The sequence below is a fragment of the Corvus cornix genome, chromosome 9, assembly GCF_000738735.6.
Source record: "Corvus cornix cornix isolate S_Up_H32 chromosome 9, ASM73873v5, whole genome shotgun sequence".
Classification (NCBI taxonomy): Eukaryota; Metazoa; Chordata; class Aves; order Passeriformes; family Corvidae; genus Corvus; species Corvus cornix.
In genome coordinates this window covers 9,135,618-9,190,003 of record NC_046339.1, presented here as the reverse complement: position 1 = coordinate 9,190,003, position 54,386 = coordinate 9,135,618, and the positions used below count along the sequence as shown (strand labels likewise).

The 54,386-nt window shown below is 56.0% G+C and overlaps 5 protein-coding genes across 8 annotated transcripts; 3 read left to right on the top strand and 2 right to left on the bottom strand.

Moving 5' to 3' along the window:
• Positions 1-1,379: 1,379 nt before the first annotated feature.
• Positions 1,380-11,649, bottom strand: SLC12A9 (solute carrier family 12 member 9). The gene is given in 15 exon segments (XM_039557125.1): positions 1,380-3,230; positions 3,232-3,413; positions 3,416-3,550; positions 3,985-4,131; positions 4,889-5,063; positions 5,228-5,420; positions 6,766-6,890; positions 7,224-7,306; positions 7,565-7,722; positions 7,801-7,912; positions 8,025-8,132; positions 8,350-8,649; positions 8,877-9,014; positions 9,187-9,321; positions 11,413-11,649. Coding segments are annotated over 15 exon segments (2,688 nt in total). The 5' UTR covers positions 11,594-11,649; the 3' UTR covers positions 1,380-2,714.
• A 2,302-nt stretch (positions 11,650-13,951) lies between these two features.
• On the top strand, positions 13,952-20,825 carry PRSS56 (serine protease 56). Of its 2 annotated transcripts, XM_039557250.1 has the most exons (17): positions 13,952-14,155; positions 14,932-15,093; positions 15,659-15,856; positions 16,368-16,421; positions 16,736-16,925; positions 17,024-17,132; positions 17,213-17,372; positions 17,512-17,654; positions 17,791-17,950; positions 18,035-18,223; positions 18,316-18,477; positions 18,626-18,689; positions 18,899-19,067; positions 19,477-19,630; positions 19,739-19,828; positions 20,082-20,188; positions 20,317-20,825. In XM_039557250.1, exons 1-17 carry the CDS (start codon positions 14,011-14,013, stop codon positions 20,488-20,490), a joined length of 2,430 nt encoding a protein of 809 aa, XP_039413184.1. In that variant the 5' UTR covers positions 13,952-14,010; the 3' UTR covers positions 20,491-20,825. The 2 variants fall into 2 exon arrangements, with proteins under 2 accessions (XP_039413184.1, XP_039413185.1); XM_039557251.1 differs by lacking the exon at positions 15,659-15,856.
• A 100-nt stretch (positions 20,826-20,925) lies between these two features.
• CHRND (cholinergic receptor nicotinic delta subunit) lies at positions 20,926-26,592 on the top strand. 2 transcript variants are annotated; one of them, XM_019284593.2, is made up of 13 exons: positions 20,926-21,598; positions 22,300-22,445; positions 22,621-22,665; positions 22,756-22,865; positions 22,981-23,136; positions 23,343-23,458; positions 23,705-23,905; positions 24,256-24,367; positions 24,490-24,604; positions 24,790-24,991; positions 25,131-25,249; positions 25,334-25,518; positions 26,514-26,592. In XM_019284593.2, the coding sequence occupies exons 1-12, from the start codon at positions 21,547-21,549 to the stop codon at positions 25,514-25,516; spliced, it is 1,557 nt and encodes a 518-aa protein (XP_019140138.2). In that variant the 5' UTR covers positions 20,926-21,546; the 3' UTR covers positions 25,517-25,518; positions 26,514-26,592. The 2 variants fall into 2 exon arrangements, with proteins under 2 accessions (XP_019140138.2, XP_010395547.2); XM_010397245.3 differs by lacking the exon at positions 26,514-26,592 and having other exon boundaries at positions 25,334-25,607.
• CHRNG (cholinergic receptor nicotinic gamma subunit) lies at positions 25,708-31,018 on the top strand. The gene is given in 14 exon segments (XM_010397246.4): positions 25,708-26,478; positions 26,480-26,611; positions 26,613-26,664; positions 27,060-27,199; positions 27,303-27,347; positions 27,559-27,668; positions 27,764-27,919; positions 28,165-28,262; positions 29,021-29,224; positions 29,514-29,628; positions 29,890-30,004; positions 30,235-30,439; positions 30,542-30,675; positions 30,753-31,018. Coding segments are annotated over 14 exon segments (1,737 nt in total). The 5' UTR covers positions 25,708-26,415; the 3' UTR covers positions 30,921-31,018.
• Positions 31,019-35,101: 4,083 nt separating this feature from the next.
• On the bottom strand, positions 35,102-53,573 carry EIF4E2 (eukaryotic translation initiation factor 4E family member 2). Of its 2 annotated transcripts, XM_010397248.3 has the most exons (8): positions 53,469-53,573; positions 52,615-52,729; positions 51,363-51,497; positions 48,840-48,944; positions 45,821-45,973; positions 45,592-45,728; positions 38,091-38,169; positions 35,102-35,577 (listed from the first exon to the last, which is right to left on the bottom strand). In XM_010397248.3, the coding sequence occupies exons 1-7, from the start codon at positions 53,486-53,488 to the stop codon at positions 38,124-38,126; spliced, it is 711 nt and encodes a 236-aa protein (XP_010395550.1). In that variant the 5' UTR covers positions 53,489-53,573; the 3' UTR covers positions 35,102-35,577; positions 38,091-38,123. The 2 variants fall into 2 exon arrangements, with proteins under 2 accessions (XP_010395550.1, XP_010395551.1); XM_010397249.3 differs by lacking the exon at positions 38,091-38,169.
• Positions 53,574-54,386: the final 813 nt, after the last annotated feature.

Here is a 54,386-nt window from a genome sequence, read left to right as displayed (position 1 = left end):
TGGAGAGGGAGAATTATGTAAAGTGTGGTTATTCTGGAGCGGCGGGGGAAGCGCGGCTGATGGCAAAGTGCCTTTTTGTGTGTTTAATATGCATTTTTTTCCAGCGGTGCATTTTCAGGCGGGTAATTTGCTGTCTTTTCAGACCCCGATCAGTATCATTTCTCTGGCAATGACAGCTTTTATTTGCACTGAAATGAATGCTGCAAAATTTCCAAGAAATAGCCAAGGCCCTGTTGGCTGCCCACGCCCGCAGGGCCAGGGCATGGGCACCCACCCCCGCAGCCCCCTGCCCACGGCCCCGCTTGGCAGCGGTGCTCTGGGGTTCTGGGCAGATGCGTGTGCCAGTTTGCACACTCCGAGTTCATAAGGCTGTGTGGTCCCCTGGCTCCCCCTTCCTGGAGCCCCATGTGCACATCAGCGTGTCACATCTGGGGTGGGTGTGTACACCCACACCAACGTGTGTGCATGTACAGGCACCCCTTGTGAACGTGCACAGCCCCCAGCACAGCACCCCCTCCCATGTGCACATGCACTCTCTCCTAGTTTATGCATATCCCTGCCTGTACACACACACACGTCCCTCCCTTCTTGTGTGCTGGGGCGGGAGGGGGAGGGGGCCAGCTCGTATCCCCCTGAGACCTTGGCATAGCACTGCTGACCCAGAGCACTCAGCCAGCAGGAGGGTTTGGGGGTCCCCCATTCACCCTGCTCTACCCCAGCACAGCCCAGCCCTTGGGGAAGCCAAGGCACAGAGGGGTCAGGCACAGATGTGTGCTCTCTGCACAGCCCATCCCCTCTGGGCACCGACAGCAATGGGTGGGAGGCTGGAAGAGACGCAGGGGCGTGAGTATGTCTGTTTGTCTGTACCTCTGGATGTTGGGAAAGAGGAAAAATGCTGTTTGTGTAGGTGTGCGCTGCGTGGGCGTTGCGTGCCAGAGCTGGTTTGCCGGAGCCACGGTGCCGGCATGCGGTGCTGCCTTTGCAGCGGCCGTGATGCTGCAGGTACACCGTTGGCTGTGCATGTGCGTGCCCGGGTCAGCCCCCTGCCCGTGCCCCTCAGTGTGTGTGACGGTGTGACTGCAGTGGTGCCATGGGCACACGTGTCCGTGTCTGTGTGTGGCCATCTCTGACTGGGACAGCAACCCTGGATGTGCCCAGGCACATGTGGCCCAGGTGTGACAGGAATGGTGTCACAGGGTGCCCATGCATGTGCAATGCTGCACCCCCCTACAATGCTGTGGAGGGCTGCATGGTCCCAAGCCTGGTGTCCCATACACCCCCAGCCCCAGGTCTCCAGCTGCAGAGGTGCTGGTGCCTGGCAAGGCCAAGGTTAACTCTGCTGGAGCCCATGGGCACAGTGAGGGGAAGCTTTAATTTAATGAAGTGTGAGGCTTTTTATGGGCTTTTAATTACGTGGTGATAATTAACATTATAGGCCTCCGGGTCCCGCTGGTGCCCGGCTGCCCTGTGCCAGCTTCCGACTGTTTGTAAATAAATCCTGTGGGATGCATGCTGCCCACCCCAGGGCACCCAGCTCCTGCAGCAGGGAGCAAGGCCAGCCCCAGCTCCCTCCTCCCCCCCAAGGGCACAATCCACTGCAAAATGTGGATCTCCACCCTTTCTTCCCTCCAGCTGCACCCAACCACTTGGGTTTTTCCAGCCCTCTGCCTGAACAGAGCTGGCAGCCAGCAGTGCCAGGCTTGGTGAGAGCAGGCACAGACAGCAGTGCCACACTTGTCACTCCTGTTGGAGCCCAGCCTGGTCAGGAGCAGCCCCCCGTGCCAGGGCTAATAGGAAGCAATCCATCAGGCAGTGCTGGGCACACTGCCCACCCACCAGGATTTATCGTCCAGCACCCATGCAATTTCCTGCCCTCCTCTAATCAATAAGGGAGGGCAGGGGGCAAGGCCAGCTGCCCCCTGCAGGTTATGATGGGTGTGGGGAAATAACAATGCCCCAAGAAACAGGTCAGGAGAAGCAGGTGTGTGGGTAAGGACCCCACCGTAAATCATTTCCCCATTTCCTGCCAGGACCAGGGGATCAGCACCCATGGGGGTGGAGGAACTACAGATTAAAGTATCCCCCCCCCATCCAACAGCACTGGGGGTGCTAAGCAAGATTCAGGGTGCCATACCCTGCAGCCAGTAGGGCTGACACCCGGCTGCTTCCCCCACCCACGCTCACACACAGGGAGCCCAGGCCTCCAGGCTCCCCTCCCCCACCCCTTCCCATTTAATTTTTCCTAATGAAAGGCAGGAGGATGGCGGGGAGCCGGGGCACCAAGGTCGAGGCTGCCTTTAATCAATCCCCGCTGCTGGCTGGGTGCCCGGAGGAGCTGGTGGAGGAGAGGATGGGGGCTGCGGCAGGGGAGGAAATACAGAGGGGTGCAACTAAGGGGCTCCCAGCAGACAACTGGGGCACCCAGTGCTTGGCCCCCACCACGACCCTGCTATGCCCCTCCCCAAAGAAAAGGCACTGTGAATGCACTGTGCTGCCCCTCTGGCACCAGAGCTGTGCCCAGATCCTGCCAGGGCAGCTTTAATCCTCCGCAGGAGCCAACCCCAAAAATCAAACCCCCTCCCTGCAGGCACCTCCCACTGTGGGGTATCCTCTTTGTCCACCAGGGTGGGGATACTGGAGCCATCCTCAGGCTCAGGCTGCTAAAGGCACTGGGCAAAGGCATGTGCAGGGACCCAGGGGGAGCCAGGGGTGACCTAGAGCTGGGTGCTGGTGACGGCACTCACCCCGTGCACCAGCACGGTGGGGCCCAGCCCACGGGTGAGCAGCTCCAGCTGGTGCAGGTAGAGCGGGTAGAGGCTGGTGTCGGCCGGCGGCCGTGGCAGGTACAGGAAGCGCACAGCTGGCGCGGGGCTCTGCTCCAGGACCAGTTTGTTGGCGGCACACACGTACTCATCTGACACTTGGGTAGTGTTGGTCGGGAAGTTCACAACCCCTTCCTCCTCTTCCTCCTCCTCAGCTGGCCCTCCTGGGGGTCCCCGGCAGGTTTGCCAGTGCAGGCGGGTTATAGAATCCCAGGGCACCAGCTGGATCTGGGCCTGGATGCGCAGGTCCTTGAGGAGCTGGCGGAGCTTCTCCTCCTGGGCATGGGGCATGGTGCCCGCCTCCACACAGAGGAAGAGGCGCAGGCGGGCCCGGCGCCAGGCCCGCGCCATGTTGAGGACACAGGCCATCTGCAGCAGGAACAGGCTGCAGGTGTCAGCGTAGCGGGCCGCTGTCAGGCCGCAGCAGGTTGACGGGCCAGACGTGGATGGTGGGCGGGGGGCTGGCAGCCCGCCGCAGCTCCCAGGCCTTGTCCAGGCTCTCCAGCTGCCGGGCCAGCAGGACATTGCGGAGCATCTTCAGGGCATCAGCCACGATGCCCACATACTCCCGCGCTGACAGCAGCTTGGGGTGGTGGGCGTCCGCAGCGGGGGGAAGCCCAGGGGGACCTCTTCGCGGGCGCTGGTGAAGGCAGGGTGCTGGGCTAGACCATCCTGCGGTGCCTCATCATCGTAGAAGCCCAGCACCAGGGTGTTGGGACGCATCCCGCCTGCCAGAGAGACCATGCCAGCCCAGCTGAGCAGAGGCAGAGGGCTCCACCAGCCCTCCTGACACTGCAGGTGCCAACAAGCCACAGCTTGACTTCGGGAGCCTTCAGGATCACAATCCGATATATCCAAGACCTGACCCAATTTTGGCACTGCCCACACAATACCTCTCCAGCTTGGCTTTGGGACTGCCCACACCAGGTGCTTCCAAACCCCTTGGCATCTCTCATCCAGGTGTCTTCAAGCCCCTCAACACTGCCAAAAGAGATGCTTCCAAACCCCAGCTTGCCTACCGCACCGCTCACCCCAGATGTCTCCAAGAGCAAACCTGGCTCTGGCATCGTCCATCCAAATGCCTCCAAACCCCTTGGCACTTCTCAGCCCACAGGGACAGCAGGATGGACCCTCACCCATGTCCAGACCAGGCACCACTTACCAAGGCCAGAGGTGAAGAGGAGCTGCCGGACACCGTGCCGCACTGAGGGCGCAAGGGTGAGGCTGACAAAGGCCTTGACATTCAGTTTGTCCACCAAGCTCAGCCACGAGTCCTGCTGGGGCTGAAGCGGGTCTGAGGGCAGCATGTCTGGGTGGGGAGCAACACCAGCATCAGCTGGACAGATATCCCATACTGGGGCTAACCCTGATGTCCACCCCTGCTGCAAAACCAGTGCCAACCCCTGTGCCCACCCCAGCACCCATGAGACAGAGAGGGGGATGCAGGTGCTTACAGAGAGAGATATAAAATTATACATAAATGTAGAAAAAGCCCCCAGGCAACCCCATCCCCACTCCCCAATTTCAGGCCATTAGTCACCACAGCAACGGCAGGGAAGTGGGGAACAGAGCCTGTGCATCAGCCATGACGTGTGCCAGGAAGAGCCCCCGTGTGCAAACCAACACACACCAGGGTGGAAACATGCCCGAGGCACCTGGCCACACAGCAGCAGGCAAGAGGTAAGGATGGACACGGGCACACACGTGTGCAAGGCTGTGCTGAGTGTGTGCCCACGTGTGTGCTGGGTGTGCACAGGCGCTAACCTGGGTGGCACATGCCACGTGTACATGCTGACACCGACACGTGCAGGAGCCCCGTGGGCACTTGTAGGGGTGGACACTTGTGCACACACATGCACAAGTGTGTGCACAGGAGGCATGGGACAGACACAACTCACTGATGTCCCTCATACCAGCCAAGCCCAATGTGCCACACATGTGCCCAAAATGCTGACATTCCCCAGCCATCAGCTGGGCAGCAGCGTCAACCCAAGAACTCCGGGAGCTCCCAGGCACCACAGCAAAGTGCAGAGGCCATTAGCACAGGAGACAGTGCAGATCCTCACCCAAGTCCTGCAGCTCCACGTGGCCCAGGACGTAGAGGCCGCTCTTCTTGAGGTCGTTGACAAAGTCGATGAGGCGGGCGCTGCCTCGCGGGTTCTGCACCATCAGCAGCATCTGCGGGCGCCAGAACTTGACATGGTCCTTCCGCACATCCAGCATCAGCAGGTACTTCCGCACCTGGAGGACGGAGGGAGGGAAACAGGTGAGGAATCCTTTTTGTTTCACCAAACCACCCCCTGGGGATGCCAGTCCTGAGGACATGCTGCCCAGGACAGAGCTCAGCTGCCATGGGGACACCAGCTTTCCACCCCATAAGGGGACAACAGGAGGACAGGGCTCACCTGATGAAAGATGAGGGCCTGGCTGATGTAGCCCCAGGTGCTACTGGGTGAGAGGTAGTGAAGGGCAAGGAGGAGGAGGAGCAGGAAGCCCAGGCTCGCCGAGGCTGACACGGGGCTGATGAGGAACATCATGACGCAGCAGCCTGCGATGCCCAGCAGGCAGGTGTGCCAAGTGAAGTACCGGAAAGTGGGCCTGGAGCAGGGAGGAGGGGACACCTGCTATCATGTGGTGCCCATGCTGACTGTAGGGAGGGCACAGCAAGGGGAGCTGTGCCAAAGGGCCACACCAGCCACCCCCAATGATTCTGCTGTACCAGCCCAGGGCATGTCGGGCACCCCATGCACCTGGAGAAGTTATGGAGGGGAGATGGCATCTCCCAGGGCACTGGGCAGCCTGTTTCTGCCAGCCCTGGGCAAACAGGGCAGTGATGGCCATGGGGCTGGAGTGTTGTCCTGGCACACCCAGGTAGTATTGGGCAGCGCCGGCAGCCATAGTGCCCGCTCATTCTGGTGCGGGGAGGCGGAGGCAGGGAGGCGAGAAGCTGTTATTTTCTCTAATTGCTGTTTTTCCTGAAAGGTAATTAAAATTCTTTTCCGCTGTGCTTGATGGAGACCTCAGTGATGGGAGGGGGGGAGGCACCCAGATGTGGGGTGGGCGAGGGGCCTGTTGCTACCCGCCCCAGCAGGCTCCCCCCTCAGGCACTGATCCTGCCCTATCTGTGCCCAGCCAAGGGAGCGGTTGGGCAGGGCGGATGGGGGCCAAGCCCCAGCCTGGCACAGGCATCAGCTCTCCCTTGGGAATGGGGCCTTTGGGGGACTCCCAGTCAGTGCCACCCAGCCCTAGCTGGGCAATCCCTCTGCCCACCTGGGGGACTCTCCCTGCTGTGGAGCCACAGCATCCTGCACTGAGGGCAGTGGGCATCACCCAGGAGGGAGATCAGGCTCCCCCTGGCCATTCCGCCGTGGCCCCTGCACCCCAGATTTGGGCAGCCCTACCAGCCCAGCCTCACACCAGAGTACCCTACACCCTGAGCCCCAGGCTGGGGCTGCCTGCCACACATACTCCCTCTTCCTGGAAGATTTTTTCTCCTCCTCCCAACCCAGAATCCCCCTTCCTCCCTCCCCCCCTTCTCTGTTAGTTTAATTAGTGCTAATGGAAAGTGGGCTCCATCACTGCTTGGCAAACTGCCCGGGGGATGCCGGCCGGGCACAGGCTATAAATTACCTCTGGAAAGCCTAAGGGGAGGGGGCGGGTGGTACCCAGTGGTGCTGGATTTATCTGTACCCACTCAGCAAAGCTGTGCCAGCACACGAGAACCGTGCCAAGCCAGTGCCATTCCAGGACCTGTTCCCTTCCCAGGGATGGGGGTGTCTCTGTCCCCCTAATGCCCAGGAGAGGCGTGTCCAGCATCTCTGCCCACCATCCCATCATAAATTTCAGGCACAGGGATGGCAGGGGAATCACAGATAGAAGAAGGGAGGGGTGGGTGCCTGCCAAGCATCTCAGCACAGCCTCTGTCCCCTGTGCCAGTGGGTACCTGAAATTGGGGGCCGAGGCCCATTCCAGTGCCAGGCAGGCCAGATTGACAGTGGCATAAACCAGGAGGAAGAAGGTGGTCACGACACTTGCAATGGTGTTGAGCTTCCCAGAAAAGAGCACAACCTGCAGAGAGCACAGAGTGAATGCATACCCTGGGATGGCACCTCAGGCATGTGCCCAAGTCATCCCTGTCCACTTGGGGTGTATCCCAGGGGTATGATGGGTAAGAGCACAGACAGGAATCCCTGCCCTTTTTTGTCATTTATCCTTAATTTATGGGATACCTCCCACCTCAGGAAGGGAAGGGCATAACTGCAGCAGGACACCCAGGGCAGGGCTCCTGGGGGAGGAATCCCCAGGGGCAGGGGGACATGCCAGGCTCCACAACACCCAGCCCAGGTGACAACCCACCTTCACCCAGCGAGGCCAGGAAAGGAGCATCGCTGACAAACTCACCTGCACCACCAGCCAGGAGATGATCACTGCCATCACTGGGTTCCCACTGGCAGATGTCTTCTTGGCCAGTGCCAGTGCCCGGCCTGCAAGGTAGAGCAGGGAGGTTGAGCTGGGACACCCCAGCAGGCACCCACAGGTTCAGCCACCAGCCAGGAGTCCCATCCCCACCCTGGGTGCTGGGGCGGTGGCAAATTCCAGGGCATGCAGGTGACTCAAATGGGCACACGCCAAACCATCACCCGTACACCAAGAAGGGAGTTCCCTGGTGTCAGGGCTGGTCCCCAGCAGGGACAACCTGCTGAGTGGGCTCCAACAAGTGCCACTGCACTCTGGGCACTCACCAAAGAGATCATCCCGGGCCAGAGCATACAGGATGCGGGATGCCCCAATGAGGTTGCTCATGGCTGCAGAGAGGGTGGCAGCGTAGATACCCACGGTTACCAGCGGTGGGAAGATACTGATATCACGCAAGAAACCATAGTCCTTCTGCAGGAGGATCCTGGAGGGGGACATAGACACACTGGCATCCATCTCAGCCCAGGAGAGCATGCCCTGGCATGGGAACAGGTGGCTGTACCTGTTGCAGGTGGCACACATGAGGAAAGCCAGCAGGTTGTAGACGAGGTAGGTGAAGAGCACAGCAGAGATGGTGCCCCGTGGGATGGAGTAGCTCGGGCGCTTCAGGTCCCCTGTGGGCAGGAGCAGGCAGCATTAGTGCCCACAGGCACAGCACACCCCTGATCTCGCCCAGCCTCAGCTCCCGTTCCCAGTGCCACCCTGCCAGGCACCTCCTGTCCATACCTGACATGTTGGAGCCTGCCATGATGCCAGTGCAGCCATTGAACATCACTGCGAAGACGGAGCTGAAGCTCATCATCTGCCCGGTGGTGTAGTCCACCCCATACCCACCTGCAGGACACATGGGCAGGGGCTGTGACAGGCTGCCCAGGGTGGCACAGCCCCACCACAAGCCCTCTCCTTGATGTCCCCACACACAAACTACAGGAGAAACCACCCCACAGCACCTGCTTTGGGCCCACCAGCTGCCCCCACCCTCCAGCAAGCCCCATGTGATGTGGCAGTTCCAGTGGGCACAGCAGGCAGGGTGGGGGAAGACTCTCCTCACCACCCAAGTTGTCTCGCAGGGTGTCAAGGGAGAAGCCGGTGAAGAAGCCGTTATCGGTCTCAGTGCCGTTGAAGTGGGGCAAGTGGATGGGCACTTTCAGGGGCCGTGTGGCGAAGAAGCTGACAAGGATGGTGCCCAGGACAGCTGCGACGATGAGGAAGATGAGGAAGGTGGCCTTGGCATAGATGGAGGCGCCCACGAGGCACACGAGGAGGCAGAGCGCTAGCAGCACGGTGCCGTAGAGCAGCTCGTACCAGTAGCTCTGGGGCAGGACGTGGACGCCTGTGCCTGCTTCTTGCCCTGGACAGAGACAAGTCAGGATCAGCAAGGCTCAGAGGGGGCATCACTGGGAGCTGAGAGCTACCAGTGTTGTGTCAGGCATGATGGGCACCAACTCCCTGGCCAGAGAGCTGAGTGAGCCATGCTGGCTACGCTGGGCATGGTGCTTGGCATGTCTGGTACAGCACTAGGGCTGCTCGGGTAAGGGACACCTGCTGTTCCCTGCCACCACGCAGTGCGGTACTCACCAGGTGGGATTCCAAAGCTGTCCACCACTGCCTCCACCAGCCCCAGCACGTAAAGGGCACTGCCACACACATTGGCCAGAAAAAACATGATCCCGATGCTGCCCCCAAACTCTGGGCCCAAGGCACGGCTTATCATATCTTGCTCGAGTCAAGGGAAGATGTCAACAGCACAAACCACCATCAGATGCTCCCATCCCTCTCTCCCAGGCCAAGGGGGTCCCAGCCTCAGCATGGCACCCCAAGACCACTGGGTAGTCACCCAGCTTTGTCCCATATGCCCTGTCCCAGCAGCACCCACAGCAAAGGATACAGTAAGCTCCTCCGGCATCCAGTGCCCCGTTGGTGGCAATGGCACACACGGACAGCACCGTCATGCCAATGATGAAATATGCCACTGCGAACATAGCCAGGGCCTGGTACAACCCAGCATGACCCACCACGAACCCTGCCAAGGAAGGGGGAGGCCAGTATGCCCATGAGCTGAGTATGGACAACCTGCAGGACAGAGTCCCTGGGTACTGCAACCACACAGACTTCACCCCACTGAGGCACGCAGCCACTCCCATCCCTGTGCCCACAGCTTCCCCCAGGACCTGCCAGCCCCTTCCCTTCCAGGATGAGGATGCTCTCACCTCCCACCCACAGCAGCACCCACCAGTGTCCCCCACACTCAGGGTATCTCCATCTTCCACCCGTGTCTGGCCCAAGCATACCCAAAAACCAAACAGGCAAGGGGTTCTGCTGCTGGGACCCCTGTGCCCCTCTGTCACCGTTGTTCCCCAGTGTGGGGAGTCAGGAGCTGCCCACAGGGATCCCGCAGCTGCCCTGCTTGCCTACAACACAGCAAGAAGTAGAAGCAGTCCGGGTGTCCCTGCCAGCCACGGCACTGCTCCCCGGGGGGTGGGTGGGTGTTCCTGAGGACAGGGGGTTCAGAGGCCCCCCGGCCCTGCCCGGGGTGACGGGAGCAATCCCGGCTGGCGACATTGCGGGCAGGAAGGGGACGCCCGCGGCTGTCTGTGGGCGATGCCCTATCTCAGCCACAAGCCAGGCCGCGGATGTGCCCGCGGGAGAGGCAAGGGGGGGGTGACCGGGGCACCGGCACCGCAAGGAGCCCTTGGGGCGACAGGCTGAGTTTGAGGGCACCCGCTGTGGTCCCGAGAGAGCCGGAGGGTACCCGAGTGCCAAATGCAAGGGTGGGCGGGGATGTTGGTGGAAATAAAGGGGTGCCCCAAAAGCACTGTGGGCATAAGTACGAGGGGCTGCTCACCCTGGAGATCTGGGGAGTACGTGTGAGGTGTGGGGGAAGCGGGGAGCTTGATGGGGAGAGCCTTGGCCCCTCACAGTGGGAAAGTTCCTCTTCCTGGCAGCTTTCCTTCCCCTCCACCTCACACTTCCCCTACAGCCCCACGGTCCCCGGGGTAACACAGCCCCGGGCTGGGGAGGGCCAGGTCAGGCAGGGAGATCCCGGTGCCCGCTGCGGGGTTGGGGGGGAGTCAGAGCCTGTATGAGGACCCCGAGCAGGGGAGTGGGAAGGGGGTGAGTGATGACAGGGGAAGGCCGTGCCCCAGCTTGGGGGGGTCTCCCAGGCAGGGGAAGGGTCTCAAGGCCCCCCGCCCATGGCCCAGCGGGGCTCCCCGGGCACGCAGCCAACTCCCGCCCTAGGCTTTCCGTGGGCGGAAAGTGAAAGAGGAAAAGCTTTTCCCGTTCCCGGACCAGAGCAAACATCGCCCGCCCCTGCCTGCCCCGGCCCATGCTAGGGCACCTACCCCCTTCAGCCCCAAAAGGCTGCCAGCTGCCCCAGTCCATGCCCATCCTGCCCCCTACTTCTCCCAGGGGTCACAGTAACAGACTCATAACCCAAACTGGGGGCAGACTGGGAAACAATGTGTGCCCTTTGCACACACACAGAGGGACAGCTGAGTGTCTGCTGGGGGACACCAGGGTTCTGCCCCTGGGACACTGGGTGGGATGCGGGAGAGAACTGGGGTGCTGGAGCCTGTCACTGGAGGATGCCTGGGAAACAGCGGTGTCCCAGCACTGGGAGGGGGGGGGACAGGTGGACATGAGGGCACAGAAATCCCGTTTAGAGAAGGCACTGGAAGACACAGGAGTCCTAATCCAGGGACACCAGGGTTTTGAACTAGGGTCCCTTACAGGGGTCCCTAAGGTCCTAATTGGGATCCTGTCCTGCAGGTTCCTGTCCCTGGGTCCCGAGGCCCGAGCCCCCATCCTAGTGGAGTCAGGTGGGGACACACAGCACTGGGACCCCAGGCCGGGGGCCTGAGCAGGGAAGGGCACGTGAACCCCAGACTGTGGGCACTGGGGTAAGCACTGGAGGGGAGCACTGGGACTGCAGCAGAGACGGAAGCTCAGGAGAGGGCACTGGCGACCCAGACTGGGCGGTTCGGGGCTCCAGAGGCGGGGGCCTCGGGATTAGACGGGGGCCGGGCTGGGGGTACCAGGCAGGGCTGGTGACTCTCGGGGGCCCCGGGCCGCGGCCGGGAGAGGGGGGCACCCCGGGGGCGGCGGCACTCACCGAGGCGCAGGAAGAGGACGACGCTAAACATGGAGAGCAGCGTGGGCACCACAACGCCCAGGAATGTGGGCAGCTTGCGGGGGGCGGCGGCGGCCCGGCCGCGCTCCCGGCCCCGCTCCTCCTCGGCCGAGCCGCCGCACAGGCGGTACGTGAGCAGCGCGCTCCGCTCCGAGCTCGCCATGGCCCGGCCCGGCTCGGGCCCCGCCACCCCGAAAAGCGCCCGGTCCTGGCCCCGAAAAGCGCCCGGCCCCGCCCGCCGACCCGGTCCCGACCCGCCGGGCCCCGCCCCGCCCATGGCCTCGCCCCCCACACGGCCCCGCCCACGACCCTCCGCCCAGGCCCCGCCCCCGGCCTCGCCCCTCTGATAAGCCCCGCCCCAGTGATAGACCCCGCCCCGTGGGCCCCGACCACCGAGGCCCCGCCCCTTTACCGGCCCCGCCCACAGCTCCCCGCCCTTGTTACGGACCCTGTCCCAAAATGCTCTCCCGTAGTGATCCGCTCCGCCGCCCCCCCAAACCCCACCCAACACCCCCACAGTGACTCCCCCCGCAGCCCGAGTCACTCCACACCCCCAACCCTCGCCCCTTCCGGGGTCTCCGCGCTCGGGTACCCGGCACTGTCCCCCCTCTCGCGTCCTCCGAACTCGCCCCACACCTCCCCGCACCCCAAAACCCGCCCCTGCATCCCCACGCGTCCCCTGTCCCCGACCCTCCAGCGGCCAACACCCTGATACCGACCCAGGCAGCCCCGCGGCCCGGGCATCCCCGGGAACTCCGGTACAGCCCCCGCCAATGCCCGCTCCCCCCGCCCCGCGGCACTGCCGGCCGGGGTCGGCTGCCCGCGCCAATTACCGGACAATCGGGGCCCCGGGGGCACCGTGCCCCCCTGCCCGCCGCCGGGGCTGGGATCTGCCCGGGCCCCGGGGTCCCACTGCCGCCGCCGCCCGGGGCGGCCGAGCGCCTCGCCAATTAGGTTAATGGGGTTGGCACCGGCACCGGGGCCGGGAGCGGGGGGCACGGTGCGGCCGGGGGCGAACACCACTCCGGCCTCAAGCACCCGCGTGGGTGCCGGTTGCGGTCAGCAGAGCGGTTGGACCCCCACGCGTCACGGGTGGGGGGATCCGTGCGGGGACACCGGGGCTGGGCGCGAGGCCGCTCCCCCGTGTGCCGTGGTGCTGTGCCACCCCACTCGTCCCCGCCGTCTCCCGTGGGGCGGAGGCACAGCGTGCCCCCTCGGCCGAGGTGGGAGCCCGCGGGGCCGGGGCTTTCATCTGCGGCAGGCCTGTCGCCGTGCCAGCCGCGGGCAGCCCGCGCCTTTGATGTGCCACTGAAGCGGCATTGTCCGCGCCCCGCTGGCACCATCGCGGCCGGGAGGACCGCGGGGAGCGCGGGCACGGAGCCGCTCCTGCCCCTAATGGGGACGAGCACACCCCGGACTCGAAATGGGGATGGGGACACGGGCACCTCCTGCACTTAATGGGGACAGAGAGCGGGGCGTGGGTGCCCCCCACGGAGTACAGAGATTTGAGCATGGGCACCCCGTGTTCCCCAGTGGACATGAGGACACAGGCACTCCCTGCCCCTAGCAAGGACAGAGGTCTGGACCGGGGCCCTAACAAAGATGGGCACCCCACAAATGGACATGGGACCCAAAAAACCCAGTCCCTTTTACAGGGACAGAGGTGGGAGCACGGGCGTCTGCTGCACCCCGAAGGGGTGATGGAGAGGCAGCTGCACTCTTTCACCAAAAGAGCTGAGGCTCGGCCAGTGGGCAAAGGAGGGTGGCAATGGGGGCAGGACGGTGGCATCCTAAAATGTGGTGCCAATGACCACCCGAGCGGCAGGCACGGAGCAGACTGTCCAGCTGGGCTAGTGAGAGTAGCCCACCCCCATCCCTGGGGCCAAAGCTTCCCCCAACCTGGGCCCGGGGCTGAGGAAGACAACAAGCAAGAAGGACACGGTCCCACGTGTCCTCCCCGGGTCACGTCCTCCTTCCCGCACCCCAGGCAGGACAGGGGATACTAGAGGTACGGAGGGGGATCCCCGGGGGCAGCCGGTGCTCATCAGTGCGGGGCGACCCGTTCAGCCAGGGTTGGGCTGGCACAGAGAGCGGGGACCCCCCGCCCCGGACACCCCCCGCCTCCCCTTCCCCCGCCTTGTCCGCCCGGCCGCTCCCGGCCCGCTGCCCGCCTTTGAAACCGCCGGCGGGGCTCCCACGCCCAGCCCGGGCCCCCCGCGCCCGCAGCCGCCGGTGCGTTCCCACCCGCCCGGGGCCCGCAGGAGGGAGGGTGGCGCGGCCGGGGCTTGGCGTGAAAATGATCAAGGGCCGCGGGCAGCGCCGGAGCGCAGCGCCCGTCTGATGCTGCCCGCCCGGAGGCCCCGTCGAACAAAGGCGGCATTGAGGCCCCGGCTGCGCCCCCCCCGCGCCCCCCGCCCCGAGCTGGCATCTTGGCGCGACATTAATGAACTCGCCTGTTTGTGCTCCCCCGGCCCCTCTCTCCTCCCACCGCCCGGGGGGCACCGTATATATCCATCCCTCCTCGCCTGCCTCGGGCATTTCGGGGGCTCCCCCCGCCTGCCCCCCTTTGCCCGCCCGGGGATGGAGCGAGGAGGGAAGAGGACACGGGGCGCTCTTCTCGGGATCCGCCTGGTCCCACCCGTGCTTTTGCTGCCGCTGCTGCAGCTGGTGGGGGGAGCTCCCCTGGGCCAGGGGCTGTACCCCATGCCGGCCAGCATCCTGCAAGGTCAGTGGGGCACAGGGGCGGGGGCGTCTTTGCGGGAGAGTTTGGCTGCAGATGGGGTGGCTGCAGGAGACAGGACCCTTGGGTTCACTCTCAGGTAGGGAGGCAGCACAAGCAGGATGGCCAGGTCCCTGTCAAAGCCCCCCAGAACCCGGGGCATGCCTGCGCTGCCTGGACTGGGTGTCAAGTGCTGCAAGTGGCACTGGGGGACACGGGGGATACAGGGAGTGCTGTGGTTCATGCCCTGCGGCCCACCAGCACTCCCTCTTGCCCTACTACCTGTGCCAGTCTCAGGGGACACTCTGCCAGGGCATCGCCAGCAGGAAGGTGGCTCTGCATGGGTACAGGTGGTCACAGGTAGGGGCACACGGGGGGATGAACACATAGGGCAGGCACAGGACTGCACACACATGGGCACACGCAGGGACATGAAGATGTGGGCACATGGACCCTGGTACACACAAGTGTGCACTCACAGGTGTGCACAAGGGTACACATGTGGACACACCTGCCTGGGCTCACACCCTGTCTCCATGTACAATGGGTACACACAGACCTGGGCAAACATCCAGATGTCCATGTGCCAGCTCCAGAAGGGAGGTGCCACTGGTGGCTGTCACTCTAGGCAATGTCAGTGGGTGACAGGCCATGCCCAGCCTGACACCCACCGTGGAGATATCAGGGCACAGGTACCAGGCAGGCTGGGGGCACCCCATGGTTGTGGTGGGGGGCAGTGGTGGGAGCTCTGGGGGTCTGAGAACCCTGTGTGTATCCATCAGCACTGTCAAGCCGGGGGACGCTGGTGCTGGAGGCAGCACTGAGGAGCGCATTGCTGGCACTGGAGCGGGCACTGTCTGAGCAGCAGCGGCAGCGGGGCGCCTGCGGGCTCTGTGCCCCCTGCCTCTTCCCACCCTGCGCCAACATCACCAGCCACTGCCCACGTGAGTCACAACCCCATTACCTCCACTCCCCCCAGGAGAGCCTACCCAAACAGACCCCAGGATCCCCAGCCAAACACAGCCCAGGGGTCCTATCCAAACACCATCCCACGCCCAGCAGACCCTAGCAAAACCTGCACCCATGCCTGAAAACTACCCAAACACTTATTTGGATTCCTACAGAAGCACCACCTCATCCCCCATAAATCCTATCAAAATGACAGCCCAAGCTCCTACCCAAACCGTACTCATACACACAAGCTTAACCTACAGACTTTTACCAAAATAGTGCCCAGACTCCTGAAATATATCCCTAACTGCTAGAGACCCTGCTCAAGCAGTTCCCACCTTATCTAGATCTTACCCAATCACCTGGAGCCCTATCCAAAATGTCACCTGATCCCTTGTGAGCTTTTCAGATATTCACCCCAGAAGACCCTATCAAAACATGCTGACTCCACAGCCTATCATGCCCCCTTCCCACCTACCCCAAAGCACAGTCTGGGGTGGCCGGGCAGAGGAGCACAGGGAGGACACAGTGATGCCCACAGCCCTGCTGTCTTTGCAGCACCAGCCATGCCCCCCACCGTGCCCCCCAGCTGCCAGGCCCTGCTGGATGCCCAGGCACTGCCTGAGCTGCCCCAGCGCAACTGGGCACTGAGCCAGGCCTGTGCCCCCTACCAGCGCCTGTGCCCACCTGAGGGGGCCCTGCACACCTGCACCCCGCTCAGCGCCCAGCTCTGCCGCCACCGCCTCCAGGAGTGCCGTGAGTGGGCACCCGCACCCCCCAGCTCCTCCCAGAGATGGGAGACCCTACAATAACTAATGGGGTATCCCCAGGGGACGCTTGGAAGGGATATGGGATGTTGGGGTGACAGAGGGTGCTGAGATGGAGTGGGGAGATGGTGGAGGTGGGGGTATGATAGAGTGATGAAGGATCTCTGGTGGGATGGAAGGTTGGGAGAGACGGAGGGATCTGGGAAGAGAATTGGAGATTTGGGGGATGGAGGCATTTGGAGCGATGAGCAGATTGGGCTGGGCTGGGACACTGAGGGGTGATGGACAACCCTGAGGTGGGAGAAGTGGGCAAGGGGAGATTGGGGACACTGAGTCACTGGGGGTGACGAGCACTCCCTGAGGTGGTACAGGGGTGTTTGTTCGGGATGATGGGGGTCCGGAGGCACCGAATGGAACTGGGGCGATTTGAGGACAATAGGGCTGTGGTGGTGACATCGGGAGGGAGTGTCCCCACATACCATGACAGCCTGTCCCTGCAGAGATGGTGGCTGCAGCCCCGGGTCCTGACGCAGCAACGGAGGCGGCAACGCCAGGTGAGCCGGGGCGACCCCACCGTGCCCACGCCACCCCCCACCACGCCGGCGGGCGCCCCTGGCCCCCGGCTGCCTGCTGGGCCGCGGGGCAGAGGTTAGCGTCGGCAGCTGCCGGGCTGCGGGGTGCCCCCGGCCCTCCGCCCGCTCGCCTCCGTGAGCACGATGAGGCTTGACAGCGCGCCCGACGCGCCTCGTCTCCCGCCACCCCCTCCACCTGCCACGGCCATCCCCGGCCACCCGTGCCCACCTGGGAGACGGGTTGTCCCAGCAGCCGGCCTGCAGGACGTCCCCCTCACCCCGACTTTGTCCCCCAGGGAGCTGTGGGCGCCGCGGGGGCCCACAAGTCAACGCCACGGCCCCTCGAGGACGCATCATGGGCGGCAGCGTGGCCCCGCGGGGCGCCTGGCCCTGGCTGGTGTCGGTGCGGCTGCACGGGGAGTTGATGTGCGGAGGGGTGCTGGTGGGGCGCTCCTGGGTCCTCACGGCGGCACACTGCTTTGGCGGGTACGGTGGGGGCACGGCAGTGCGGGGATGATGTCCTTGCAGAGGGGGGCACGGGGTGGTACCGTCACCCGTGTAACTGGCTGCGCCCACCCCTCCAGGAACCGGAACGAGCTGGCGTGGACAGTGGTGGTGGGCGACCACGAGCTGGGCAAGCCGGGAGCGGGCAAGCGGGCAGTGCCTGTCCGGCGCATCGTGCCTCACCCTAAGGTCGGTGGACGTGGGCACCACCCTCGCCTCCCTGCACATGCCCCAGGGACCCCCACTGACGCCCCCACATGTCCTTCCAGTTTAACCCCAAGACGTTTCACGGGGACCTGGCACTGCTGGAGCTGGCAGTGCCGCTGACCCCGTCACCCACCGTCAGCCCCGTGTGCCTTCCGAGCGGCTCCGCGGAGCCCAGCCCCGGCACCCCCTGCTACATCGCAGGCTGGGGCTCCCTCTACGAAGGTAAGAGACACCGTGGGGTGTTCCCCTCTTTGCCCTCTCTGGTGCCCTGCCCCAGCGCAACGAGGCAAGGCAGAGGGGTGCGAAAGAGAGGGAGATGTCCCGGCACAGGGGACCCGGTAACGGGTGCCTTGCTTGGCAGAGGGACCAGCAGCTGATGTGGTGATGGAGGCGCAGGTGCCCCTGCTCAGCCAGGAGACGTGCCGGGGTGCCCTGGGCAAGGACCTGCTCACCAGTGCCATGTTCTGTGCTGGGTATTTGTCTGGAGGCATTGACTCCTGCCAGGTAACACCATGACTTTGGGACTGTCAGCGCCCCACTTCAAAAATCCCTCATGGCACACAGTGCCGGGCACGTACCACAGCCCGTCAGCATGGCTGGGGTCCCAGCCTAGCCCAATGCACAGGCATTTCCCCTGCAGGGTGACTCAGGGGGCCCGCTGGCGTGCCAGGACCCCACTTCGCACCACTTTGTCCTCTACGGTATCACCTCGTGGGGTGATGGCTGCGGTGAGCGGGGCAAGCCAGGAGTCTACACCCGCGTCACTGCCTTCACGGACTGGCTGAGTCTCCAGATGGACCGTGAGTGTCACTGGCTGCACCACAGGGGGGACAGAGATGCCCAGGGGGTTTTCAGCACTCATGGCAGCACTGGTTCCCTCACAGCTGCCCCTGGCAGCCGAGAACCGAGCTGCTTCGACCTGCTGGCTTTGGCACAGCTGCCCCCTGAGCAGCAGTCCCCTGAGCGTGCCCGTCTCTGTGCCTTCTACGCCGGGTCCTGCCGGGCATCTCAGGGCCGGGCCACCTGTGCCCGCCTGGCTGAGGAGACCTGCCATGCCAGGACGAGACGATGTGGTGAGCTGGGGGTCATGCCAGGGCTAGGGTGTGGGGAGGGACCCCATTTCTGGCGTGGGGCCAGGGCCATGTCTCTCCCTGTGTGCCCACAGAGCTGCACTCCTACGCCCAGACCTTGGTGGATCTCCTGCGCCGGGCTGGGGACTTCATCCGAAACCAGTTTGATTTTTCCTTCCTCACCCGCACTCTGCCCCAGCTCCTGGGCAAGATCTACGGGCACTTTTTCCCTCCTCGTGTCCGCAGAGATGCCCCAGGTACTCTCCCAGGCTGGACTGCCCCATGATCATTTGGGGTCCCATCAGTCTCTCCCATGCTGGTGGTAGGAGAACCAGCAGCCTGGTCTGGCTTCCCAATGGGGCTCCTCTATTCCTTGTCTCTCCTGCCCTTTTCTTGTCCCCACAGGCCTGGCTGTGGCAGGGGGCCACTCCAGCCCTACAGCAGTGGGACCCCACAGACCCCCCAGCAGGTGAGGCATGGTGGGCCACGGGATGAGGGGCTAAAGGGGTTGGGGAGGTGGTCGAGATGCTGGTGGGCACTGACATGCCATTTTGGGAACAGCCTGAAGCATTGGGGTCCTGTTCCTGCTGCAACCAGGGCACCCCCCCGGCATGCCCAGGTAGGGTGCAGAGTGTGGTACTGCCCACTCCCTCTGAGCTCGCCCCATTGTGCTTCCAGGTGGGGGGACAGGCAGCTGCCCCCCTTTGCAGAGCTCTTTGGGGCAGTGGGACCCCAGTTGCAGGACTGGGTGGAGGCTCTGAGGACCATGGCAGGGGGCAGCCCCCTGTCCTGGCAGCCAACACAGGACAGGGAGCAGCTCCCCGGGGAGACGCAGCTCTTCCTGCAGGTATGTGGGGAGGGACAGGCTGGGGGACCCCCTATCCTCTTGTGACTGTGCTGCCAGGGACCAAACCCCTTCAGTTCCTCTGTGTCCCCTCCTGACATCCCTTGGGTCCATTGTCCTCTGTGCAGCCACAGAAGTGGCATCTGTCACTTTGCCACCACAGAGGGGACATCTTACCCTCCCCACCTGAAACCTGTGCACCCGAGTCCAGCCAGTGCAGAGCCAGCCATGAGTCTGACCCTGCAGCTTAGGATCTGACCCAACACAGCCACAAAGCAGTTTCATGTCACCAATGCCCTGTCTGACACCAGCACACCCATGCCCTGCACTCTGCCACCATGCACACAGCTGTGCCCACGGGTGCCCTGTGCGTGCCCCATCACCCATCCTGTCCCCCTCTTCCCTTTGGCAGGGTGAGGATGTGGTGGAGGAGATGGTGGGACAGGGACGAGCCTTCCTCACCCAGCTGCAGGCAGAGTTGGACCTTGGCACCACCCTGGAAGCCATGGAGCCACAATGGGCATCTGGAGAGCTGACAAGGACCCCCATGCCAAGCCGTGAACCCCGTGAGCCTGGAGGGACTGGGGACAATGGGGCAGCAGGGTGTCCACCCACCGTCCGGCTCTGTGCCTGGGCAGTGCCCACTGGGAGTTTTACACCTCTCTCGATATCAGGGTCTGCACCGAGGGAGAAACGTGAACTGGTGCCCACGGAGCTGCCCAGAGTGGAGGAGGAAGAGGAGGAGGAGGCAGGCGCAGGCAGAGGTAGGCTCCCACAGACCCTATGGGGTGCCATGCGTCACTGTGGGGACGGTGACAAGCCCAGCCTTGCACCCTTTTCCCAGGGCTATCCCATTTCAGTGGGACAGTCGTTTGCTGTATTCCCCCCTCTGCCCATGCCCCCCTGGTGTCCCCAGAGCAAGGGTGCTCCTCCCTGCGGTGGGCAGCAGCACGGTGCCCCCACGATTGATCCCTGATGTCCCCTCCATGTCTCTCCTGCCCGCCCCCGGGGTTGCAGCCTGCCCTGGCCTCAACGAGTCGGCGGTGCGGGTGGGCGCGGTGCGGGAGCTGTACGCCTGGGTGCTGCGGGTGCCCGAGGCAGACCTGGCCATGACCTTCCAGGAGGTGAGTGCCCCATCTGGCCGCTCCGAGCCACACGCCCTGGCAGCCAGGCAGTGCCATCCCCCAGCCCGCCACTGTCCCACTCTGCCCATGCCTCCCCTGGGACTCACGGTGCTGTCGTCTCCCCACAGATCCTGGTGGACTTGGGCTCCAAAAACACCAAGGGACTGTACCGGGCGCAGGTTCGGGCCACTGTAGGGGGCCGCCCCACGTCCTTCACGGGCCTCGTGGGGCTGGAGAGTGACTCACTGGCCCGCAGCATGCCCGGCCTCGTAGCTCTGGCACTCGAAGCACTGAAAACCTAATGGTGCCCCTGGGGCAGCGTGCCAGCATGGGGAGAGGGCACGGGGGCAGGTGTCTCGTATGTCCTTCAAACACACTCCACTCCCTGTCTCAGGCTGTTCCACCCTTTTGTCCCCAGTTGTACCTCAGTCTCTCTTCCCACCAGCACTTCCTTACTCCCCCAGAGCAATGAGGCCCTGCTGGGTACTTGAAGCATCTCAGCCAGGAATCACAGTCCTCCTTTCCCCTGGGACCCCCACCTTGGCAAGCGCACTCTCACCCCAGAGGCACCTGAGCTGTTATTTATTTGTACAGAAAAGGTTTATTTTTCAATAAAGAAGGGCTATATTTTCCAGTAGCTGGCAAATGTGAAGCGAGTGCTGTGCCACACAGTGCTGGCAAAGTGGGTGACAGTGGCGGGACTTTTCAGGGGAGCTATGACATCCCATTGCATCCCCCTTCCCATCCCCCCTGTACTCTGAAGTGATACCTCCTTGGTTCCTGCTGTGCCCACCCTGGCACAGACTCCCTAGCCCCCTCCTCAGGGGTCAGACACCCCTCCTGCCCATGCAGCACCCACAGCACAGCACTGGTGCTCACCCCGGTGACACCCCATCAGAGACCCACATGAAACCTCCCAATGCAGGGGCCGAGCACGCCCTGGGTCTGTGGTCAGTGGTGGGTGCCACCCCTGTGCTTGAACATCAGTGGGTACCCTGGGGACCCTGCCGTGGGGACCCTGCCACTCTGAGCAGCATCACAGGGACTGCTGAACAGCAGGGAAGGGACAACTCTTTCCCATGCCCAGCAGTGCCTGTGCTGGGGTGCCCAGCCTCAGCATGATGGGCTGGCACCTGTGGGGCCGGCAAGGGCAGCTGTGCCTGCCCATCTCCCCTTCCCTGCACGTGGGGGTGCCGGAAGAGAGGGGTTGGAGCAGCTCTCTGGTGCCGGTACCCTTCCCCCTCAGCACCTGGCACCATCCATCTCCCACTCCCTCCGGCAGCCGGACATCCGTTCAGCCAGGCCAGGCGGGGAAGCAGCCAGGGCCTGGCACGGCGTGAGGGCACCGCAGGCACCGCATGGGGAACCTGCTGCAGCAGCTGGCCCTGCTTGGGACACTGATGCTGTCGGGTGAGCAGGGTCTGGGTCATGGGGTGCCCTGTTGCTCTGCTGCATGGGGTGCCCATGGGGTTATGGGCCCCCTCAATGGGGTTGGTGGGGGAGGATGGTGGCAGGGTCCAAACTGGACACGAGGGTCCCCAGGGCTGGGGGTATTTCCTGGCAGAGTCTGTTCACTGCATGTCCCTTGTGCTTCTTTCCTGGCTGTGCCATCCAGAGCCATGTCCCTGCCTGGGCTATGTGCTGTCAGTGCAGTGTCATTGTATCCGTGTGTCCCTGTAAGTGCCTGTCTGTGCCAAATCTATGACAACGTGTCCCTGCACACACCAGGTCCATGTCCACGAGTCCATGTGTGTTCTGTGTGTACAGCCACCTATGTGCACGGTTTCACCATGTCTGTACCCAAATGTCTCATGTCTGCACCCAAATGTCTCATGTCTGCGTCCCTCTCTGTGCTGGGTTTGTATCTGTGTGTCCCTCTGTGTCCGTGCCCACGTTCTTGTCCCATGACCATGTATGACCATGTGTGACCATGTGTCTGTCATTCCTGCATGTCCACGTCTGTTCTCCTGTGCAGCACCGACATGCAGTGTCCTGGCTTGTTCCTCTCCCCTCTATTCTTATACCACCCTGCCCTTGCCAAGCATCCCCTGGGGTGGCACTGGCCCAGTAACCCCTGAGTCCCCTGGTTTGCCTCACCCCACACCCCCCAGGTGGACTCTGTGTGAACCACGAGGAGCGGCTCATCCACCACCTGTTCAATGAGAAGGGCTATGACAAAGAACTGCGCCCTGTGGTCTCCACTGATGAGGTTGTGGATGTCTACCTGGCCCTCACCCTCTCCAACCTCATCTCACTGGTGAGCCCCAGTGGGCAGGCCCCACTGTGGGGTACCCCCCAGCCATGCCTCACCCCCAGGGCTGGTTGTATGGGGCAAGCCCTGAGGCTGCTGTCCCAACCCTGGCTGGTGAGGGTTGGGGGTCCTGGGCTGGGGACACACCCTGGCATCTCACTGCCCCACATTGCTGTTGCAGAAAGAGGTGGACGAGACGCTCACCACCAACGTATGGCTCGAGCACGTGAGTAGGGACAGGTGTCACAGCATCAGTTTTGCCACCACGGGGTGGCCCAGCATGGTGAGGGGGTGACCTGAGGGTCCTCCCCTCCAGGGCTGGACCGATTACCGCCTGCAGTGGAACAAGTCTGCGTTTGGGGACATAGAGGTGCTCCGCCTGCCGCCAGACATGCTGTGGCTGCCTGAGATAGTCCTGGAGAACAAGTGAGCTGTGTTTCCATTTCCCCTCCCAAACCTTCTGAACTGCTCCCAGCACATGTTCAGGACTCCCCTGGCCCCTTCTGAGCCCTGCCATCACCTTGTCTCCCTCCCGGCACAGCAATGACGGGCTCTTTGAGGTCGCCTACTACTGCAACGTCCTCATCTACCACACAGGCTACGTCTACTGGCTGCCACCCGCCATCTTCCGCAGCACCTGCCTCATCAACGTCAACTTCTTCCCCTTCGACTGGCAGAACTGCTCCCTCAGATTCAGGTGCTGTGTGGCTGGGTCAGGGCAGCAGGGTGGGCACGTTATCCCCTCGAGTGCCTGGTGCTGCCAGTGCCTCCCTTGCTGTTCAGGTGCAGCAAGGTGGGGCTCTGTAGGTGACTTGGTGGACTAAGCCCATCATGCTGGAGGTCAGGGTGGGTTGGGTGGTGAGTACCCAGCAGCCCCTCACTGCCTGTCCCCCTGTGGTCCAGGTCGCTGGCATACAGTGCCCTGGAGATCAACATGCACTTGAAGACGGACACTGACCCAGACACAGAGAAGTCTTACCCAGTGGAGTGGATCATCATTGACCCCGAAGGCTTCACAGGTAATGCTGGTGCTCTCTGCCATGTCCCGTGGCAGTGGGACACTCTGTAAAGGGCAGGGGGGCACTCTGGAGTTGGGGCACACTGCCATGGAGAAATTCCACTACCTGGGGCTTTGGCATCCTGGCACTCATTCCACCTTGGAATGCTATCCACACCCTGGGGGGAAGACTGGTGCTAGTGGACCTGGTGAGGATGGTCATGGCAGGTGTCCCCCATGCTGTGTGCTGTCTCCTGTGCCCTGGCAGAGAATGGGGAATGGGAAATCATCCATCGCCCAGCCCGCAAGAACATCTACCCTGACATTCCCCTGGACACCAGCGAGCACCAGGACATCACCTTCTACCTCATCATCAAGCGCAAGCCACTCTTCTACATCATCAACATCGTCACACCCTGCATCCTCATTGCCTTCATGGTCATCCTTGTCTTCTACCTGCCCGCTGACAGTGAGTGAGCCCTGTGGCATGTGTGCCAGGAATGGGAGTCACATCCATGGGGCACCTCCATGTCCCGCACCTGCACCAGGTCCTGGGGCGCTGCAAAACCCCAATGCCCAGCATGAGGACATCCTGTAACTGGAATATCCCCATGTAGGACACCATCACCCCAGCCAGGCATCCTGGCAGAGGTGCGCTTGGGCACAGGATATCCCATGCATGACCCCAGGGTACTGCCATAACAGAAAACCCCTATATGGGGCACTGTATCATGGGACACCAAAAGGGCAACCCTGGCACTGGGGGCTCTGGTAAAGGTACCTGGGGCAAGGTTTGCCCTGAGCTCACCTGTTCTCCAGGTGGTGAGAAGATGACCCTGGTAATCTCAGTGCTTCTGGCCCAGTCTGTCTTCCTTCTGCTGATATCCCAGCGCCTGCCTGCCACTTCCCACGCCATCCCCCTCATTGGCAAGTGAGTCCTGGGCACCGCTGGGTGCAGTGGGGACATTGTGGAGTCCCTTGGTGCCAGACGGCAGCTCTGCCTGCGCCCAGCCCCTGTGGCAATGCCAGCTCCAAGACCATACTCCCTACCAGGTATCTGCTTTTTATCATGCTTCTGGTGACGGCCGTGGTGATCATCTCCGTCGTGGTCCTCAACTTCCACTTCCGCACCCCCAGCACCCACGTCATGTCTGACTGGGTCAAAGAGGTGAGCAGGGTGTGGGCTGGGGTGGGTGCACTGGTGGGTACAAGGGTCGCACTGCATGGGCATGGGACAGCACAGCCCTGGCATTGCATCTGTGCCACATGAAGTTTGTGGGAAGAAAGTGGGGACAAGGTAGCAACACACTGGGGAGGTAGCCAAGGGACATGACACCCTCTCTTGTGTCCCAGGTCTTCCTGGAGAGCCTGCCCCGGCTGCTGGGCATGACACAGCCATCTGAGAGCCCGGTGGGTGCCCCGTGCATCCGGCGCTGCAGCTCGGCTGGCTACATCGCCAAGGCAGAGGAATACTTCAGTGTCAAGTCCCGCAGCGAGCTCATGTTTGAGAAGCAGTCGGAGCGGCACGGGCTCACCAGCCGCGTCACCCCTGCCCGTGAGCCACAGCCCCTCCACAGGGACACAGGGAAGGGTCCACAGCCCCTCCACAGGGACACAGGGAAGGGTGGTGGCATTGGGGTCTCCAGGGTTGGCAGCCCTTCAGAGCCCATCTCACTGTCCCCCCTTGTCCCCAGGTTTGGCGCCGCTGGGCATGGACTCAGGCGAGGAGCAGCCCTACGAGCACATCAAACCCGTCATTGACAATGCCAACTACATTGTCAAGCACATGAGGGATGAAAACAGCTACAATGAGGTGGGGCCATGGGCACTGGAGGGCAGGGGGGCTCCCTGTGCCCACTGTGCCCCCACACTGCCTGGCTCCCGGCTCTCTCCACAGGAGATAGACAACTGGAAACGTGTGGCCCGGACGCTGGACCGCCTGTGCTTCTTCCTCATCACCCCCATGCTGGTGGTGGGCACCCTCTGGATCTTCCTCATGGGCATCTACAACCACCCGCCGCCACTGCCCTTTGCCGGAGACCCCTATGACTACCGAGAGGAGAACAAGCGCTTCATCTAGGGGTGTGTGGGGATCCCATGTGCCAGCCTCTCCCCCACCTGTCTTGGTTTGGGAAAATAAAGCTGGGTACTTCTTGCCATGGGGCACTGAACTGGTGGCTGCCCTTGGTGTGTCCCACTGGGCACAATGTCCAGCCTGAGCACTGGGGAGGGTGATGTCCACCAAGGGAATGGGTGTTGTTGGGTGTCCTGAGTGTGGCTGACCCCAGCTGTGGCTGGAAGGGGTGATTCTCAGAGGGGATGTGGTGGTACCGGCCCTGCTACCCCTGTGGGCTGGACACTTGTGGCAGGATGGGCTGGAATAGGAGTTGGCCCCCCCAGCATAGCACCATCCCCTGCAGACCCACTGCAGTTGGCAGAGATGCCATCAGTGCCCACATTTCCCCACTGCCACCATGGTCCCCCAGCCGGACCCACAGTGTCCCCCCAGCACACCCCCTCCCACAGTGCAAGGCTGGGGGCCCAGAGGCATCTCCTTCCCCAGCTCAGCAGCGGGATGCCAGGGCTCTGGTTTCAGGGGACACAGCTGACGTCCCCCCACCAGCAGTGGCCCAGGACAGCTGTCACATCCTCTCCACTGAGCCAGGAATCTCACCATACCCCCACCTCCCCTCCCCGTGACCCTCCTACACAGGGGCCAGAAGGATCTGAACCCCCGGGAAGGGCATAATTCCCCAGGCTGATGTAGTGGGGCTTGCCTGCCCCTTCCCCACCCTATATTCTGCGGGTAGCCACTGCCATGCCAGGGACAAGATGTGCTGGCAGGGGGGCACCCCTTTCCCATAACTTGTGGGTGCCTGCACACTGCAAGGGGATGCATCCCTTTGTGCGAGACATGGGGAACCCACGGCACGGAGTTCATTTTGCCCCTCGCCCCAATTCCAACCCCTCCAGCACAAAATGCCAGAGGAGCTTCCCAGCAAACTGGCATCACCCCACCAGCGGGGGAAGTGGGTGGTCACCCGTCCCTCCCGTGTCCCCGTGGCTGTTGGGAACAGCTGACGGTGGCAGGGGACAGCTGTCCTGTCCCAGCGGGCGCTGGGCCCAGAACACGTCGGCGCCGGCGGCCGAGCGGAGCCCCAGCCCTTGCGCCCCACGGCACCGCCATGCGTGGCCACGGCCTCCTCCTCGTCCTCTGCACCCTGGCAGGTAAGATCTGCCCGCCCAGGAGAGGCCTGGGGGGCACCTGCTCCCCCCACCTTTGCACTCGCGGGTTTGTCACCCCTGGGAGTACAGCGCCGGCACCGCCCCACCGGGCTGTCCCTGTGCTGGCAGTCCACTGCCTCCGGGTCCTGCCCTGGAGAGCTCCCCGGGTGAGCTTGGTGAGGGCATGGTGGGGACACACCCGCTGCTGGCACGGGGGGCACAGACGGGACTGTCAGGATCATGGAGCAGAGCGCACACACCCGCAGGAACGCACGCCCGGGCATCCCCTCCCCATGCATACACCCCTGTGCCTCCCCCCTCAGCGTATCCGGTCTTGGGGGCATCAGTGACCTCACTGTCTTCCTCCCGGCGCGTCCCCATCCCGTGTGCCTTCCCAGGTGTGGGCTGCAGGAACCAGGAGGAGAAGCTGCTCCAGGATCTCATGTCCAACTACAATCGGCAACTGCGCCCGGCCCTGCGGGGGGATGAGATCATCGATGTCTCCCTCAAGCTCACCCTCACCAACCTCATCTCCCTGGTGAGAGACCCCCCCAGGTACCCCCAGTGGAACAGAATTTGCCCTCACACATGGGGCAGAAGGCAGGGCACTAAAGCCATCTCCCTCCTTCCTTCCCTGGCAGAATGAACGGGAGGAGACCCTCACCACCAACGTCTGGATCGAGATGGTGAGACCCCTCCCCTCTAGGCAGCATCACACCCGGCTATGTTTGCATATCAGTGTGGCACCCCATGGGGGGCTGGCACTGTAACCTGCACCCTCTTTTGTGGGCACCCCAAAATGAGCCCATTTTGTGGGCAGCATAGCACAGGCAGTTCACAATCTCCTTCATCTTGGGGAGCTCCGTGACCCCTCCTCCTTTTTTCTCCTTCTCCCAGCAATGGTCTGATTATCGCCTGCGCTGGGACCCTGAGAAATACGACAACATCCAGCTGCTGCGGGTGCCCTCCACCATGGTCTGGCTGCCCGACATTGTCCTGGAGAATAAGTAGGTGACAGGGCAATGGGGACATGTCCCCACATAGGGCTGGCAGCTGCCTGCCCAGGCATAGTTTGGGGCTGAGCCCGTCCTTTCCCCCCCAGCATTGACGGGACATTTGAAATCACCCTCTACACCAATGTGCTGGTGTCCCCTGACGGCAGCATCTACTGGCTGCCCCCTGCCATCTACCGCAGCGTCTGTGTCATCCACGTCACCTACTTCCCCTTCGACTGGCAGAACTGCACCATGGTCTTCCAGTGAGCATGGGCACCATGGCAGCTCCTCCTGGGACACAGGGATTAGCATGGCATGCCCACCTTTGCCCCTGGGCAGATAAATGACACCTACCTGTCCCCTGCCACTTGTCAGGAGGCACCATGGGCAAGCCAAGCACCCCAAAGCAGAGCTGGAGGTGGCCAGCATGACCTGGTGCCACATTGGCACCCTTTGCCCATCCAGCCTGGTGCATGCCAGCCTGTGCCACCACCTCATCCCTCCCCAGGTCCCAGACGTACAGTGCCAACGAAATCAACCTGCTGCTGACAGCGGAGGAAGGCCAGACCGTGGAGTGGATCTCCATTGACCCGGAGGCTTTCACAGGTAACACTGCAGCCACACCCATGGCACAAGGGGACATCCAACAGGTCTGCTGCTACACTGGTGGCTGCCAAAAGCAGGGCTGCAGGGACTATTAGCAGCTCCCACCATTACATGGGCACTTAAGTTATTAGTGGAAGCGGGAGTGTGGGAGAGATTTGTTTTTCTAACCCCCCCCGGCTCCGGGCTCTCGCAGCCTGGCAGCTGCTCCCGGAGAGCACCGCTCCCGCAAGCTTGATTGATGCTGGGAACGTAGCTGTCATGGCCAAACAATGACGTTTTCCATCACATTTTAATTGCATATTGAAGGAACAAAATGCTTTTCGGGCAGCGAGATTTATTTTTTCATTACCGGCCTGAGTTGCGATCTTGACTGGGAAAAAATCTATTGCTCCCACGGAGAGCAGGGGAGAGCAGTGCGCTGTCACCCAGTGTCATGCTTGGCTTCCCTCTGTGGCACCATGGAAATGGGGAGATGGGGGGACCCCCCTGGAGCCCTGGGAGCCCCCAAGGAGTTCAAGGTGCCCCATATGTGCCCAGCTGCCCCATCCAACTTCTTTTTGGGGTATTTTTGCCAGGCACCATGGCATGTTCCACAGTGCTCAGCTCCCTCACGACAGTCTCTAGCACTGTACGCAGCCTGGGTGCCCTGTGGGGCCCATGCCAATCACCAGTCCTCCCCTTCCTCCCTGGACTGGGAAGCTGGAGCCCCAGTGCCCCCGTGGGGACAGCAGGACTCACCTGGCACCATCACAATGTAGAGAATGGTGAATGGGCCATCAAGCACCGCCCTGCTCGGAAGATCATCAACTCGGAGCACTTCACCCCAGATGACATCCAGTACCAGCAGGTCATCTTCTACCTCATCATCCAGCGCAAGCCGCTCTTCTACATCATCAACATCATTGTGCCTTGTGTCCTCATCTCTGCCATGGCCGTGCTCGTCTACTTCCTGCCTGCTAAAGGTACACTGGGACCATGCCCACTGCGGGCATGGGAATGTGCAAGGGGACAGCAACGCTCCAGGAAGGGCTCCTCGTCCCCTCCGTGCTTGGGGACCATCACTATCATCTCTCACCCACTCCTGTGGTATTTGAATGGGGGGGAGTGTGTAAATTTCTAGGTATCCCATAGTTAAAGCCTCAAGGCAGGACTTGTCTAATTCCGCTTTCGGGTGGGGGTTTTTTTGCCTTAGGAGGGCAATGCCCACAGCACTGCCCTGTGCCAAACTCTGCCTTTCCCCCTCCTTGGCAGCGGGTGGGCAGAAATGCACTGTCTCCATCAATGTTCTCCTGGCCCAGACTGTCTTCCTCTTCCTCATTGCCCAGAAGGTGCCTGAGACCTCCCAGGCTGTGCCTCTCATTGGAAAGTAAGTGACACACTGGGACCAGGGTGCCAACCCTCTTGTCACACTGTTCCAGCAGGGTTTCAGGTGCTGTAGAGCAGCCAGGGGACAGGACCCGAGTACAGAAATAACCCTCGGCCCAGATGGGGCTGACACAGGGCTGCCACTTGCCCATGTTTCACTGCCCGTCACCAGCTTCCAGCCCACGAGGGCACTGAGAAGGATCTTGCAAGATCATAGCTTGTGACCCAGCAGCCCCACTAAGGCTCTGTGCCCCCTCCCCAGATACCTGACCTTCCTCATGGTGGTGACAGTGGTGATTGTGGTGAATGCTGTCATTGTCCTCAACGTCTCCCTGAGAACGCCCAACACTCACTCCATGTCCCAGAGAGTGCGCCAGGTACCTGCTATCATCCCCCTACCCTTTATACAGGGGGAATGGGATGGGTATTTGGGGATCAAGGCCGTGTCCCTTGCAGAGCAAGGTGGCAGGCATGCCTTCATCTGAGTGAAAGTCCTGGCACAAAGAGAAGGCCCCAGATGTTCCCAATGCCACCAAGGCACTCTCAACTCTGGGGAGCAGCAGGTGCCAACATCCCAATAGCACCATGCTAGTGACACTGTGCCCAGGTGTTCCTGCACCTCCTGCCCCGCTACGTGGGCATGGCCATGCCAGAGGAGACCCCGGGGCCACCGCAAGCCATCCGCAGACGCAGCTCCCTGGGGCTCATGGTGAAAGCTGATGAGTACATGCTCTGGAAAGCCCGGACCGAGCTGCTCTTTGAGAAGCAAAAGGAAAGAGATGGGCTGATGAAAACCGTGCTGGAGAAGATTGGTGAGTGACCCTGGGGGGTTGGCACCTCCCTGTGAAGTTGGGCTTTGTGCCAGGTGGCTGAGCACTTGCTGGTGCTCGCTCTGCTGGCTCTGTTGCTCATAGGACGTGGTCTGGAGAGTGGCAGTACCCAGGACTTCTGCCAGAGCCTGGAGGAGGCAGGGCCTGAGATCCGCGCCTGCGTGGATGCCTGCAACTACATTGCCAATGCCACGCGGGAGCAGAATGACTTCAGCAGCGTGAGTCAGGGCTGGGTGGAGAGGGATCTGCATGGGGCCACTGGGGGCAGCCCTCACCCTTCTTGTGCTGCTGGCAGGAGAGCGAAGAGTGGATGATGGTGGGACAGGTGATCGACCGTGTCTGCTTCTTCATCATGGCCTCTCTCTTTGTGTGTGGCACCATTGGAATCTTCCTCGTGGCGCACTTCAACCAGGCACCCGCCCTGCCCTTTCCTGGGGACCCCAAGCAGTACCTGCCACAGTGATGCTCACAGGTGCCCACTAGCCCAGTGGTGGAGATGGGGGAAGGGGAAACATGGGGTGCTCATGCTGTGCTGAAAGTGGAAATAAAGCCTCCATGTCTTGCAAGCCTCCATGGCATCTCTGCTCCATGCCCACCCGCCTCAGAGGCTGGATGTGCACCCCGTGCAGGCTGGCCACACACCTCTAAGCTGCACAGTCCTGTGAGATGAGACTTGGGGAAACTGGAGCAGAGTCAGACATCTAACGGGCCATGCAGCGGTGCTGGCAGCAAGAGCCACATCACCCCACTGCAAATTTACAAATTCAAGCCCAGGATAAATGAGAACACTGTCATCCCTGTCATGGCAGTGGGGCAGGAATCATAGCTACAGCCACCCATTCTGGGCCAACAATGGATGGGATTAGTGGCAGCTACTTCTTTCCTCCATTTATGCCCTGACTATGGCTCATGGGGACAGCTAAAGTGCTGTCCTTGATCCCTAGCCAGCAGCTTGAGGTGGAAAGACTCTGGGCCACCAGGCACCCAAACACCCTCAGGGATGCGTGCCCTTTGGCATCCCTCCTGCTGCGAGCATCAGCAGGACTCCCTCCCCCACCAGCCTTCCTTGCCCTATGGGATCATCTCTGTCAAGCACAGCCCCTTCCCCCCATCCCAGCAATGCTGCATCCCCCTGTGCCCCTCAGTGACCTCTGGGGCCCCTGGCTTTGTCCCTGCTAGCAGGGGAGATGAGAGAGGTCAGCCTGGGAACGGTGGCAAGCAGTATCTGCTTCTCTGTGATCCAGCTCATGCCACCTGTGTCTGGCTCCAGCACGTGCATCAGCCTCACAGTCCCAGCACCGGCTGCCTCTGCTGGTGCTGGGAGAAAACCAGTTGGTTACTGCCCACAGCTGCCCCTGGCACTGCCTGCCAGAGGTGAGGGCACTGTGGGCATGGATGGAGGAGGGAGGAAAACACAACAGCAGCTGAGACATCACTTCTTGAATGTCTGCAGCCTGGTCACGGCCCAGAACCACTCAGGGCTGTGCCAGTCTGCCCCTGCTCTCTGCAAGGCGGCTTTTCCTGCCCTATCCCTACGAGATATGTAGTGCCCACAGCACCAACACCAGGTGAATACCAAGCTCCCAGCTGGCACCTTGAAGGAGGTGGGGATGGTGCTCACCAGTGCAGGCAGAGGTGCTCAGAGGACCTTGGCTGACTCCTGCCCCCTGCCTGGGTCACCTCCCATGGCCATGACCCAGGTGAGATGACCAGGTCCTGGGGCACTGTACTCCTGGCCCCAGTCTTGCTGGTAAGTGCCGGCACTATACAGTACTCTGTGGCCTGTCCTGCCACAGCCATGTCCTCTCAGTGGCTGAAGGGACAGACCCTCCTGGCCCAGTGTCCCCAGCCCTGTGAGAGCCAGGAGCTGCCATAAGCTGCCCAAACCAGAGCACGAGGTATGTCCACAGCCCCCAGACTCTCTGTCCCCAAGAAGATGCATAATTAATGAGCTCTGGTCTGTCTTTGTCTGGCCATTTTCCATTGATTATTGGCTCCCTATTGCCCTGCTGCCAGTCTCCAGGGCCTGGTAATGTCACCTACTTCTTACCACTGCAGGGGTGCTGCTTCTTCCAGTAAGCTCAGGCTCCAGCGTGTCCATACAGCACAAGTGGAAACAGATCAGCTCTTCCAGCCTGCCAGGAGCACATGACCAAGACCACTCTCTCCACAAGCTCCAAGTAGTGGTTTTACCAGCCCTCAGGACATCTCTGTGGTTTATCATTCCAGAGACAGGAACAAAAGCAAGAGCTGGGATGTCACAGATCTTGGGCAGCAGATGCACTTTGCAGGATCTGGTGTGGGAACACCTTGCAGGTCACCCTCTGAGGGTTACAGGGGGAGTGCAGTAAGAGAGGAAAAACCTCCCCAGCCCAGTATCAGCCTCATGTGCCCACACTCCATCAAGAAGCACTAAGACAAGGTGACATCATCCTCCAAATGCTCCCCTCCACAGAGAGAACTCCTTTCTCTCTGTGGGCTGGGAAGAGCCATCAGTGCCCGCTTGACCAGCTGTAGCAAGACACACCCAGGGCCCATGAGCCCAGCACAGGTCAGCATCCCCTTGGGAAAGAAGAGCCCAAGGGAATGCTCTTCTTTGGGCTCCAGGGCTCAAAGGGGTTCAAAGCTCTTCCACTTTCCCTATAAGCCACTTTGCAGGGAGTTAAAGAAGTTCGAGGGTGTTCAAAGCCTTTGGGATAAGGAAAGCAGGAAAGGTCTTGACTCACCACAGATTTGGGGCTCCCATGGCTACAGGCTTCCTTCCTGAATGAAGAGGATCTGAAACCTTTTTCTAGAGCACAACAGAAGCTCCTTCCCTTCCCAAACAACCTCATGCCTGTGTTTTCACCATTCTCATTAGTAGGACACAGCAGACCACAAGACAAAAATCCAGCTCAAAAATCAGTCTGGCTCCATCCCTCTCCAGGCCATAGAAGGCACCTGGTGCTTGGCACTGATCAAACACTCCTTTTCTCCTGACCTCAGGAAAAGTAGTCTTAAAGAGGACAAACTCAACACCCAGCCAGCTCACTCTCCTCAAGGCTGAGCAAGAGGAACCTCTGCTGAGTTCCTCCAAATCTCAACCACAGGGGCAGTGGGAGGAGAGGAACAGCCTCCCCAGGAAGGGCTCTTCCACAGCTCACTCGCAAAGCGTATTTGAGGGAGAGCACAGCAGGACCGCAGCATTTTCAGATTTAATAGCAAGCCTGCACTCATCAGCATCAGCTTCGACAAGGGGCATCAGAGGCGAGAAGTGGGCGAGTACACGAAATAACAGAGGTGGACATGACGCACAGCTGGGCACAACAACAGGACTGCAGCCCTAAGTGATGTCATCTGCAAAAAGCTAAATGTGCTGTGAATAAAAGGAACCTGCAGCTAGTATTCCAGCCCTGCCTTGCACGGCTAATTTTGCTTAGATTGCCAAAATGTAATTACAACTAAATCCCCCCTAACAAATATTGGAGAGCAGCAGGGGAGAGTTGTATTTAAAAGGAATCTTAAGTAGCAGCCATAGTAGTACCTGCTCACAGCAGGGAAAACAAACTGTGCCTGGAAAAGAGCATTTGGTTGAGAGCTGGTGACAAGTGCCAAAAGCAGGAACAGGACCATGAGTCTCGATAAACACACAGAGGGATGCCACTACAGCTTGGGGAACAGCCCTGCTCCCTGCCCAGCCAGGTGCTAACTGCCTGACCATGGGGAGCACTTAGTCATTCCTGTCAGCGCAAGGAATGTCTCAAGAGACAGCCTAGAACTGACACCCTCAATGCAGAAAACAAGTCCTTCAGAAGACTGAATGTTTTAAACTGTTTTCTCTGCCAGTCCTGGCTGCTTTCAATCTAGACTTCAATAGTAAGACAAGGAATTTCCAATTGGAGTCATGAGGCTGAAGGTCTCCCACGCCCCAAGGCTGGTAATTGTCCCAGACATGGGCTGCTGGTTCTGCAGTCACAAGCAAATTGGCCCAAGCAGCCCTTTCTGCTGGGGGCCTGCACAGAGCACGTGGGGCAGGAGATGTGCCCCATTGCTGGCCACAGCCTCCCCTCCTGGGCCCAAGGCAAAGGCTCCATTAAAAATGAAAGGCAATTGTTCGATTCCCCAAGGAAAAGGAGAAAAGGCTGGAGCTGTTAATGAGTACAATTAGTGTTGTAGTCAAGCAGAATCAGAGGAAATAATTAGCTCCTATTGTTTCCGTGGCATCCAAATTGCAGCCATGCTGGCTTTCCAGGCAACAACCCATCATCTGAGGCTCACCCTGGAGGACAGCGGGTCACTCCCAGCCCCTCTTCTGGTCGCAGCTGTCACGCAGCAATGAGCAGCAGGCTGGGCCATCGCCCTCTTCTGCTACACCCACTGGGGGCCCAGGGACTTGCAAACCCCAGTGCACACCAGAAGCAGGCTTGGCCCTGAATTCAGCCAGTGCTGCTGGCTCTCCACCGAGACAGACAGAGTGAAGGCAACTGACACCAAACGTATCTTTGCCCTGGTTTAAGGGAAGCTCACATCCCTCTCCACAACAAACAGGGGTGGGTACAAGGCCCTGCTAACCTAGGAGTATGAAGACGAAGTAAAGACAAAGCAGGTAACCTAGAGAAATACCACCCCACCGAATTTCAGACAGAGCGAAAAAATAAAAGAGACTGAAAGAAACAAAGAGACCCAATAATTTATTGGCAGAACTGAAAAGGGGCATTTGAAAACCACAGGGCTGACTCTCAACTGGGATGCTCCTCCCAGCTGCAGAGAGATTTATAATACTGGTATCCCTCAGCAAAAGGCTCTGATGTTGAGGCAGAATCCCAGAGATCCTGCATGCCATGTAGAGAAAGAGAGGAAAGTGCTGCAAGATGCGGCCCCGAGGGCCCGCCGCTAATTGAAAGGCTGCCTCCCGCCCCACTGCTAAAAAAAAGTTTGTGTAAGACAAAATCGGCCTCTATTGTCACCGCTGCTGGAGGGCTTCAGGTGGATCCTTCCCCCAGGGAGGAGTGCGAGAGTGGCCCATGAGTCCCTTCAGAGGTCGGAGGGCACTCTCAGTGCTTTCAACACGGAGAGAGGAGCTTAGTGCCAACTCTTGTTCTCACAATGTGATTTTTGTGTTTCGAAAGCTTGAATTATCCCTGGAAAACAGAGGGAAGAAAAAAGTGGTTAAAAATGTGCATTCCTTCAGATCACAGCACCTCCCCATTCCCCCCCACCACAGCTACCAGTGTTGCCATCCCAGTACGTCACTCAAAATCAACGCTCGTTAAACTTCCTATGCAGATCTGCTTCCCAACTACAGACTTCTCACACAGGTCAGCTGTCACTCCAGAACACTTGGAACAGAGGGAGATCCTGGTTCATCCCCATTCAATAAGAAAAAAATTGTCATCTCCTGTGAGCAAAGCACATGATAGAGTGTGGAAACCTCCCTGGTGGATTCTGGTGTTTAAACAACTTGCAAGATCTCTTCTTTACTGAAAATTTATCTTGGGGATTCTGCTTGGAGCACAAATACACCATCAGACCAACCTCCCCCTGCCTCTGTCCCTTGTATTTAGTCATACTGTCAACAAGTTTAGCTCTCTGATCTCTCCTACCTTAAAAGAATATCTAATCTGAAAAGGATGCTTCCCTCAAGTTTAAATAGAAGAGTTTCGTCAGCAGCTTCTACTCACGTGAGTACAGCCACAAGCCTCAGAGGCTATTGACCAAGGAAGGAGTGTTGGCCTACAATCTCCCTCAGTACAGTCCCATGGCACTGCAGCAATTGAAGATGGGGGAGGTTACAGAAATCTGTTACTGCTTACTGCCAGCCTGTGAGCACCAGCAACAGGCAAAGTGTATTTCCACATTAATAGAAAGGTGGTGTGTTGGAAACAAATGAGATTACAATTACTTTGAGAGGATAGGTTTGGCAGCTCCTCCTATAAACAGGGACAGGGCTGTAAGTTGCCCAAGCCAAAACACTTAGGGATGCCCCAGGACATACCACACCAAATGGTTGAAGAGCAAAGGCAGCAACTTCAGCAGCAACTTCAGCAGCAAGGTGCTGTGCAGGACTGTGAAATTCCACTCAAACCCTTGAGCTATCATTGTGTGCTGCCAGGAGCTGCATGGCAGCTGTACCAGCACAGACTGGAACACCTCCAGGAGGTGGGCTGGAGAAATGGAAGAGCAGAAGGAAGTAAAAACCACTTTTTAGAGAGTTTAAAAAGTTACTCTGCTATAGCATGACAGCAAAAACCATGCTGGCGGCCATCTGCAGAAGACTGGGGTTCACCTTTGCACTTGCCAGAAGAGTCGGATGGGCTGCCATTTGGGAATGTGATTCAGGATTCATTAACTGGACTCTGGTTAATTTGCAACAATGGTTTGGCTTTCTATCCCAGACTGGACTTCCACCTATGTCACCTGCCTCAGGAGGACAGCACACTTTAGTTGGCTCTTCCATGGACAGATTGCTACATTTTCCCTCCTTTTGCCTTCATTGGGGTGCCCCAGGCCCTCTGCTCATCCGTGCTCAGCACAGGCTACCCAATACAGCTGAGAGCTAAATGAACTCTGCCACTGTTTTCCTATGCCCTTGGCACATTTGCTGCCTTCAGAGCCTGGTATTTCATGAAGTGAGCTGGTTTCCTCCTCCGGAAGGACACGTGAATGTCATCTAACAATAACAACACTACCAAGTGCCTGTGTAATATTTTGTAAACACTGAGCCTCACAAAAAGCCAAACCTGTGAGGAGAGAGAGATATTATTTTCACCCATGACTTCAGAGCAAGGTATGAGAACACTGCTTGCCCAATGTTGTTGAGGGAGGTTTTGGGATCCCCAGCAGCTCCTCAGAGCTCAGCTGTGTTGGAGCAGCTACATTTCATCCCCAGTTATGGGAATTAGGCAATGTAAATGTGTCCCTCCAGTAGATTCCTCTGCTCTGGCACTCAGCAATGCAGCGATCCCACTTGGCAACAACCAACCCTACTCTCATGGCCAGGCCTCTTGCTGGCCCTTCTTAAGGGCCTGCTATCAGGGAAGTTGGCACTGGGGGAAAACAGTCTGAGCTGTGAGGCTCCCAGCAGCCCTGGGCTCACCTTGGCTATCTTCTCTGCACATCTTGGCTGACACTACCAGCAGAAGCAGGTGGTTGTCTCATTAGCCACAACATTATTATTTCTACCTACAGCAGCTGCTGGGTGTCCTTCCTGAACAACATTTTACTGACCAACTAATTTATTCTGTTCCAGCCCACTGTTAAAGAGCTGTGTGTCAGGCCCCAGGTGCCTCTCTCAGTGTCCATCACCTGGATGTGCTTAGGATTTACCACTCCATACCTGATAACAGTCAACCCTAGGCAACACACCCAAGCTGCAGACATACCTCTCAGCCTCCTGGGACCAGGTCTGGGATACAAGTGCCTCATACAGAGGAAGGACACTTTAGCAAAGGAGCACACAGCACCTCAACAGAAAATGCTGGTGTCTGGTCAAAAAAAAATTTAAAAAATCATTTTGACCTTTGGAAAAGAACAAATAGCAGAATGGGCCCACCATCAGGCCCCTAAGGCAAGAGAACATGCCAGCCCCTGGGAAGAAGGTTGGAAGCTGAGAGGTATGCCATGAAGTCACATAGGAAGAAAGATGAGGCCCTACCCTGGGTGTGACAGAGGGAGGGGGAGCGTTCGATCAGCGGCCACTGCTGTTCACCAGGCCATGAAACTCCTCCCAGGCCCTGGCAAGCCAGAGGGAAAAAAAATGAAATAAAAAACAAAAAATAGCACTTCAGATCAAAGGCTTCTTAACTTTTAACGAGAGCAGAAACATTCAATGGCGTTTGAAAGGCACTTGTCTTCAGAGACCAAGGCAATATTCTCTGATCGCCCTAGTGGATAGAAGCATCCTTAAAATCCAGCCAAACATCTGACAGCACAAGGCAGCTTTAGCGTTCTGCACAGACATGAAGCGTTCCCACTGGCTGCTGGTGATAAAGCCACATTAATACCCAGAGACAGGTATGACCTTCCTAGTCACAAATGGAATATCCATTTCCTATTGCTCATAAAATAGCCCATGTTACGTCTTTCTGAAGGATTATCACATTCCTTGGCTGGTTAAACTCAGCCAGTTACTGGCCTCATGCTTTGCCACATACTGCATATGCAGGTAATCCCCCCAAAAAGAGTTTCTTTTAATGCCACACAGCTTAGTTCTTATAAAATTCTTCCAACAGGCAGCAGAATCCAATTGTTATTAGGAAGTCTCATTTCCTACTGTAAACCTGCATTGTTAATGATGACCCAGTAAAAACATCGCAGCTATTTGAAATGAAAATGTTCTTAGATAAGTCAGAGGGAGAAGCCTAACACTGCACTCCACTGCAACGTGGAGAACGTTACTGATGGATGAAGGCAGCAGACTGAAAAATTGCTGTTGGTTTTACGAAGGCAGCATTGTGAAAACCCTCTCAGGGAAAAGATGCTGAGGTTAATGTGAGCATGACTATTATCTTCTGGGATCAAAGTCATCAAAGAACCTCATAGTTCTCCATGCCCAGCAAAACAGTACTGGTGCCTACAGCACATGCCAAGCCATTTACTGAAGCCACAGAGTCCCATGGAGCTGGAGGGACCTCAAAAGGAATCCAGGTCAATCATAAACTCAGACCACCCTCTAGATTTTTTTGCTGGTACTTCTCAGCTACCTCACATTTTGTTTTGTGCGTTGCCTCATCAGGCCACTGCAACACAACAGGAGAGTCCAGAAATGGAAACCCTGTGTTAGTCAGCACCTGTGCCAAAACCAGACCACCAACCTGGCTCTTACCTGAGCCTCAGAGACAAGATCCCAAAGAGCATTTGCAAAAGCAGCTCAGGTGTCACATGCTCTTTCCCAGCAAGTCATAGCCCAAATAAACACAGAGACCTTGGGGTTCAACAGCATCTCTCCAGAAGAAAGTTAGGGAGAAGAGAAACTCTCTATCTGAGGCCTCTTAGTTGTTGGTAAGCTTTGCACATCCCCAGACTTGTCAAAAAGTCTCCACCTTCGTGTCTTCCCTCCAGCCTCCCTTGTATTTCTAACACACTCCTATCACCCACAATCACATCTCTCTTTCTTCTCCCATAGTTTTCCCAAACTTGTAACTTCTCAGCAGAAGGAACACAAGGGCAGATTATTTGTCAACATAATCGATAATTTATTACCCATTTCAAACTAAGGAGTTCCTTGTTCCAACATCCCAATAACATCATGCACACAGTCCTTCATCTCTGTCCTCACAGACAGAGAGAAAAAGCTCTTCCAGCCAAGAATTTTTAATTCAAGACCCTCATATATATTATAGTACTAATGACTCCAACTATCTGCTGACTTGACTGAAAAAATCCACCAGGATGTGTCTGTCCTAATGTACCTAAACTATGCCAGGAGAGCAAGCTGCTCTCATTCCATACTGAACAAGGCTGCCAGTTAATTTCATCTGGCAGAATCTTTATGACCTGTGACACGCCAAAGGCACAGTGCCAGAGAATCTAAGAGGTTATTTTTATGTATAGACATTTTTAGTACCTTATTGCCATACTGTCTGCACAGCGATCAGATACTTGGTGAATTGATCCCCAACATTTAGATTATTCCCATTGAACAGATGGGAAATGGAAACATTAGCAGGCTAAATAAAGCCAGCCAGAGCTGTTCTTCCATACTCATTCCTGACCCACAACTGTTGAAACTTCCCATCTTCTTCCCCACTGCCCAGGGTCAGGACCCAGACAGGGCTCCCTTTAGCCCCAGCAAGTAAGTTGGAGCAAAAAAAATGAGAAAAGAAGCTGTTATCTCCCCAAAAAGAAACCCACCCCCCCCCCCCAAAAAAAAGAAGGGGAAAAAAAAAAAGAGGAAGACTCCAGCAAAAAGAGGAAGGGCAGTCTTAGCTGCTTCAAGGGACTTTCCAAATCATCATTGTGCAAGTGGCACTAGCTGTTTTCTGCAGACATCCTCAATTAAGTCCTAGCAGTTTGCCTCCAGTATTTCTCTGTGCAATCCTGCTCCTTACCATCTCCTTCCCCAGCTAAGAAAGGATTCAGAGAGCTCAGAGTGAACTTATGGTACCTTACAAAGGGCACCAAAATCTGTCTCTTTTGCCAGCCCATGGGGAACCTGCCAGCACACTGACTACTCACTACACTCTGCAGGTGTCCAGAGCAGCACAGCCTCTTTCTGGGCGCTTCCCCTGGGATTTGTTCACATCCAGACAAGAATTTTGTGACTAACAGCTTGAAAAAAAAATCTAGGATGGCCTTCTAGCCTGAAATAATTCTTTCACCTATCTGGCAGTACTTGTAGCAAAGGCAATATAACACAACTTAATAAACACAACTAAACTGACCTTGAAAAAACCATGAAATAAATAGGTTATAGACACCTTTTTGGTAAGAGACAGGCCACCAAGATAAGGAAGCCTTTCACAAAGTCATGGACACTTCTGAATAAAGCATATTATGGTGCTGGAGAACCAATCAATGAATCCATCAATTCAAAGACCAGGTCCATGCAAGTGCTCTTAGACTTGCAGCAACCTGGAAACGACTGGAATTGAAGAATGGAGTGATAAATGAATTAAGCCAGTATTGCGGAGACTCAGGAGGACAGCTACCAGATCTGGAACATCACTGCTCTCCTTTAGATTTTATTCCTGCTCTCAGACTTGAATGGATCAGGGTGAAACAATGCAGCTCTATAGCTGGCAAGACCCAAGGCAACCTGCCTTCCTCTCACAAGCATCAATATGTGAGGGTCCCATCTGGAAACCCTCTCTCTGTAGGCAAGATTAACCCTGCCCACACCATTAAAGACACAGTCAAGGGCACAGGTGACACAAGTAGAACAGCAGCATTGAGGAATTCTCCTAAAATTTTGGAAATTAGCAAGCAAATGGAAACCAGTGCTGTAAAAAAACCACAATAGTTACAGAATTAGCTGAACTCTGCTGTGACAAGGGAGACCTCACAAACACTCTACCACCAGCTTTCTCACAAACACCAATCTTCTTGCCCAATACCCGCCACTTCTACAGGGATTTCTCTTCCTAATTCCTCACTTTTTTTGCCATTCCTGTTTTTGTCCTGAGAACCTCACCCCTGCAGTCTTCTTACAGTGCATTATTCCCTCCATAGGATATCCTCTTTTTTCCTACCTACAATATAGTCTGAGGCCATTTCCTCCAACTGCCTGCAGTGAAATGAACCCAGTGCCAGCTCTATTAAGATCAACTATTCTTCTCATTTACTCGAGCCATCCCATTAGTTATCAGTGGTGACTTTGAAAGGAAAGGATAGTTTTATACCCTGCTCAGCTCTCACTGCAGCAGGCACTCACGAATAAGCGAAGCTTTGTTTTCAGAAAAAGCAGCCTTGCTTTAAAGCTGACAGGACAATCCATAACGTCACACAGCAACCAAAACACTTCCACACCAGCCTGCTCAGTGGCAACCTGCTGATGGCCACTGCTCTGGTCTCTCCTGACACTGGAAACAGTGTTGCTGGATTTGCCTGGGATTCCTGGATGGTGTTGGGGTTGAGAGCTCTCAACAAAGATGGTCACTGACCACATAGTTATCAGTGCGGAAAAGAAAGGCTGATAAGCCCAGGCAGGGCAAAGGTGTATGCAAGGCAGCCAAAAACTTCATGCTGCAGGGCTCAGAAGTCAAATGTAAAAGGGATCACTTCCCCTTCACCCCTCTCCCAACTGCAGTTCACTCACTACAGATACCCGAATATTTTCAGTGGCTTCACTGACCCATGGCCAGGCTGTGGTTGGCAACATTATGCTTTCAAAAAAGCACAGTGCACCTCCTACGGCAGCAAAAGAGGCTCTTGGGGTTTTTTTTTTTGTTTAATTCCAAGCCACAGGAAGTACCACTGTCCATAAGCCACTGTCACTTCTGGACCATGTCACCCTCCAAGGTTAACAACACTGATGAACTGAACCTATTAAGCAGTTCACTGCATCTGAAGGCACCTCTTTCAGTGCACCTCTGAGGGAACAAAGAGAAGCAATTTCTCTCCAGCTACTGAAATAAGGTAACCCACAAAATGTCGCATATGTTCTCTTCAGGTGCTCAGCACTGTAATGTCTAAGGTACTATAAATCCCCTGGAATTAAGCAGAGTCCAAGAGATTGTTCTAGTTCTCTTAGCAAGACTGGAAATTCATACAGACTGGGCTGACCCTTCTACTCGCTGGGATTTAGGCAGCTTGTCAATATCACAAGCAAGAGAAAGGACAAACACAGGAAAATTGCAATGAAAGATCTGCTTATCTAGCTAAATGCACAAGCCCCACCACTGAGAGCAGGAAGGACAGAATGCAGAACAGCTCCTTGGAATTGCTGTGACGCAACAGGTACTTTTCAAATGCAGCTTGGCAGCACTACCACTTTCTGAAACAAAAGGGGCTGCAGTCTCACTGACAACTCATGAAAAATGGTGTCTAGAAATGATTTAATATGAAATGATCATCACAAAAGGAATATATAAAACCTGAAACACAGGGCTCAGGTTCCACAGTGAGAGGCATGCTAGCAATTTCTACAGAAGCATTCATTTACAGTGTGTCAAAAGCTAATCCAGGTCAATTCACTACCTAAAAGTCAAGGTTTTGAGAAACGCCTGTTCTTTTCTTGCTAAGCATGCTCCCTTCCCTGAAGCACAATCAATGCCAATCAAGCCCCGCACATGAGCAGAGCTCTAGTGGAGAGATGCAGCCCATACAAATGAAAAATGCCACGAGCCCCCCTCGAAAGGCAGCCCTGACAAAGCCTAGAGCACAGCTCTTCCATTAGAGCTTTTCATGAAACACAGCCAGAGTGTGAATATAGAGTGCTGGCTAGAAAGCCCTCCCGAGTCATAAATCACATGGTACATGCGCAGCATAAGTGGAGTTTATTCATGACGGACAGTATTTCAACAGGACTTGATAGATGGGCAAGGAAAAGGAGCCAGACTTTATGGAGGATAGAACTAGTTACACAAGAGCTTCTTCATTAGTGAGAGAACCTTAATGATATGAAGCTAAGCCAAGCAGAGTCAGAGTGAAAGCTGGGGCTGTCCTGCTCTCCTCTATCACAAGGCAGCCACCGTCACCTCTCTGCAGCTGCTGTCCCTTGCTGCCTGCTGGTACCAGGCAAGAGAGGCACAAGAAGTTGGTCTGTGCATGACTACACAGAAACTCCACCAACAGCAGTTCTGCTCTGAATTTACACCAGTGCCATTGGAAGGAGGTGCTGGAGAGCACTGCAATCAGACTGCTGCAGCTCAAGCGAGGCAATGGGAAAAAAAGGGGCTTTCATGATGCCCTACATGGCAGAAGGTTAATTGCTTAGACCTACCTGACTGGGACATCATCGAAGCAATTCCTGACTAACCCTTCTACCCACAGAAGAATGAGTGGGAGACAAGCCAGGCAGCCTCTATTCAAGAATTGCTCCCAGCTGTAATCTGAGCTACTAAACTTGATACCTCCAACACCTGTTATTCTCAGACAAGCTCATTTTGCACCACATGTCAGCAGCAGAAAATGAAATTTGGATGCTATGCAGGAAGAGAGGGCAGCAAGCACAGCATGTTACACTGGTGTAGGGAAATGATGCCACACTACTGGATGCACCATCACTCAAGGCCTTACACCTGCCAGAGCAAGCACAAACATTGCTATAGCAGCATTCTCTATGCTAGGAAGTGCTGGTGGCGATAGCTCACAAGGGAAAGGCCATATCATTCCCATTTTACACTTGCTATATGAACCACCACCACAGCTTAGGATAGCTGGCTCCATACACGGCTTTTCCTACAGAGCCTGAGAGAAGTCAAACACCTCCCTGCTCTCACCACAAAGCCGCATCAGCAAAGTCCGCAGTCTGCTGCTGCTGAACAGGAGTAAAATACTCTGCTGTGTGTCCACATGAGCACTTTGCTGTTTCCCAACATGGACAGAGAGTCCCTAGTGCCCTCTCCTGGCAAAAAGTGCATGAGGAACACCACTGGCAAAATCATGGAAAAAATCATCTCCTTCCCTTCTCTTTCCCACTCACACAGGAGGGAGGGCCACATGGAACACTAGATGTCTACAGGCAGTTTCAGCGAGATCTCTGTATAAATACTAGTGACCCACACTCAAAATTGAAAGCTAGCTGTCTGCTAGAACCAGGATTGATCCCATCAAACTGTCTGACAGCAGACTGATGACAGGGTGATTACGTGGAAAGAACAAGCCAGCATGATAAAAGAAAGTCATGAAAGATATTTGCACCCTCATTACAGGCAAGATTAGAAAGCTCTCTGCCCCATTAGTGTCTTATTCATTTGTTTCACTTCTTTTTCTGTGTGCACCTTTTCAAGTATTAATTTAACCAATATGACCTAATCAGTGTATTGGTTTATAATACACTTAAGAAAAAAATAAAAACAACGTATTACTCACCTCTAACTAATACCTATATGTGCAAATTTTTGTCACTTTGTGGGAAATAAAAGTCACCCTGAATGGCCTGATACGGTAAGCTATAATACATTTATTTAAAAATACAGCTGTCCTCTCTGTGTACCATGATCTTCTAGTCTTGTTAAAGAGCCTCTGTCACCAGGGCCTGGAAGACTTAATATACGACGTTTATTATGATTAGAAATCATTTGTACAGCACTGTAAATTCACACAGCACTTTCCCAAGACCATTTATAAGTCTAATGGCACTATAAATCCCCGTTAGCTTCCGCACTTTACTCCCCAGAATCTCTGTTTATTCAAATGATTCTTCCCCCTCCGCCCCCTACTGCAATCTTCTCTTTGAATACATCAAGTCACAGTCCCACCCTGGGCTGCCCATAGCCTGAGTGACAGGCTGGGTAGATTGTTAAAATAACTCTGGATCACACACTTAAAAAGAAAAAGGTTTTGCTCATAGAACCAAACACCCCTAACAACAGCACGACAACAACAAAGGAATTTGGCTTTCGAAGCGCGCTGGCAACAACTGCTGCTGTTTGCACTTCAGTTTGCAGGAACAGCCCTAACGCACACGAGCACTTCTGCCAACGCCTGCGCCGTGCACTGAGCTGCTCGAGCACACATGCAACCTGCAGCACCCCCCTGGCCAGCACACGTACTTGATGCTATCCGTGTGGGTTTTATATTCCATGATGGTGTTGGGAGGTAGGTTGAGCACTCTTCGTAACGTGTCGCGTATCCGGGCTGTCGTGGCCTGGTCGCTGGCTGTCTTGTTCCATATGGAGATGATGTCCTCCTGCACAATAGCACGGGAGGAAGGGGTGAGCACGGGGCACTTTTTGCAGCCCTGCCACACGGCAGCACGTGCCAGTTCTCACAAGCACTCACCTGGAATCGGACAGAGACGACGGCCCCACAGATTTCTTCCCCCACCATGAACTGCTCTCCCAACATGGCCAGAATAAGATTCTCCCAGCACCGTGACGCTAAGCCCTTCCGCAGACGGATAATCCATTTACCACCATTTTTGTTGGCATCATCCTAGGAAGAGGGGAAATAAATTGATTTGTTTTCTCCTAGCTATTTTTCTGCTACCCACAAGACAGCAGAGCCACAAACAGGAGCAGATATTGATTGGGTGGGGCAAGGGAGGTATTTTCAAGCAAAAGCACTTTATTTCACTTCTCCTCCATACAAGCAGAGACAGAGGAAAACCACTAACTTTGAATACAAAGTACTTGAAACAATGGCCCTCGGCCTTCCAGACAAAGTTCTATGCTCTGAAGACTTGAGTTGTAGTGTTTTGATCCCACAAGCAAAGACTAACACCAGCCTACCAATCTGCACAAACAGACCCAGAAGCAAGGACTTTAAAACTATTCCTAAACTTGAGACTCATTCACCATTTGTCTAATCCACTGTATATGTAGTTCTGCTTGTAAAACAAGATCCCTGTAAAACAGGAGAACCCCCTCATCACAGAGCATGGAAGGCCAGGAAAGAGTTTGCAAAGTGGTATTTTAAAAGCGAGCAAAAAATTGATAAACATTGTCCTTCCACATTTCCAGGAATGGGCTCACAAGCTGTGTTAACACAGAAAGGACGACCCTGTTCTCTGAGAACTACTGACATTTATCACACATCATACAGCTGAATGCTTGCTCCAGACTGTGGTGACCCAGGGAAATAACCAAAATGAGGGGAGAGAATAAAAGAAAAAATTTATGCTAAGCACCCAGTCTGTCACCTCAGTATTGTGATTCTGTATCTTGAAGCTGACAAAAAGCTGGAAACTGCTACAGCCTCCCTTGCTCCCCAGAACACACAGCTATGTCAAAGAGCAGCTTCTCCTCTGTGCAGAACACTGTGGCACTCTCTGGTACAACACTGTAGCTGGGAAATCTTACAAGGTGAGAGGGGAACAAATTTGCATCCAAAGCTGAAGACAGAGAGGTAGGAACAAGTCAAAGAGGTGGCAGTTAGGAAGGGTAAGGGAAGACAGGTCTAGGACAGAAACAGAGAACAAAGGATGACTCAGAGGAGACTGCACAAAACAGGACATCCCTCTCCAAATCCCCAGCAATCCCCTCTGTCAAGCTGGGACACACCTTAAAGATGCCAGGCAAGGCAGCCCAAGCCTTCTTAATGAAATAAAGTTAATTTTATTTTAGCCTTAAAGCTTCTCTAGGGGTCAGATAAAACTAAACATTTGTGTGCTTTCTCAGAGACAGCAAGTGCTAAAGAAGCAATCCTGAGGAAGCATGGAAATGTCAGCATAACAGCAGCATTCACCTGACTCTTACTTTTCAGGTATGTGCTGGACCGAAAGGGGAAGGCGTCAGCTCCAGACAAACCTCAAAGCATGACAGGAGCCATCCAAATCAACACAAGTTCTAGGAATGTGGCAGACTCCTGTGAGAAGCAAACTACTTTCTGTTAAGCGTCCTTGTTTTCCAAGTTGTGAACATCACAGCCTTTAGACTGGGAGTTGGGTTTAACTCTTCAAAGTTTCCACAATGACTAACGGGCATCAGAAGAGACAGTGATATTGCTAAAAATATCTCAAAGGTGGCTTAAGCAGGTTCAAGGCTACAGAGAGAGCAGTGATTGGGAGGCAGATGCTGTATCATGTGCTTTATGGTTGTTGTTAGTTTTCTTTCAGGTTAAACAAGATTCAGTTCAGTCAAGCATTTGATTCTCCTTTACCAGAATAATAATGATCTGCACCCCAGTAAATCACCAGGGAATATTATGCTTAGTGCTTCTGACTTTACCAGAAAAGGCACAGATGGATGCAGAAAAAGATCAGAGCTACACACAGGCACGTATGTGCCTACCAGAATGACAGTAACTAAGGACTGGTTTGGAAGAAACATAAACAAAGCCCTACAAAGCACACAGCAGTGAAAGGCCAGAAGTGAGATCTCAGGTCCTCTTCTAGAAATGTAAGAAGGAAGTAGGGCCAGAAGTAAAAATACCAAAGAATCTCTCCACTCCCACCTTAAAATGGCTACCAGGAAATGCTCTATAGAAATTCTGGTATCATTAACTTGGGGACTCTGGTCTGAGGAATTTGCTCACCAGGTGTCCAAAGAGGGTTAAACGTTTTATATAAATTGTATTTGCAGTAACTGGCTATAAAACACCTTGCTTAAAATAATTGCCAACAAGGGTCACATATAAATTTCTCAGGACCAAGCAGTATAATTAGGTACTTCAGAGAAACACATAAAATCCTCATATTGTGAATGCTATTGGTCATTGCTGGAAGCAGGCCAGGAACTGGAAGAATGATTAGCTGGGCAAAGATTTTTTTCAATGTTTTAAACAGATTTGGATAGAAATAGAAGCAAACTAAAGCCTTGGAACCAAAAAAAAAAAAAAAAAAAAAAAAAAAAAAAAAAAAAGCAAATAAAAGGCTAAGTTGTTTTTCCATTTCCAGCTCTGTGTGTAGGCTTCTAACCATATGCCATTTGCATCTCTGCCTTCCTCGACTGAAAAAGGAGTGTTGGTTTTTATAAGCTTTGTTGAATTCCACTTGGAGAGGTCCAGTCCTTCCAGAGGAAAGCCCGGCACTGCTGTCACTGGAGGCAGCTGTAAGAGGCAAGTGCCTATACTGGGAGGCACAGAGCTTAGCTGGGGTATCCCTCCATTGGCAACGGCAGTTCAGAAACCTTTGGGGAGGTGCAGCCAGCAACTTTCCCATCTTCCCTCTCTGGCAGCATGACTGTTAGGTTACATGGGACAGAATTCTGAGGACAAGTTTACAGGAAACCCAGACGAAAGCTTTTCACCCAAGAAAATCCAATGGAGTGCCATTTAATGACAAGAGTCCCTCCACTGTAGAAGGTTCCCCCCCAAAATACTGTGGGAAAATATCAAGGCAGAAATAAGAGCTCCAACTCACCTCCCACATTGGTTTGATGCCCTCTTTGAAAAGATGGAAGTCACTGTGGCCTGTCAGGTCCCCAGGACGTACCATGTGACTGTAAAACCGCCAGAACTGTTCCACCTGCAACAACACGAACCACATGGTGAGGCTGCTCAAACTGTTCACAGTCAAGACTTCTACAGAAACAGGCTTCCATTTTTACACCAGCTCTCCAGAGCCACCTTCCCCTCTTCTGTTCTACTCCCTTGTCACCAGGGTGTTAATTAGGCAACATAAAAGGCAGCAGTAGTGTCAGAGCATGCGTGCCTGTTTCTGACTGGCTCCATTACCAGGTGACCACTTGAAACATTCAATAGGGGCCTCTAATGTCACTCAGTGTTTGTCTGAAGAAATCTGTGCTAAGGTAACAGCTGCTCTGGAGAACAGTTCCAAACATATCTTATAAATCCTACTGCCCAAACTTTCAATCACTGGGTATGTCCAATGATTATGATATAAAAGCAAATGCATCAGCTACAGCCAAGCCTCTCTGCCCTGAATAACCACTGCTCTCTGTGACCATGGAAACTGCAGAAGCCTCCAAATTAGACATTTTTTGTACTTAATTTTAGTGTACGCAGATTTTAAGACAACATGTACATTCTGATGCTAGTTTAAGATTGGGAGGCACTATTCAGAGTTTTTTAAAAAATATATCTTACTTCTTTTTACAGTCTGCCATGGTACACTTGGACAACTTCACTTTGACCAGTTCCACTCTGGCACCCCTGTGTATGCTTGAGATAATCTGACTGTAAGGCATGGGACTTATCTTTTATAGTTCTTAAAAACAGCATATTTATCCTTTGACAATCTCTAGGTAAGAAAGGATTTGAGAGAGGATGGATCTTTAAAACAAAACAAGGCAGTGGAAGGGATTATACTAATTTCCATATTTTAAGAAGACTCTACTCAGTAAGATAATAGCTATTAAGCAGACCAGCAGTGCAGCTGAAGGGGTCAGACATCACCCCAAGTACTTTATCAGAGACCTTAATGACTTGGTCAGCAGTTGGAATTCCGCTCCAATCTGTGACCTCTGCCATCCCAGCCGGAATTTGCTTTTATAGTCAATAAAATTATGAACCAAGACTGAGGAGGGGTCAGAAGCAATCTATTTTTGTCAGGCACGACGGAACATCCATAGGGAAATCACACACCCACAGTGAAGGAACGTGCCCTCTAGTGGCTCACATTTCACAGCTTTTAGAGCTTTCCATTGAAAAGCCAAGAATAAATCTGAACCCAGACTTAGCCCAGACAATTCCTTCTGAAGTTTGCCGTTTAATTTCCTTAAATAGAATTTGGACCCAAACACATCATCAGATATGCTGACCAGTCTCTCTCCATCCTAACAGAACTGCTGCACTTCCAGCCTATAATGGCCTCCATAAATTCTCTGTAGCAAAGAGCAGACAACAGAATATTCAACATGATGCTTTTCCTCTAAGAAGCTAAAAATCAATGTTAAGCCTACACTGATTTATCAGATTGAAAAGTTATCGCCAGATCATTGAAGTGGCAGCCACGTTTTTCATCTGAACTGAAAGTACTTGCTCACACGGGGTAATAGGAGCAGTAACTACCCACAACAACAGGCTCTTCTCCCCACCCTTATCCTGTGTGCATGCACTAACACAACCCAGCTGCTTGGACGGGCACATTTTTATGCAGTCTCCAGAAGGAATAAAGGGGTATTTTTATAAATCCTCATATTTCAGAGGACATATACTGGTGGGCAAAATGAACATTTGTAAGAGACCCTAAAAGAACTGGGCAAATACCAGATTGAAAAGAAAAAGGAAGAAAACAGCCAACAGACTTCCTGGGCTTTAGAACAGTAATCTTGGGCTTGTGTATCTTGGGCTCTTGAGGGAGGTTTTACTCTGCCAGCACCATGCAAAAACCCAACACCACCTTTCCAGGACACGCTCAAGTTTATTCCAGGAACAAGCAAGCACAGAGTGGAAGGGGAAAGGAAGAGCAATTTGCATTTTAATGAACTTGATTGCAACACCAAACTGCACGTTGTCCATCACTTCCAGACAGACAGCAGGCCACCAGGTGCTGGCAAATACAGCATGCCAGATGCTTATTCCAAACACAGTCTTTGTGGTGGGAATGTGGGTGGAGGGAAGTGGGGGGGGGAGGGGGAACCTTACAGAAAAGGAACAGAAAACCTGTTCCTTTCTTCTCTTGCTGACCTGTCCAGTTCTGCTCCAGCCATAACTGAACTACACGGCTGCTCTTCTTTTTTTCTATTATTATTCCAGCAACCACCATGCACAGAGGTCCAGCACAGGGCAGAGGAAAAGTGCTAAAGACACATCTCCTGCTATAAGTAATTCAAGAGCTCATTTGCCTTGGCAAACCACTCACTGCCCTCTGCTCCTGCCACCACAAGCACAGCCTGTGTGTGCACAGAGCCAGCACAGAGGGACTGAGCCACAAGGACCACGCTGTGCCCAAGTGACACAGGGACAGCAGGGGGGTACTCACGGAGGCAAAGGTGCCAATCTGTTTGATGTTCTGTTCATAACTCTGGGAGCTGGTGGGCCGCCCGGGGGTCCGTCGGGAGTACCAGAAGGTGTAGTTATACTGTAAGGGGTGCTCAGCTGGCCCCGGGACCACAGCCTGCAGAAAAGAAAAGCTTGTTTACCCCTTGCATGCTCCTCTAAAAAGGAGAACGGTAAAAATTATATTTACAGCATATAAAAGCAACCATTCAAGCCATCAGAGGCATCATTACTGAATTTTTTTTAGTCCACAACTGTGCCTCAAAGGAAAACAAACAGATAAACTAAAAAGGGCAGTGTGAGACCCTTAACTTTTTCAAATTAAGGAAGAAAAAAAAGACACTCTCCTCCTCTGGGAAGGATAAACTCCACTTATAATGAGCCATGATTCAAAAGCAATTAAAACTCTTTGGTGACACCAATTGCCTTAAGCAACCAACACCCCAGTGCTCTGGAAGGATTAATCTTAGAACTTGTTATGTCAGCTCTGGCAGAAGCCATTACCAGCAGTGAGCAGCGATCACTTTTTAATTTCCAAAACACTGATTTCTGATTAAAAAGACTTCTAATGAGCACAAAAGAGGCTAATGAGAGCTCATTAGCCAGGAGTCAAAACTTACAGAGAAAACCCCAATCACAGCCCTTATCTTGTAGTACTTGATGCTGTTACAGGAGTTACCAGGGCTTACATCTCTACTTTCCTCTTGATTATGGCAAGTTTACAAGGGTTGTATTACTTCAGACACAGCACACAGTTCTCCTAAACATAAGATTAAAAAAACCCAGTAGAGATAGATGCCTTATGCCTTCTTGACCAGGCTACACTACACACAGGGACACATCTTAAAAGTTATTTCAACAGTGGCACAAACACTGCCTGCTAAACCACCTTCAAACCACTACTGCCCCGTCAGACAGGAGTCCTTTCCCCACGCCCTCTTCCACATTTGTTTTTGGAGAAAAATGAAGCTTTATTTCTCATTTCCATTCCAAAGCCTGGCACGGTAGTAGCTATGTTAGTGAGGGCAGCATTCACCCCTCAGATTAGAGACCTCCAAAGCTTACAACAAACTATTGAAATCGAACATAGTCCCTCTGTCTTCACTGCAGCAGTAACAATGCACTGAGACCACAGGCCTCCCAAGACATACTTTCCTTATCCCTGAACTGAGGACTGACTCCCTAGCACTGCCACACCATGCCCTGGCAGTGGACTGCAGATGCCAGCACCATACCTTCCTCTTCGTAGTACTCTGTGGTTTCTCACGATCATTCTTTTCCTTCTCACTGTCTTTCTGTGTGTTATTTTCCTCATTCTGGTCATGGTCTCCACTATCATCATCTTTCAATCTGGTAAAGAAAAACAACAAAGAGAGCCATCACACCGCTGAGAAGGTTCATACCAAGCCCAGGTAGTCTCTGCTCCAAAGCTCCTCCACGGTACAGGAGCCACCAGAGTCTGGAAATCTACACTTGACAACCCACACAGTAAAAACTGCTTCTACTTTCATACCCATCACAGGCATCTTGGGCACACGCTTTTAAGCCGAAGTGAACCATGAAACAGCTTTTTAGAACAAACTCAAGTAGTTTGTGCTAGATACTGATCTGCCACAGGAAACCCCAGCTACTTGTTAGGGTTCCCTGCTATTCAGGGGGCCGACGTGAAGACCTGCCACTGTAACTCTTCTGACGCCCTCCCACCCTGCTCCCCACGCCCCCCAGCACAGCAGGGGCAGCGCCTCGGGCGAGCAGACACCGCGCCAGCACCCAGCACCCCACAGGTCTCTCTCCGCCCGCCCCATTCCCTACGAAGGGCCGGAAAAAACGAGAGACAAGCGGGGCCACGAGGCGGCCCGCGACTCCCCGGTGCGGGACTGCCGCCGGCCCATCGCCCACACCCCTGGGTCCCACGTCCCCTCGGGGCCGGGCCGGGCCCCGGCTGCAGGGACGGGGCTGTGCGTAGCCCCGTGACTCATCGCGTCTCGCCCGCCCGGCGCCAGGGCAGCGGCGGGAGGGGCCAGTTGGGCTCGGGGCCGTGCAGGCCCCGCACCGGAGGTCGGCCGGGGGGGCTCGGGGTGACACTCACGCGTCGAATTTGTTGTTCATCGTCGCTCGCTGCCGCCGCCACCCCCGTTCGCCTCAGCGATTTCCGCCCTGCTGGGTCCGCCCGCGAAACCCTTCCGCCGCTTCCGGCGGTGTGGCCATAACGTCCCGCGTTTCCCCCCGGAGCCGTAACACGGCGCACGGCGGGCGGGGAGGGGAGCGGCCCTGAGGGCACGGCCCGGAGGGCACGGCCGGCATCCTGGGTGTGGCGTGCCTGGCGCCGGGGACCGAGCCAGAGAGTTACAAATTATTCATACAATTAATTTTGCTCCGGTAGATACAGTTTGAGGACTCAGACAGTTACTCTTCAAAGGGTTTGCCCACCTTGCCTTCTGTGGCGACAGGGAGCCCCCAGCTCGACGCGCTCCCCATCGCTCTTTCCTTCGTGTACAGTAAGGGATGGCACAGAAAACGGGAAAAATGTCCCACTAAAGAGCCTGCAAGCTCCAGAATGAACACTTCATAGAGGATAAGGGTGATCGTCCCCCTTCAGCATCTCCTTGCACTTCATGAATCTGTTCCCAGGTTACTCCATGAGCACAGAATCTTTTCACAGAGCTTTCAAATCTCTGACCAATAATTTCTGCTCTCTGTCAGAGTTAATAAATGGATTTCTGAGTGCCATAGTTTCTCTTTCTCCATCAATTTGTGATGTGGAAAGAGTGCCTTTGTAATCCAGGTACTCATGCTAAGCAAGCAAAGCGAAAAACAAATCACACAATATTATAACTCTGTAACTCAGTCTACTTAAAACTTACTTATGCTAAACAACTAATATCTCTCAGCAGTCTGTTGATTAGGAACATGAAAAAATGGTATTCAGCATATGTAAGGCACTACATGTCCTGTACTGTGTGAGTGTATTCATCCTTGCAAAGCACAGTAATGTAATGCTGCTATT

What these genes read in the sequence shown, in the direction of transcription:
- PRSS56 (XM_039557250.1), top strand. Translation starts at nt 14,011, where the DNA reads ATGGAGCGAGGAGGGAAGAGGACACGGGGCGCTCTTCTCGGGATCCGC. An exon ending in GCTGAGTCTCCAGATGGACC is followed by an intron (nt 17,951 to 18,034) that starts GTGAGTGTCACT and finishes GTTCCCTCACAG; the next exon opens with CTGCCCCTGGCAGCCGAGAA. An exon ending in AGACGCAGCTCTTCCTGCAG is followed by an intron (nt 19,068 to 19,476) that starts GTATGTGGGGAG and finishes TCCCTTTGGCAG; the next exon opens with GGTGAGGATGTGGTGGAGGA.
- EIF4E2 (XM_010397248.3), bottom strand. Translation starts at nt 53,488, where the DNA reads ATGAACAACAAATTCGACGC. An exon ending in ATGAACAACAAATTCGACGC is followed by an intron (nt 52,730 to 53,468) that starts GTGAGTGTCACC and finishes TTTCTTTACCAG; the next exon opens with ATTGAAAGATGATGATAGTG. An exon ending in AGATTGGCACCTTTGCCTCC is followed by an intron (nt 48,945 to 51,362) that starts GTGAGTACCCCC and finishes GTGTTGTTGCAG; the next exon opens with GTGGAACAGTTCTGGCGGTT.
- CHRND (XM_019284593.2), top strand. Translation starts at nt 21,547, where the DNA reads ATGGGGAACCTGCTGCAGCAGCTGGCCCTGCTTGGGACACTGATGCTG. An exon ending in CCAACGTATGGCTCGAGCAC is followed by an intron (nt 22,666 to 22,755) that starts GTGAGTAGGGAC and finishes CCTCCCCTCCAG; the next exon opens with GGCTGGACCGATTACCGCCT. An exon ending in TGACCCCGAAGGCTTCACAG is followed by an intron (nt 23,459 to 23,704) that starts GTAATGCTGGTG and finishes GTGCCCTGGCAG; the next exon opens with AGAATGGGGAATGGGAAATC.